This window comes from Melanotaenia boesemani, chromosome 12 (assembly GCF_017639745.1).
Source record: "Melanotaenia boesemani isolate fMelBoe1 chromosome 12, fMelBoe1.pri, whole genome shotgun sequence".
Lineage (NCBI taxonomy): Eukaryota > Metazoa > Chordata > Actinopteri > Atheriniformes > Melanotaeniidae > Melanotaenia > Melanotaenia boesemani.
Window position 1 is genome coordinate 30049508 of NC_055693.1, and position 65111 is coordinate 30114618.

General features: G+C 40.4%; 3 protein-coding genes across 3 annotated transcripts; 1 reads left to right on the forward strand and 2 right to left on the reverse strand.

Moving 5' to 3' along the window:
* Positions 1 to 647: 647 nt before the first annotated feature.
* On the forward strand, positions 648 to 8436 carry si:dkey-10c21.1. Its single transcript, XM_042002364.1, has 6 exons — positions 648 to 723; positions 2473 to 2743; positions 2833 to 2961; positions 3054 to 3185; positions 5674 to 5720; positions 8035 to 8436. The coding sequence occupies exons 2-6, from the start codon at positions 2476 to 2478 to the stop codon at positions 8317 to 8319; spliced, it is 861 nt and encodes a 286-aa protein (XP_041858298.1). The 5' UTR covers positions 648 to 723; positions 2473 to 2475; the 3' UTR covers positions 8320 to 8436.
* Positions 8437 to 24170: 15734 nt separating this feature from the next.
* Positions 24171 to 26237, reverse strand: LOC121649864. Its single transcript, XM_042000963.1, has 4 exons — positions 25922 to 26237; positions 25582 to 25725; positions 25123 to 25375; positions 24171 to 24838 (listed from the first exon to the last, which is right to left on the reverse strand). The coding sequence occupies exons 1-4, from the start codon at positions 26054 to 26056 to the stop codon at positions 24171 to 24173; spliced, it is 1200 nt and encodes a 399-aa protein (XP_041856897.1). The 5' UTR covers positions 26057 to 26237.
* Positions 26238 to 51673: 25436 nt separating this feature from the next.
* LOC121649865 lies at positions 51674 to 52707 on the reverse strand. Its single transcript, XM_042000964.1, has 2 exons — positions 52498 to 52707; positions 51674 to 52379 (listed from the first exon to the last, which is right to left on the reverse strand). The coding sequence occupies exons 1-2, from the start codon at positions 52705 to 52707 to the stop codon at positions 51678 to 51680; spliced, it is 912 nt and encodes a 303-aa protein (XP_041856898.1). The 3' UTR covers positions 51674 to 51677.
* Positions 52708 to 65111: the final 12404 nt, after the last annotated feature.

A 65111-nucleotide genomic window follows, 5' to 3' on the forward strand; every position in this document is an offset into this window, starting at 1 on the left:
TTTATTTTTGATTTTGACAGTTTCGGCATCATTAGTTGATAGTTGATAGTTAGTTGAGTTTAAGGTACTTTTCTTGGCCCCTGAAAGAAAATCATTGTTGTACAGTGTGCAATAATATCTATTACAAAGCCAATATGAAATATAAATAAACTCAACAGATAAACTCAAGAACACCAATGCTTCAAAGAAATGTTTTTAAAAAGATTCAATTATACTGATGAGTAAATTAAACAACAAGATGAAATTAATCTTTTTAAAATGATAAAACAATTAAACTACTGATTAATACATTAATTAATACATTAATACAAGACTATTCACATTTATTGCAAAATAATATATATGTAATAGTAATATGACAACGATAATAAAACATAATGTGCAATAACCTGCATTAAACCCGGAAAATATCAAAACAAAACTTCATCATTCCTTATCATCAACAGAAGCAGCATCATTAACACATTTGGTAGGCTATCATGTGACACAAAGGAATTTTCTGTTGCTGGGTTTAATGCGCAGTTTTATTGCCTAAAACTCTCAGAAGTAAAATCAAATTGCATGTTTGTATTAGCAGAGTGGTATCTCGCTACTCAAAAAACTGTCTGATATCGACGTATCGACTCTATAGTATCGATCCGCCCAGCCATATGCGCTATAGCTGCAGCGCAGAGGGTTGAGGAAGCATTCTGTCATCCAAAAAGCACTTCTGTCGCCTCTTCGGTAAGTCTTTATGTTTTCTCTTGATTATTTTGAGTTGCAATTATATTTAAGTTGTAAGCCAGATGTGCTGTTTAATGTGCTATAAAACCTCAGAAGTTGTTTAAATGACGTAATGGTTTGTTACAGTGTAGCGCCAAAAAACAAACAAACAAAAAAAAAAGAAAGTATTCCTACTGTAAATGTCTGAAGTTTATGCACAAACTACTTGACACTATCGGTGTTGTAGGTCTTCTAAACATAGACAACATGTCTACAGTTAAACAAGTTAGTTAAAAAAAAGTCAAAACGAGTAAGAACGTCTTTGCTGTAACTTGGTGTACAGAAGTGTATTAATTTGGGATTATATTACATTTTTCCATTTGGTTTTAATGTTTTTTTTTTGTTGTTTTTTTTTTAAACTATATAAAGAAATATATGTGTATACTCGCTCTAACAAAGCCACGCGTGGTTCCGCCACATTCAGTCCTGTAAAAACGAAAGTAAACGCATATTGAATTCTGAAGTTGTTAAAATTAAGACTAAATTAAAGATAATCGGATCCATGTCAGTTCTTAAAATGAAGCAAATACAGCTTTACATATCACACGGTGCCATTTATTGGCAAAACAAAGTCAAAATCCAGGAATAGTTCTGGAAGTACAGCCCCTGATTCTGTAGTTTGTTAAACCACCTTTACAGGAACAACGTGAAGTAATCCGTCTGTCACAACGTTTTGGAGGAGTTTTGCTTCATTTTATTATGGTTATGTTCATTTGTTGATACCCAGCTCTCATATTCCTTTATGGACAGAAGGTGTCATGTCTGCTTTCAAGCCTGGAACACACATCGCACTAAGACATTAACAATTATACTTTTCTAAATACAATAATAATAATGATTTTACAATAAACCCCAAAGTTCAAGCTCTGAAATTGCTGTCATCTTGTTCTCCAGTGGCTGAGAAATAGAAGATTTTAGTGAACAGTTAAACAGCTTTGAAGTTGATGGTTAACTCCCAAATCATCACCTCTCCACCAACATGCAGTTCTGTGGTTTGTTCTGATGAAACTTTACATAAAACTAAGCTGTGCTGCCACATTCGCTCATGTTGAGACCAAATAACTTAAAAAGACTCCACAGTACAAACAGAACATGGAGGTCAATCATTGTTGATGATGGGTGTAAACAGGGCTTGAGTGTTCAAGTGCAAGATGATGCAACAGACGTCATTGTCAAAGAGTCCAGGTCACATTTACCTGGTTTCATCCACCTTTAACTCTGTTACCGTGTTAATGAGAGGACAAAACTCAACAGAATCTTCGTGTTTTACTATGTCAGCATTGTGGCGTAAATGAGGTCATAGTGGTGCTCACGGTGACAAGCAATTCAGTTCAGTTTAATCTATTTTAAAAGGGACAGTGTATATAATGTAGATATGACATCAAATATGAAAATGCAAGACTATAGCAAAGCCAATTTCCATCTTTAGTCCCTTTGCAGACCAACACAATACAACAATAAACTAAGGATAATAACAGAGGGAGATTTATTGCACAAATAGATAATCAATGGACTGATCAGCAGCTTGTGGCTTCTACTTCACCGCTTAACTACTTAACACAGTAAGGGTGTATAAAGTTTTCCACACTATGCTTCAGCTTTAGGAATTTGGTTTGTTAAATTAACAGTGACAGAGTAACTTTTTATTTGTTGTTTTCTTTTTCTTTTTTTCTTTTCAGTTATTCTGAACGTCTTCTTTCCCATTTTCAGGCCATGGACAAGCTGAGGTCAGAGCAGGAGAAACTGAGTATGTGGCTTTCCAGTGACCCTGATTACATCCTCGAACAGTGTGGGGATATTTTATCTATAAACGAGTGGAAAGAGGTGCAAAAGCAAACAGCTGCTTTACAGAAGACAAATAAACTTTTGAACATAATCATTCACAAAGGAGGAGATACCTGCCAAAGCTTCCTCGAGATTCTGAGGGAGAATGAAGGACGCTACCAAGATCTGCATCAGTTTTTTCACCCCACCACTCAAGGTCTGTACATTCTCGTATCTGCCTCACTTCAACTAGAATGAAGCTTGCAGAGCAGCACAAGTTGTGACGATATTGTTTTGTATCTGCAGGCTCAACCCCTCCAACAGTGTTTGCTGATAACAGCAGTGCGGTGACGGCCAGAGAAATCAAAAACCTAACTGCAAAAGATCTTACCACGACGATTGAAATAGAAAGCAAACCAGGAGGAAATCCACCAAGTAGGCTTAAATATCTGAACGCTTTTCATTTATCATGAATACACACGCCTGTTGCTTTTACTGAGCCAACTTTTTTCCTTTTCTCCATGTAGGGAAGGCTGCTCTCCAAGTTACTTACACTGCAAACAATGGCAGTTTAATATGTGCTGATAGAATAACTGATGTCAGCATAGACGGGAGTGTAAACTATTCAGTCTCTATCAGACCACGCCAGCCAAATCCAGGTAACATTCTACGGCCAGAAGGTTAATATGCAGTTCTATGCATTTTCTTAAAGGCAATATAAACAAATTTAATTTGTTTTAAGAATTATTTATAACAAAAGAAATGATTTTCAGTGTCTTCAATGACCCATTTCATTATAAGCAATTTTAAAATGCCAGCAGTGAGTTCGATAAAGAATCATTCATCATTCAATCCTTCATCCTTCTTTTATTGTAGTTTTTCTGATTCTTTTTCCCCATAATGTCCCATACATTTTCAGTGAAAGACAGATGTGGACTGCAGACATTCAAATACACCCACTCTGTATCTATCATGCTGTTAGATGTTTTACAAAATGAGGCCTGGCTTGTCCTAGTGAAATAACCACAGGCTCAACTAACCGCATTTATTCTTAATCGCATTGTTTGCTTTGTTACCAACTTTATATGCTGACTTAAGATGGATTTAAACTTATGCGGCATCTGTGTGCAGTCGGTTACAATGTAGCTGACGCTGGTGAGTTTGCTCACACACTCGAGCGTAGAGGGTGCGCGTCATCGTGGCGTCGTGTTGCAGTGTCCCTTCCTAATCTGAAGGTGGCAGCAGGGGTGGTATCGGCTGGTAAACTCAACAGGACGGAGTTCTTTTGATGGTTCACTTCAGTTCTGATAAGTATTTCCTGTTTTAAAACAGCAATGGGTCAGTGTCTTTATGAGCTTGTGGAAGAAAATGAAGAAATAATTTGATCAGCTTATCAACTTGATCCAAAGGGTGTTGTTTCTAAAAATGGTGGTCAGAAATCTGGAAATAAATAATCTTAAACAGACCAATCACAAGGGAGTACTTTCACGTAACCGTCTGCATAGCAGGGGTGCACATCAGGTCCGAAAGAGGTGCACGTTGAGCCTCCGCCAACCTACAGCACCTACGGCGGTGACGCCGTAACCGACCTTACGCAAACACTCCCCAAATATAAATCCAGCTTTAGGGTGCAGGGTGTTCAATATTAATGTTTAGTTCATATGACTAGCATTATTTTTCAGAGTAAGAATACCTTTTTGGGCAGGTTTGAGCACAGTATTTCATACTAACCTTTGGTAAACTCCAGATGTCATCAACCTACTTCTCTGTGCCAAACATCCTGCTGCTCCGGGTTTTCTTTTGATAGTCTTCATGCATTTTGCGTGGAGAGGAGGAGCGGGCCAATCGGCTGTCGGTGTGTGTGCATGCATCAGTGATGTGTGGGTTGATCCACATTGATCCACAGCATCACGGAGGGGTGGGGTGAAATCTGTGGTGCTTGGAGGTCATTCCAAGCTGCGCCACACATTGGTCTATGTGTGGGAAACCCCACAAATGCAGCTGAGATGCAGACTCATCTGACCACATAACGTGTGTCTACTGTCTTTCTGTCCATCTGAGAGGTCTTGTGCATATAAAACAGCAGCTTTTCTGCAGTGAGTTGATATTTACTGCCATTGGGGGTAGATGCAGCTCAGGAGGAAGAGCAGTCGTCTACCAACCAGAAAGTAGATCAATTCCAAGCTTTTCCTGACTACATGTGTCCTTTCGCAAGACACTGAACCCCAAATTGCCTCCTGATGTGTCCATGGGAGTATGGACAACAGGAAGTCTAATAAGCACTGGTTCCAACCAAGGTCTGCAGAACAGCATCCCTGAACACACAACACGTCCAAACTTGAAGCAGATGGGCTACAGCAGCAGAAGACCACACCGGGTGCCTCCTGCCAGCTAAGAACAGGAAACTGAGGCTACAATTCACACACACTCACCAACACTGGACAATAGAAGATGGAGAAACGTTGCTGGTCTGATGAGTCTCCATTTCAGCTCCACATTCAGATAGTAGACTCAGAATTTGGTGGAAACATCATGAAAACATGGATCCATCCTGCTTTAGATCAGTGGTTCAGGCTGGTAATGGTGGTGTAATGGTTTGGGAGATTTTCTTGCCATACTTTGGGCTCCTTAGTACAAACTGAGCACGGTTTAAACACCACAGCTAACCTGAGTATTGTTGCTCACTCATTTTAAGCAGCTGTTTCCGTCCTTGGTCTTTACTCACTGACATTTCCTCAGATTACCTGAAACTTTAAGCAATATTCTGCCCTGCAGACATTAAAAGACCAAATGTTATTTTATTTTTTGCTATTTGCATGTTAAATATTTTTGAGAACTTTGAGATGAGGTACAACACATGCTTGCTTAAAGAGACATAGCCCTGACTCCCTCACCTCTCCCCAGTTAATTTTTATGTAAAATTTTCCAGAAGAGTGTTTCTTAATTGTGTCTGGCCCATGTTTATTTCTAAAAACAATTAAGTTGGTCAGTGAGGACACTGTTAATCATCACTGTTAATGCCTGTTAAACAAAAAATAACAGCTAACAACAGACAGTTTTAAGGTTTTATGGTTTTTATAAAATTTACTTAATTTTCTGTAAACTAGTTATATATATGTGTGAATTTCTGTCTGTTTCTCCTCTCAGTTACAGCAAGACATTCAGGACCTTCTCCTCAGATAAGTAACCACAAGGTACAGAGACAGAACAATCTGGGCTCTTGCATTTAACAGTTCAAATGACAGCAAGTAAAGCAGAACTTCTCAACATGTACAGCCATTTTTGTCGGTTCAAAACCCAAACAGTATTGTCTAAAAATGTTACACCACCCCTTTTGTTTTATTGCTAAGTACAATAAAGAACACAGGAAATATTCCGTTCCCTGTCCAGATGTTACCCCACTGCTTCAGTGATGTTGCAGTCTGGGATCTGAGGAGGATTCATCACCCCATCAGACCTGTTTCCACTGATTTCCAGTCCAGTTCTTGTGCCATTTGGCATTCCTCAGTCTATTCTCCCTGCTTCCCTTTCTTGTCTTGTCAGTGGCTTCTTGACAGACACCTATTCATAGATAACATTTCTGATGAAGCTTCAGCCAACAGTAGATGGGTTAACTGAAAGTCCACTTTTCTGCTTCTAGCTCTTTGGAAACTGGTGCGAAAATATTCACAGACTTTTATGTCTGTCAAACTGAGTTATCTTTGGCACATTTTGAAGGTGAAGCCAGAGAAATGGGAACATAGAAAAACGTATTCATGCCTCTAGATTGGACTGTAGTTCTTTATAATTTGGTCTTTATCATTCGTCTCTCCATCGCCTGAAGTTAGTCCAGAATGTAGCTGCACATCGGCCATTGCTCCGGTTTCAGTAGATTTACAGACTGCCTGTTCATTTTCACACTGATTTAAAAATGATTTTGCTTACTTTTAAAGTTTTAAATGGGATGGCACCCAGGTATATAACTAATCAGCTCCATTTTTATAACTCCAAAAGATCACTGAGATCAGCCATCCAGATGCTCTTAGTTTGACCAAAGTCTCTTTTAAAGCTCTACAGGTTATCGGGCTCTTCATGGTCAATACAGTCCCTGAAATCCCATCGAAAACTCACTTTTTTCACCTTGGCTTTTACTTGACATACAGTTTGAGTGTCATTATGTTTTTATGTATTTATGTTGTGGTCTGTCTTTGTTTTTACTAATTTTATTAACTATATTGTAATTGTTTGCTTTTATGTTTCATGTTATTGGGCCTTTATGTGCTATTGAAATGCATTTGACATTTTGCTTTTGAACAAATGATGCTTGTTTGTGACAGGCTGCTTGTAACAAAGCAGCTTTAGGTGCTATGTAAAACTTGTTCTTTACTAAGTTGTCGGCTGTGTGTCGACACAACAGTTTCATTCATTTAATTAGGAGCCTATCGCAATGATTCGTGGTTCAGTGTAATGGGTTCGACCCACAGGAGGCGACGTCGCTCTTTCTCCATTCATGTCCTATGGAACTTGCATGATGAGGTGAAAATCGCTGCTCTCCTCCAGCCAAGCAACAGGCGACATTCATGCATGTGAAATGTTGCACTCGTTCACGTAGACGTGCACACGGGAGCTTGCGACACGACACAAGAAAATAGAAAAACATTCAGTTTTTGTCGCTGTCGCATGGCACGACAACCAATCAGCTTTATTTACTGGCCAATGAGAGCAGGCTAGACAGCGCTGTCTGCAAACACTTTCAACATTGAAGAATAGATCATTTAGCTGTGCCTGACTCTTCCATACTTTATGATTCTTCACACAAAGATTATAGAGATGTAAATAAAAAAGCAGCCACGTGGCGCCAGAGTGAATTTGTCTGAATGTAGGTTCTGGATTTATCTGGATCAGCCTTGAGGTCTGCCATCAAATGATGAAATTCACAATGCTGTTACCTATTTTGTAACCTTGGATGAACCCTGGGTTTTCTTTCTTTGTTGTACAGTAAAGTCAACAGCAAGATGTCGAGATTTCTGTCAATTCGAGCTAAATCTTCAGACTCTTCATCGGTCACACTTTCTCACGGACTGGTTTGAAAATGTCAGAATTCCCTCTAACATCATAACCAATCAAATTTCTTGGAGAAAAACAATTTCAGAGCGATGCACGGCACTGCCGCTGTTTGCCGCGTCCTGTGTGTGTCCTTGGTCGCCTCCCGTGTGTCCTGCTCATAAGAATTGGCCAGGTTCAAGGACATGCACTGTAAATGTGTGGAAAAGCAGCCGATGTCCAAAGATGCGAATGAGTAGCTGGACCGATCTGAGCGTGAACAGTTTTAATTTATTCCAGCGAGTAGACAGGAGAAAAGCACATGAATGCAGCAAGATGATGACATACAGTATGAACCAAAACTTACCCTCTTGGTTAATAATTTATACAATAAATTAAAACTAAAAAGAAAGAAGAAAGACAATAAAATTTTGCGTATGTTGCACAAAAAAGTGCAGCAAATAATACATGTATTGTTTTTTCCAGGACCCTGCAGTAAAATGGATAACTGATCACAAGGTTAAGCTGATCTCCTGCCTGAAGGCCGATCTCTTCATTCTGCAGTATGTGCATGAAAAGGAAATCGTCACTGACAGCCAATATGACAATCTGAAGCATTCCTCTCCACCAGAAACAACTGTAATCAACCTTATTGATCAGGTGATTATAAAAGGTCAAGAAACCTGTGAGAAGTTTCTTGTGGTTCTCAAAGAACCTGACGTTCTGAATACGTATCCACAGCTGAAAAATATTCTGAACCTTGATGCTTAGCAGTTGTAGAGATCATGCTTAAGCTTTTATGTGTGGTGTACTTACATTATGACTAGAAGAACTGAGACTTGTATACATTTTGTATAAAAATGTTTTTATGATAAAAATAAAACTTGAATCAAATATTTAGTCAAATGTTTTTATTTCTGTAAATATATATAAAGAGCTTCTCACTGACATTTCACAGTCAACAAAATTACAGCTTAGACTATTGTATTTCCCACCATGGGGCATCAACTCTGATGTCATTTTCCTGAATCTGAGGACTTTGGAACATCTGGAGGTTCAAAGCAGCCTGTAGTGCTTCATGTAGCTCAGGTGAAAAACAGTCATCAGTGGATTGATTCCTGGCTTTCCCAGAACTTTTAAAAAGTATCCTTGGATGAGACACTCAACCCCACATTGTGCCCCAATGTGCCATCAGCCTATGAATGAGTGCGATAGATGAGTATATACAGTAGAATGTAATCAAATTTTATTTATAAAGCACTTTTCATGCACAAAGCAACACAAAGTCCTTTACTAAAAACAAATTATGCATATTAAAAACAAATTTTAAAAAGCCTTCACTCACCAGAGTAAATGACAGCAATTAAAACACTCCTCAGTATAGTCTCTTTCACACACTCGCACAAACACAGCACACGGATACTCCCCCCACCCGTACCCCATTATGCACAAACATGAACTTTCATCCCTAGTTTCTGACTCTTACCTGAATGTAGGTATAAAAATATCACTAGAATGAAAACATCTGGCTTGATGCAGCTGTGAGGAAACAATATCTTTGGGATCCAGTCACACTGGAAGCCAGTGCACCCATGACCACAGAGGGCGCCACCACTGGAACCACCCAGATCAGGGCAGGCAGGGGTTCACACCACAGCCACAAGGCCACAACTCCCAGTCACCCAGACATATGCAGTCACCATGGCAACAACACTGCAAACTGGTGTTGAGGATCCCCAGCAGGAAAACACTGGAGTTATTTTTTTTTATATACAGTATATAAGCAGGAGACTCCTGAATAGTTCTGTCAGGGGATTATGGCCAGGGGGTTGCTCTGTGCTGTACTGTGTTGGGGAGGGAGCATCACTGTTGACAAAAACAGGGTGAACACACTGGTGAAAAAGGCTGGCTTAGTGGTTGGACTGAGTCTGGAAGCAGTGGACATTATCATGAAGAAACGGATGATGAGTAAACTTAAAGCTGTTCTGTCTCTTTTAGTATGCCATAGAAACTCTTTTATTCCTGCTGCTGTTTGCTTTTTCAATGAGCACTTTGTATGAATTTGGTGTTGAAAATTATTTGTGTATTTATGGTAACTTAAAGTTGAATCAGAGTCCAGCTTGAGTGATTTTGTTATTTGTTTCTATTTGTATTGTATGTGAATGTCCAGGGCAACCCAATTTCCTATTTTGGGATTAATAAAGCTAAAACCTAAATGTGATTTGAGTGGTCAAAATATGACTCAAGAAATAAAAGTCTAATTACCATGTACAACAAATAATGAGCAACCACTGGAGGTCGCAATTGCACAAGGTTCATTTCTGAATCTTTTGCCCGACAGTGCACATGGGCTGTCGTTTTATGCACTTGACACATTTAAAACCATCTTTCTTTAAATTGGGCTGTGTTCCAGGTCTGTAGATTTTTTCTTTTATATAATAATCATCCTCTGACCCTCATTATGTAAATATTACCACTATTCTGGTTGGTGGCAGCTCCTCCCTGAGCCGCCACCTTATCGTGGTGGAGGAGTTTGTGCGTCCTGAAGGTCCTAGCGGCTATGTTGTCGGGGGCTTCATGGGGGGGCCAGGCCTGGAGGTGGGGCACGGAGGCGAGTGCTTGGTGGCCGGGCTTTTGCCCATGGGGCCCGTTCGGGCTCAGCCCGAAAAGGTGACATGGGCCTCCCCTACCGCTGGCTCACCACCTGCAGGAGGAGCCATAGGGGTCGGGTGCAGTGTGAGCTGGGCGGCTGCCAGAGCCTGGCGGTCTGATCCAAGGTTATTATAGTTAACGAAATCTTGCCAAAAAACTAAAACTAAAATTAAAAAAACATTCTTGTTAACTGAAATAAAAATAAAAACGAGAGTTTTTAAAAAAACGAAAGCTAACTGAAACTGTATTGTGTGTTTACAAAACAAATTAAAATGAACTAAAATGAAAGCAAAAGTGTCATTCATTTTTGTTTTCTGTAAATTTATTTCATACATAAGGCCTCCTGGTTGATATGAAATCTATTTACTTCGCTCTGCCGGATTTACGCCAGGTGTCTACGTCGTACGGCACCTGAAGGTCCATGACGTCATGTGTCAACAGCATGTCCGCCCGCGCCGACTAGCGTGATGCTACAGAGAAAGTTAGGAGAAAGAGAGGAGAGTCCTATTTGGGATTTCCTTCGTTAATATAAAGTGTCTTGTAAAAGAAGCAGGTAGTACAATATATGGAAGGAAAAAACACAAATCTGAGAGTCCATTTGAAAAGCTGCACGAGAAGGCTAACCAGGAGCACCTGGACCAGGTAGCCTCTCTGCCCCTCTCCACGGAAAGATAAGCTTCAGCCAGGCCGAGCAGCATGGGGAGGGGAGGGAGTCACAGACACACTCTCAGTTAAACACACACACACACACATACACACGCACACACACACACACACGCATGCACACACACACGCAAACAGACCTACACACACAGTCACACACAAAATCTTGAAAAGCTGAATTTGAGAGGCATAAATTCATTTTTGTTTACAATGTTGGACAGCAGGTTATGAATGTTTAGTATAGAAGGCAGTTTATTTGTACAGCACATTTCTTGTACAGGACAATTCAAAGTACTTTACATAAAACAAAACCATTAAAGATATTAAGAAATATTAAAAGGCAGCAACACATAGCAAGAATCACAATAAAATCATAAATTACATTAAAATGATTAAAAGCAAGATAAGTTAAAAAGTTAACATGCAGATTTCATGCATAGGCCAATGAGAAAAGAAATGTTTTTAACCTGGATTTAAAAATGTCTACATTTGGTGAAACTTTAATCTCCACTGGCAGTTTGTTCCACTTGTTTGTAGCATAACAGCTAAATGCTGCTTCTCCATGTTTAGTCTGGACTCTGGTCTGGACTCTGGTTTAGACTAGTTGACCAGAGTCTTTGGATCTAAGAGCTCTGCTAGGTTTATATTCTCTGATCACAGATGTATTCTGGGCCTAAACCATTCTGGGATTTGTAAACAATCAGAAGGGTTTTAAAGTCTATTCTGTGACTGACTGGAAGCCAGTTTAAAGATTTCAAACTGGTGTGATGTGTTCAGATCTCTTAGTCCTGGTTAAAACTCTAGCAGCAGCGTTTTGGATGAGCTGCAGATGTTTAATGCTCTTTTTAGAAAGTCCTATTAAAGACTAGTACAGTAATCCAGTCTACTGGAGATGGATTCATGGATGATTTTCTCCTGGTCTTTCTGGGAGACTAAATTTTTAATTCTGAAAAGAAAAGAAAAGCAGATCAGTATCTAGTTGAGATAGATCAGTATCTTAACCAGCTGCTGGCTCTGTGGTCTGTCAGACACGTGCACTTTCAGTGTCTAAAATACCCACAGCTTTATCATGTCCAGTATAACATGTGAGGTTCTGTACTGTTAATCAGCTGCAGTGATTAACTGCTGCATCTCTAGTTCAGTTCTTTATGTAGTTAATAATGAATTTTTTCATCTGAATGAATTAAACATCTGGTCTAGAGTTTGTTGGGTTGTTGAGGTTGTTCATGATTAGTTAGACTGAGCTCCTTTAGATTCCTGGCTGCCAAGGACTGTGAATTGTCTCTTGAATGGATTCATGTTATGTTGATGTGTGTCTTTAGTATGTTGGTTTTGTTGATTTTTACCTAGCACACTATCTCAGAAGCAGCATTGCACACATTTTTTTTTTTTTACTAAAGGCTGCTATCTTATGGGTTGTTGTATTTGATTTGTTGATGGCTGTTCATGTTTCGTCCTGATAAAGTTTTTAAAAATTGTATCTTAAGTTTTTATTATACAGTGCTTATTCTGATTATTTTGAATTTTTAAAAAACAAAAACTAATAAAAAGTAGATATTTTGCTCTAAAAACTAATTAAAACTAACTGAATTTGAAAATAAAAAGTCAAAACGTAATAAAAACTAAAACTGATAAAAGAATCCAAAACTATTACAACCTTGGTCTGATCCTCGGCTGCAGAAGCTAGCTCTAGGGACATGGAATGTCACCTCTCTGGTGGGGAAGGAGCCTGACCTGGTGCACGAGGTTGAGCGGTTCCGGCTAGATATAGTTGGACTCACCTCGACGCACAGCTTGGGCTCTGGAACCACTGTCTTTGAGAGGGGCTAGACCCTCTTCTACTCTGGAGTTGCTCCTGGTGAGAGGCGCCGAGCAGGTGTGGGCATGCTCATTGTCCCGACTTGGCACCTGTACGTTGGGGTTTACCCCGGTGGACGAAAGGGTAGCCTCTTTCCACCTTCAGGTAGGGGGACGGGTCCTGACTGTTGTTTGTGCTTATGCACCAAACAGCTGTTCAGAGTACCCACCCTTTTTGGAGTCCTTGGAGGGGGTGTTGGAGAGCATTCCTTCCGGGGACTCCCTCGTTCTGCTGGGGGATGTGTGATTGGGAGGAACGGCCCCCCTGATCTGAATCAGAGTGATGTTTTGTTGCTGGACTTCTGTGCTCGTCATGGACTGTCCATAACGAACACCTTGTGCACACATGTGCACTTGGCACTAGGACACCCTAGGCCGCAGTTCGATGATTAACTTTGTAGTCGTATCGTCGGACTTGCGGCTGCATGTTCTGGACACTCGGGTGAAGAGAGGGGCGGAGTTGTCAACTGATCACCACCTGGCGGTGAGTTAGCTCAGATGGTGGGGGAGAATGCCGGTCAGGCCTGGCAGACCCAAGCGTGTTGTGAGGGTCTGCTGGGAACGTCTGGCAGAGTCCCCTGTCAGAAAGAGTTTCAACTCCCATCTCCGGCAGAGCTTCAACCATGTCCTGGGTGAGCCAGGGGACATTGAGTCCAAGTGGGCTGTGTTCCGTGCCTCTATTGTTGAGGCGGCCAGCCGCAGCTGTGGCCGCAAGTTCGTCGGTGCCTGTTGTGGCAGTAACCCCCGAACTCGTTGGTGGACTCTGGCAGTAAGGAATGCCTTCAAGCTGAAGAAGGAGTCCTATCAGGCCTTTTTGGCCTGTGGGACTCCAGAGGCAGCTGATGGGTATTGGCGGACTAAGCGAAGCACAGCTTCGGTGGTTGCTAAAGCAAAAGCTCGGGCATGGGAAGAGTTTGGAGAGGCAATGGAGAATGACTTCCGGACGGCTTCGAGGAGATTCTGATCCACCTCCGGCGGCTCAGGAGGGGCAAGCAGTGCTCCATCAACACTGTATACAGTGGGGATGGGGGGCTGCTGACCTCGACTCGGGACGTTGTGAGGCGGTGGTAGGAATACTTCGAAGACCTTCTCAATCCCACCAACACGTCTTCCGATGAGAAAGCAGAGCTTGGGGTGGCTAGTACTGGGTCTCCCATCTCTGGGGCTGAGGTGGTTAAAAAGCTCCTCGGTGGCAAGGCCCCAGGGGTGGATGAGGTCTGCCCAGAGTTCCTTAGGGCTCTAGATGCTGTAGGGCTGTCTTGGCTGACACACCTCTGCAGCGTCGCATGGACATCGAGGACAGTTCCCCTGGACTGGCAGACTGGGGTGGTGGTCCCCCTCTTCAAAAAGGCAGACCGGAGGGTGTGCTTCAACTACAGGGGGATCACACTCCTCAGCCTCACCGGTAAGGTCTAGGCAGTAAATCAGAATCGTTTCCAGTGAGGGTTGGACTCCGCCAAGGCTGCCCTTTGTCACAGATTCTGTTCAGAACTTTTATGGACAGAATTTATAGGCGCAGCCGAGGTGTTGAGGGGATCTGGTTCCGTGGTCTCAGGATTGGGTCTCTGCTCTTTGCGGATGATGTGGTTCTGTTGGCTTCATCAGACCGTGACCTTTAGCTCTCACTGGAGCAATTCGCAGCCGAGTGTGAAGCGGCTGGGATGAGAATCAGCACCTCCAAGTCCGAGACCATGGTCCTCTGCCGGAAAAGGGTGGAGTGCTCTCTCCGGATCTGCAATAGGGTCCTGCCCCAAGTGGAAAAGTTCACGTATCTCGGGGTCTTGTAGTAGCTGAGCCAAAAGGCAAAGCTCTCGATTTACTGGTCGATCTACGTTCCCACCCTCACCTATGGTCATGAGCTGTGGTTAGTGACCGAAAGGACAAGATTATGAATACAAGTGGCCGAAATGAGTTTTCTCTGCAGGGTGGCCGGGCTCTCCCTTAGAGATAGGGTAAGAAGTTTGGTGATCTGGGAGGGGCTCAGAGTAGAGTCGCTGCTCCTCCACATCGAGAGGAGCCAGATGAGGTGGCTCAGGCATCTGGTTAGGATGCCTCCTGGATGCCTCCCTGGTGAACTGTTCTGGGCGCGTCCCACCAGAAAGAGGCCCCGGGGGAGGCCCAGGACACGCTTGATGGCCTGGGAATGCCTTGGGATCCCTCCCGATGAGCTGGTGAATGTGGCCGGTGAGAGGGCAGTCTGGGTTTCCCTGCTTAGGCAGCTGCCCCCGCAACCCGACTGAATAAGCGGAAGAAAATGGATGAATGGATGATTGGTGGCAGAAGGAGACAGAATATGTCAGAAGTGACCGTGAATTTCTATGAAAATACAATTTTTTAAATGCACACTGAACATACATCAGTTACCCAACTGAAATTAAAATGCTAGCTTACACATTTATTATACGCACACTGCAACACCTTGCAGCATATATATATATATATATATATATATGTGTGTATATATATACTTACAACCCCATGTGGTTCTGCTACATACAGTCCTGTGAAAATAAAAGTACAAAATTAAAATCATCTCATCCTTGTCAGGTCTTACAACGAAGCAAATAAAACTTTGTATATGACACAGTATAATTTATTAGCAAAACAAAGAAACTTGTGAACATAATCATTCACAGAGGAGATCTTTCAAAGCTTAATTGAGATTCTGAACCATGTAGGGAGTGCTGTTGTTCCCCAAGCTAATTACATTGGCAGTGTAATAGTGGCTTATAAACTGATGCCACCAGAGATGGTGAAATCTGTCAGTGTCTTTAAAACCATCACAGCCAAATCCAGGTAAAATTCCAGGCAACATTCTACTGTAAACCACCATTCTATACATTTCCTTAAATGCAATAAAAAGACTGTTAATTTGTTGTAAGATTTATTTATAACTGTGTCTTCACTGACCCACTTCTTTATAAGTAATTTTAATATCTGATGACGGTAACATAATCTAGATGAAGGAATATATCAGTCGTTCCTTCACCCTTCCATTTTTGTACACTTTTTTAAGTTAACTGGGGAACTGAAGAAAACCCATTTCAATTTTTTTTTTTTTTTTTTTTTTGACAAGCATACCAGTTCGGCCACTTTCAGGCCCAGGACAGGAACTTGTCCTACTTCTCCTTTTGATAACACTTTATGCAGAGTCATACACAGTCAACACAATTCACATGAAAGGTCAAGACCCAAGCAAGACATTGAGTTGTTACACAATATACTGGACAGGGAACTTGTGGTTGGAGTGAATTGTACACCTTTAATTCTTCTTTTACTTTTACACAATCAAGGTTACAAGTTGAACTTGCAAATGCAGAAGTGAGAGACAGATGTAAGTACATTCTTATGACCAATGTCTGAAATGAAATAACAATAGATACACAGATGTTGGAGAACCTGTTATTTCCTTTACAATAATATACTTTGAATCAGATTTCTTTTTCCAATTTAGAATTTTAATCCACTCAAAATTATATGACATTGTTAGAAACATTTATCATAAACACAAAAAATAAATAAATAAATAAAAGACTTGTTTTCCAGGGACCCATGTGGGTCACTTTTATGTCCATCAATGTCTAAATCAAACCTACAGCCTTGATTAGAGGGTAGAGACGCCCTCTCTGCCTCCTTTTGAGAATATCTGCAACACATGTGCCAGGTTTCTGTTCATGGTCATTTTGCCTGTTTGTAGATTTAAATCCTTGTACACACACAGGTATTTTAATAAACATAGATTCTCCAGTGTTTGTGCATTTTGTCCATATACAAACACAGTTGTTGGGCATTGAAAATAAACATTTGGTTTTATTTTCACAAATATGAGCTCCCCTTTGCTTACAGACCTGCCTAATAAGGCACTAATGCTAACCTTGCTAACAGAACATTTTAAAAAGTCTGGACACAAATGTACAATTATAAGCTAACTAACATGAAGAAAAATCAATCCAAGAGTTTTAAAGAAAACTCTTTAACGTAAAAAAAAACAACCCTCCAACAACACTGAACCAACCAAAGCTGCTGGCTTTAAATCCAGTTGGACTTTAAGTTGGTGGGATAACTTTGAAAATGAGACAGGTTGTCACTGAAGAATTGCAAGATAATTTATGCATGTCCAGCAGCAGTCAACTGAGCTGTTTTGGTCTGTCACTGAAGGGAGAAATCTTATGAAATTACCTCCCAGACCTGTCAAGAAAATGAAAAAAAACAAAAAAACAAAAAAACAAACAAGCAAACAAACAAACAAACAAACAAAAAAAACAACTGTAAGCACACTGTTTGAGTATTTTGATATGGATGTTTTTGAAGTCATGTGAAGATTTTTTTTACGTTTTTTTATTTTTTTATTTCCTTCTGGCAAACAGTGACGTGTGGATGTGACATTTTTGGGAACAGAAAAATCACATTTAAAAGCACCAGCCTTTAAATGCATTCACCTTACAAAATGGACCTGCCACACAAACGACTTCAAACTCTAGTTATACCTTTTTTTCTCAGTTGCTATAGGTTTGTAGCCCTCACTTGCCTCTGTCACTCTTAGAAAGTGATAATTATCGATTAGAGCAAGGGGGTGACTGCTAATCTAGGTTCAATGAGGAGATTGGCTGCTGTTTACCTGTCTCAACTGTTAAAGTAAACCTGTGATAACCACCCCAAATAATACAAGAACCACCAATTACGGGTAAAAATAAGGAGAATGTATTACAAACAAACAAAATGTCAGTGACAATGGCCACAAAATAATATATATATATATATGGCCCAGGTCTGCCCCTGGGCTTGCTTACCAATTTTCACCACTTACAACCTTAAACATGACAAAATCAACCCTCTGAGATCTCAGGGAAATATAGGAAGTATAAATAAAAGGAAACAACAAGGGAAAAAATGTGTTCAAAGTTCAACAAAAAGGAAAAAGGAAATTAATTAATGAAACTAAACTGAGTGCACTCAGACTGTCCTACCACCCTCTCTCACAAAGAATGTCCAGGGACGCTGTTGCAGCACAGATGGATGGTGGTGATGTGGATGGGTCCTTTGATGAAGGGGAGTAAGTTGACCAGACAAGGGAAGGATGTAGATGACCAGAGTAGAAGATGATGAATGGACCAGAGTAGAAGACCAGCTGAAGACTCCACAAAAAAACCAGCCTGCACAAATGCGCAGAAAATTTACTTTTCCCGAAGTCCATAATAAATGTCACTTCAAACCACAACTACTGCAGTCATTACCAACATGAACTTATGTAACCATTTTATTATTAACCATGTTCTCTCTCTTAACCCACAATTGAAATGAAATAAAATCAATGTTATACTCCAGCAGCGTGATATAACTACAAAGATATATATTTACTTACACCAGGCTTAACAGTGGAAACAAAATGCATGCTAACTGAGCACGTGCGTGGCGTTTAGCAGGCCAGCACAAGTGCTATAGGACATGTCACATACAGTAAATCGCACAATACATTATAAACAGACTACTGATAAACACTGTATGGTCATCGTGTTTAAGCTTGCTCACATCTTATCCTGACTGGTTTTGATTAAAGTGCAAGGTACTGCTACAAATGATTTTTCCTCGTTCAACATTCTGCTAATGTTTCCTTATATGCTAACGTTTTTAGCATGCCAATGCACAGCAGCATTGCTGCAGTAACTCACCAGGATATGTTTTCCAAAATTCAGTTGTTCATGTAGTTCTATTTTGAGTCACAGCTCTAAGTTGTCATTTATCCAACCATTTATATTTCCCGGGTAGACTTTCTTGTCTTGTATCTTAGACTCTTTTCCAAAACCAGCTTGATCGTCCTCTCTCAAATCACTCACGCTGCAGCAGGCAGGGCACGTAGCAGGGAGTAGGACAAAGAGCGTTTTATAGGTGAGATTACCACTCCCATCTCATTTTCTCATGCTAAAACATAACATAACTAATTGCCCACCTTATTTAAAGGAACAGGTTCTTAGTGGAGAATTTAAGGTGAACTTTTTTATATAGGGAGTGATACCTCTCTATGACACCTTGTGGTCAGATTAAGAAATTACTTTAACCTGATTACAACAGATAAAACTTTTAATTTAGCTTGACCTAATGTGATAAAAAAAATAACCCAGGAGGGGGATTTGGACTACCTGGGTTACATCCTCCCCCTCTTAACTGCATGAGTCTCTGCATGCAAACTAAACCCTGTAACGACTAGCAGAAGGTGAGTAAATAATGTCGTATAGGCTCTCAACAAATGAGTTAAGTGCAACGATTAATGGTTTCCCCAGCTCATCATAGGTGAACTTGTGTGGGGGATGTCTTTCCCTTTGAGAGCGCCTGAGCTCAGTTAGAATGCCTTCCGAAGCACAAGTAATACTCTCCCTAGGTTGTTGGTGCTGATCAGACAGGGAGATCCTGTCTCCTTCAACATTTTGTGACACGCTCACTACCTCTGCAGGTGTCAGATCATACTCTGGGATGTCCACAATGACATGCCCTGCTCGTTGAGCAGAAGACTGCCTCAGACCAACTGTCTCAGTCACCAACTCAAGAGGTTCTGTTAATTGAGTAGGAGCAACCTGATTAGATTTGTGAGTGGGTGTCGAAGACAGGTGCATGGGGATTTAGTGGGGTTTGGGGTTGTCTCAATGGTACCCTTTCTATTTGTTGCACATAGGGGCCCCATGTGGTAAACTGTGGGGTTCTTTCCAGGTAATACTCCTCTTCTTCATCCCCATAATCAGCCTCAGAGTCATCACTTTCCATCTGCTGGTTCCCAGAGTTCCTGCTTCTCAGATTCACTCTCTTTGATTTGTGTGGCTGTGATTCCTGTTCCGGAGATTGCTCAAGGGGCAGAAAACCACAGGGTAATAGAAGGTCTCTGTGAAGAGTGCGGTGTGGGCCACTTCCAGCCTCTGGCCTGACAACATACACTGGGCCACCATTAATCTGCCTCACAACAAGGTATATTGGCTTCTCCCATTTGTCCGCCAACTTATGTTTCCCTCGTACACCCATGTTTCTTACCAGCACTCTGTCTCCCTCGAATAATTCAGCAGTTCTGACTTTTGCATCATACCGTGCTTTATTTCTCTCTCCAATCTTTTTAGAACTTTCCGCAGCAAGCGTGAAACTCTCCTGGAGACGCTGACGTAGCTTCTCAACATAATCTGAATGTGTCTTATGAGTCTCAGTTTGAGGGTTAATGCCCAAGATAAGATCAACTGGGAGAGTTGGCTGCCTGCCAAACATGAGCTCATATGGTGAATACCCAGTTGTATCGTTTCTTGTACAATTGTACGCGTGGACCACAGGTTTGACAAAGTCTCTCCAGTGTTGTTTGTCTTTTTCCTCCAGGGTTCCTAGCATGCTCAACAATGTCCTATTGAAACGCTCCACAGGATTTCCCTGGGGGTGATAGGGTGTGGTCCGCACCTTTTTTGCACCAATCAGTGAACAAAGCCCCTTGATAATGTGGGATTCAAAGTCTCTTCCTTGATCACTATGTAGTCGACTGGGGAAGCCATAATGGACGAGGAAGTTCTCCCAGAGAGCTTTGGCAACTGTCTTGGCTTTTTGGTCCTTTGTTGGCACAGCTACTGCGAACTTTGTGAAATGATCAGTAATGACCAAAATGTTCCTGGTATCATGGCTGTCAGGTTCAAGGGACAAGTAATCAATGCAGACCAATTCCAGTGGATAAGTTGTTTTGATGGTGACCATGGGTGCTGCTTTCTGGGGCTGAGCTTTTCACCTGAAACACCTTTCACAGGTCTGGCATTTCTTCCTAATGGACTCTTCCATTTTTGGCCAGTAGAACCTGGTACGGGCGAGGCTCAGCACACGCTCAGGCCCAAGATGGCCGACGTCATCATGCAAGCCTTGTAGGGCTAGGTCCCTATACTGTACAGGCAACACCAGCTGATAGATCATGTCTCCTCTATCAAAGGACCTTCTGTAAAGGATTCCTTCTTGGAGCTCGAGCTTGTTCCATTCTCTGACAAGCGACTTGACTTTGGGGTGTTCAGAACTTACTGTTTTTAAGTTGGGCTTTTGTGCACTTTCCACCATAGTAATGACCTTCCCGATTGATGGGTCTGCTCTTTGCGCTCTGCGCCAACTGTCTTTTGTCATTCCGGGTAAGGTGGTTTGGCCTTGGTCAGCAAACAACTCAGGTACTGAGGAAGCATCCACAGCAAGAGATTCTACAAGGACAGGGAGGTTTGGTGGGTTTGCGGAGTGATGCTGACACACTGCAGAGATAACGTCAGTTGAAAGTTCTTGGTTCTCCCCCTCTAAGATGTGTTTCACCATGTCATTAATCCTCTCTTTCTCCTGTAAGAATTGTTCATCCTCCTGGGGTGCTGCATGTGGCCGTCTAGACAGACCATCTGCATCCCTGTTAGAGTGTCCTGCTCGATACTTGATGGAGAATCTGAAGGTTGACAGGGCAGCCAACCAGCGGTGTCCTGCGGCATCAAGCTTGGCTGAGGTAAGGACATAGGTCAGCGGGTTGTTGTCTGTCAAGACAGTGAAATCTGTGCCATATAGGTAATCTTTGAATTTTTCACAAATGGCCCATTTCAATGCTAAATATTCTAGCTTGTGAGTTGGATAGTTTCTCTCACTTTTTGACAAGCCTCTACTTGCATAGGCTATCACTCTGAACTTTCCTTCCTGCTCTTGATAAAGCGCAGCTCCCAAGCCCCCAGAGCAAGCGTCTGTGTGTAGCACATATGGAAGCTTAGGGTCTGCGAAAGCAAGAACAGGAGCGGATGTTAGCTTGTCAATCAGCATCCTGAAAGCAGACTCACACTCAGGTGTCCATTCTGCATCAAAGGGGACACAAGGACCTACACAGTTCTTGAGTCTCTCTCTTTTGTAAACTTTACCTCTCTTTTTGGTGGGATTGTATCCAGCAGTGAGAGAGTTGAGTGGCCTGGCAATCTTGGAATAGCCCTCCACAAAACGTCTATAATATCCTGCGAAGCCCAAGAACCGTTTAAGCTCTTCTCTATTCGCAGGACAGGGCCAATCTTTGAGGGCGGAGATCTTCTCTGGGTCAGTGTGAACCCCTTGGGCATCCACTATGTGGCCAAGGTACTTTACAGATGATCTAAAGAACTGGCACTTTTCTGGTGACAACTTAAGACCATAATCTCTGAGCCGATGTAAGACCTTCATTAGTCTGAGTTCATGTTCCTCAAGGGTGTCAGAAAACACAATGATGTCATCTAAAAATACAAGCACTTCGCTCAGATGGAGGTCTCCAACACATTTCTCCATCAAGCGCTGAAAAGTACTAGGAGCGTTGGTCACACCTTGTGGCATACGATTGAACTCAAAGAAGCCCAAGGGACAGGTGAATGCTGTCTTGGGTTTATCTCCCTCTTCCATCTCCACCTGATAATACCCAGACTTGAGGTCCATTACTGAGAACCACTTTGCTCCACTCAGAGCTGAGAATGTTTCCTCAATGTTAGGAAGGGCATATGCATCTTTAATAGTGCGGGCATTTAGCTTTCTATAATCAATGTACAGCCTGATCTTTCCATTTTTCTTCCTAACTAGCACCACTGGGGATGCAAAGGGGCTCTCAGACTCTCTTATTATTCCAGCATCTAAGAGTTCCCTAAGGTGCTGTTTCACTGCTTCCCTGTCACAGGGGTGTATAGGCCGTGACCGTTCTTTGAAAGGTGTCTGGTCTTGCAACCGAATGTGGTGTCTCACAGCGGTTGTATGGCCAAAAGAGAGCTCATCCACAGCAAAAACCTCAGAGATGGAGTTTAGCTTCTCTGCTATATGTTGTTTCCATCCCTCAGGCATAGGGGAGTCATCAAGATTAAATGCTAGCTTCTTACCAACTGTCTGAGTATCAGCAGACACAACTGGAGTAGAGTTTAGGGGCAGTACACTCTGAACTGCGGATATTTGACCAATGACACACTTAGGAGGCAGGGTGACATTGTGGGCTGTTGTGTTTCTGAGAATGACAGGGATCTTACTTGAAGCCTTGCAGCTTATGTTCATAACTGCACACTCAAGGAGAAGCCCGCCTGGAAGGGAAGCAGACTCAGGGGGCTCAAGAACAAAGGAGGTATGTGGATTTGCTTTCCCTACCCTGACCTCGCCAAAGACACACATCTTGTGCCCCACTGGAAGGGTGATGGGGTTCCTGCCATGCAATTTTACAGGGCAGGGCTTGGTTTCCAATTTGCGTGCTCGAGCTACATGTTGGAGGAGCAAAGCAAAGTTGTCTGACCTCCTTAAGAATGTTGGCTTGTCATAATTCATCCCACATTGGTAGAGCTGCAGCAAAACATTTGTGCCTACCAACAATGGAGTCCTGCTATGGAATTGGCACTCCGGGACGACAAGGGCAAGAGCAAGCAACTGTTCCTCTGTACCTGTTACACTTTCTGGGAAGGTTAGGGGAAGCTCAACATAGCCCAGATACGGCACAGACTGACCCCCAGCCCCTTCGACTTCAAGCAGATGAGATATGGGCTGAATCGGGAAGGATGCCAAATGCCTGGAATGAAAAGTCTCTGAGATAGTTGTGACCTGTGATCCAGTATCAAGGATAGACTCACATTTTGTGTCCCCTATGGAGACTGTGGAAATGCAGCGCGGACCGACAAGTCCATGTGGTAGGGTGCTACTGGATCCATCACTGCCTTTGAGGGCTTTAGCATTTGTCCCCTCTGTTGCATCATGAGTCATCGCTATGGGACTAATCTGACTGACTTCTTCAGCTCCTGGTCGTCCCGCTGCAGGAGCTTCTAGAAGTTTAAAGATGCTTTGCGGGCTCCTTGTTGGGCCCAGAATCTGTCCCGTTTGTCTCGGAGCTCCGCATTCTTCTTCCGGACCAGGTCAGCATTTGGTTCATTAGGACAGTTTGCTGCAATTTGGCCATCTTCACCACACTTAAAGCAGAACCATGGTCTAGGTGGAACTGGGGTTTGGTATGTTGAATCCAGGGTTCTTGCACCATTTTGAAAATAAAATTTAAGGCTTTTTAATACCTCACCAAATAAAATTTTATCCCTCAAAATTTTATAACGACTTATCCGGAATATTCAATTTATTGGCTCCTACAATGGAAATAAAGACACTAAATTTCCCGTTTATTATCAATTCTGTGCCATACGCAAAACTATCCCAAAGGGCTATTCACGAGAGGCTTTTTTGTAAAAAGAAATTGACAGTTTGATAGCCAACCCTTTCAACATGGTTTGGTCCATGTAGATTTAAAACACAAAGCTCACAGTTGTCATTTTCATTTATTTTCCTTTGTGATGCAGGAAAGCTGAAACAAAACATAAATTGGATTAGATTAAGCAAAAATGAAGCGGACTGCATTATGGCTCAGTAGGTACATTTGCAAAACGTCTTAAACAACATCACATGACTTAAGGAACCTGTGAATAGAGGTCCATTGATTTGTGACATCCTTCTCCTCAAGACAGGTGGCGTAGCTCTGCCACTCTCTTCTCAATTTCACAGTCTAGCTCCACTAACTCCCCTCTCTTTTCCTTGCATCTTCTTCTCATGGTATTGGATTTAGTTATAAGTTCCGCCATCTTGGTTCCTGCTGCATTCTCAGCCTTCTCTGCAAAGCTATCTGCATCGTTGTGTAGAGTTTCACACACGGTTGAGATTGTTCTTCTTTTCTTGCGTAGCTCTTCAAGCTCACCTTCAATCTCTTTTCTCTTGTTGGTCTGTTTTGTCTTTTCCCTTTTCTTCCTCTCATCATCCAAGAACATCCTGTATCGGTTGCGGGCGGATGAACACTCATTCAACAGTTCTTTAATTAACGGCACTTTGACCACTCCACCACACGTTCTCACATAGTCGCAGATAAGTCTCTGTGAGACTACAGTGTCTTCATTCATATTGTACATCTCCACCTGCTTGTTTATGGAGAACCCACGCTCCACAGTAGCTTGCCCATGGGACAAGAGCAGCAGCTTTTCCACAAAGCTCCAAAGTTCTGCATATCCGTTCATGGCCTTATGCAGGAAGCTGTCAACTCGGGATTTTCCATCCAATGCACTGAAAGCCATGAACTCCTCTCCTCTGGCCTCACTGAGGAGAAACTTCTGAAATTGTTCGGCAATCTTATCACCTGAATTTAGATAAAGACAAGTATATTTCCTGGTTAAAATAACACTTTATGAAAATCAGAAGAGATTTATTTTTCCTACACTGGAAAATCATGACATATTTCTAACTATTTAGTGAGAACATATATTAGGCCAACAGACATAACCTTTACTAGGCTACATTTCTAACAATACAACTAAAAAGATTTACTGCAAAAAGGCTAGTATGACTTGAAATCTAAAATAGACTCCTTTTGATAAACAGTAGGCTAATTGGTATAATTTCTGATATGTCTGCAGATGTTACCCGCTGTCACTCCTCCAGACAACTTCTTATCCTGCACGAACTTGATGATAAGGGCCTTCATTTTTTGCAGGCACATGTCTGGTTCAGTGTACATTTTCTGGGGGTCCAGGCAAATCATATTTCGGACAGTGGGGTACTTCAGAGGGCACTTCAGTAGAAGGTTCTGACAAAGTTTGGACAGAGCAGTCTGGCTGTCTCGCATGAACAGTAGAACATCTCGCTCACTTCCACCACTCTGACTGCCTGACATTCCCTGACAAAAGTTGAACACACTTGAAATATCAAATAAACTCCCTATGACTTACTCTACACGACACTTGACATATCCATTTAATGTCAGCTGCTTGATGTCTAATCAATTAATCTGAACTCTTAACTTCTCCACCATAAATAATTCAAGATTCAAGTGATTTAAAGCTGACAAGCACATTGTGAAAAGTAATCTAAGATAAGCATTACCTTAAGGGCAGCTGTGGCTCCCAAGCCAATGTCCAGTTGCTTTGGACTGACCCAAAGTTTTTGGTCTGTCACATCAAGCTTGACCAGTTTTACTGGAGAAAGATCAACATGGACATCTCGCTTTATGAAACGTCTGAGAAGGCTCTGAAAATTGAACACAAGCACAATAATTATGATTGTAACTAAAACTGGAGAACTTATTACAGTATTCAGTTCACAATATTTCATACAAACGTAATTATGCCAACAACTTATGTTACTTTTGCTTTTTACTCCTCTTAAAATGACCGTGCTTTAATAATTGAACTATTAATATACTTTTAGTAGTCATTAAACCTACCCTGATTAGATCCTCCAAATCTCTGCCAAGAAATGGAATCATTGGGGCATCTGTCTGGTAATTGGTGAGAAATGGCTGAAAACTTCTTGAGACACTCATGAAGAAGTGCAACTTTGCTAGGATCAAGGGATCCATCCGGGCTTCTGCGATAGTGTCATATGACGATGACCTTGGATTGGGGAGTTTCTTGGCTTTGACCTGATCCACATAGGTGATGATATATTGCCAAATTTCAATGGCTCTCTCCACTGCCGGCAGGTTTTCCAGCCATCGATGTCCACAAAATGGCAGAGGAAATGTATTGCACTTGGTGACTAATACAAAGTCTTCTCTCCTTTCAGGTGCACAATGAAACAGGTAGTGCAGGGCTTTTAAGACTTTCTCAACTTGCCACACCGCAAAGCCATTCTTGAACGAGTTGTGCATAGTATGAAGGCCACAACTCCCAGTCATTTGTAGCTGGGCTCCACCACACTGCTCTCGGTGTTCCTCTTGTAAGAGTTCAACAAATTTCCAATTAACAGAAGGCCCATCCATTGACAGTGAGACCATGTTGTTCAGATCCAACTCCTTTGTACCTTCCTGGACATTTGTAAATACAAATAAATTAAAAAAGTTATTTATTCAATATGCCAAGACCACCTAAGTTTAAGTTGGGTTGTTCCATTTGTGTGATTTTATTTATATATTAAACATATATAACTTACCTTGAAATGAGCCATGATGTCCTCGGCCCTGGAGTGACCCATGAACTCCGACCCATAGAAGCGGGAGATGACATGGTGTGTGCCAGTCTCATCATCAGTAGTCCAGAACCGTTAATGAAGGTCCATTTGTTTGCTCTTTGTCGTTTTATTCATGCTTTCGTCAAACATGACAACATATGGCTTCTCAGAAACGCTTCGTGATAGCTCCTTCTTGATGAATGAAGCGATGCCATATTTGGCGACATATGCCGTTTTATTTTCACCACACGTGAATGATTTTGCAAGCTGGGAATCAGGGAACATAGCAGCAAAGACGTCACGTATGTCCTCATTGGATTTAAATGAATTGTGCCTCGTCACAGTGTGGAGAACCCACAGTACCTCTGCCTTTTGTGTGTCTGGCGGTGACATGAATTTTACCATATCTGACTGAGAGGTGCCGTCTGAAATTGGAGAGTCTTTAGATGGTGCTGCCAGCAATGCGGGGATTAGCCTGTTCCCGCTATGACTAGCTGCTGCTTCGTACCGCTGGTGTTTCCCTCCTTTCATGTGCGACTCAACAGCTTTGAGCCCCATGTTCCCCAACGAAAAAGTCTTTCTGCAAAATTTGCACTTTGCTTCATGGTCGTTTTCGGTCGGTATCAACCACCTTCGAAAGGCCTCCTCGTCCATCCACTTCACGTTAAACTTGCACTTCCCCATCTTTGAACGTACCGTACGTGTCGCGCCGACATTCTTTTATACGCATCCCCGCGTGACATCAGAGTGTGTAGCCGACGTACCGTAAAGCCGTATTTATATCATGAAATCTCATTGACACAACACTAAATAATGTTTCATGGTTTGGCACTTTGCTTTGCCGTCAGTCTTAAGCGCACCAGCTTATAATTTAATACCTACAACAAAATTTATGCAAATTTAAGACATTTTAAGACCTTGATTTTCCAGATTTAAATTTAAGGCTTTTTAATACTTTTTAAGGACCCGCGGGAACCCTGGAATCAGGGTTTTTGACACGTGCTGCCAAACTATCACTGTGCAGGGATGATTCCCGTGTGGTAGTCCTGGTTGGAGTTTCTTCCAGCTTCAGATCTCTCCTTTCTTTGTGTAGCAGCTGGGCAACTTGTTTTCGGAGATCAGCAACCTCTTTCTCAAGTTTGGAGCTTGATTCATGCTTTTTAGACATTGTCGCAGCAGGTTCCTCATCGAACGACGGCATGTTCAAGACTGAGTGAACATGTGTTGCAGCCTTTGTGTTTCCTAGATGTTTTTTCATTCGGTCAATTTTTGCTGTCCGCCGGTCCTCTTCTGTTCTCAAAAGCAACAGTAATTCTGGGAAAGATGGGGGGTTGCTTTTCCTATGCTCAAGTTGGAGGCCTATTAGTAAACTTTGGTCCCAGCACCCACGGCAGAACTGTCGGAGCAAGTATTTGTCAGACTCTGCAGGCGACACTCCCCCTCTAGAAACTGCTCTGGTGAGAAGGGTTTGGAGTCGGTTCAAATAAGCAGAAGGTTTCTCACCAGAATTTTGATTAGAGCCCAAAAACGTAGCAAATAGCTCCTCACCATCCTCCACTACTCCAAATGCAGAATCCAGCTGAGTTAGATAAGCCCTTGGAGTTGCATTTGTTCCTAGTGGCTTAACAATATCAGCAGCTGGGCTAAGCAGGCTCTCTAAAATCCTTCGCACTTTCTGAGAGTCAGTCATTGAGGCATCAGTCAAAAGAAGATCTACTTGTGTGCGCCAGGCATCATAATCAACCTCACCATTTGGCTTTGGCAATCGCCCAGAGAAGGTCCTAACCTTGCTTTGGCTGTAGCTTGATGGTGTTGTTTCATTGCGTATGAAATGCTCTACAATGACTTTTTGGACCTGAGGCGGGTTCATTGTATCTTCATTAAGAACATGGGCGCTTGATGGGGTAGTAACAGGAAGAGTGCCAGGAGCTGGATCTGGCCTTCTTTGTGCTGGAGTATCAGGCTGACCTTCATCAGGGGCACTGTTGTCTTTGCTGGATGGAGACATGTTCTCATCTGGGGGCTGAAGATGGGTATCAGGACTTTGTGGGGGGAAGAAATCAGAGTTAGCATGTTGCATTTCTTGTTGAAGTGCATCCCAAAAGCCAGCTTTACTGTTTCCAGCAAGAGTGCTCAGTTCAGCCAACACCTTCAGCACTAACTCTCTGCCTAACTCCTCTTGGCACATACCACGAATAGTTCCGACATGCCAAGTAACAGTGGGGTCACCAGGGCTTGGAAGATTGCCAAGGTTTGCAGGATCCAGTCTCCATATTGTTCGATCTGATGAGTACTGTATGAGGACTCGCCCCTTTGGCTGATCAGGATCATCAGGGACCCTCACTATCTTTACAATATCTCCATTTACTTTGAAAAAATTGGTTATACTTTCATCAGTGTATGTCTCATCTATACCCGTTACATAAAGGCAACTCGGCCCATGTAAATCAAATTGATTACAAAGATCCATTTTACACTCAATGTGCGTTTATAAATACATATAAATCACTTCACTTAAATATTTGGGGTGGGATCTAAATGAATTTGCCAACCTCCTGGCTGGCTCGCCACATTGTAGCCCTCCCTTGCCTCTGTCACTCTTAGAAAGTGATAATTATCGATTAGAGCAAGGGGGTGACTGCTAATCTAGGTTCAATGAGGAGATTGGCTGCTGTTTACCTGTCTCAACTGTTAAAGTAAACCTGTGATAACCACCCCAAATAATACAAGAACCACCAATTACGGGTAAAAATAAGGAGAATGTATTACAAACAAACAAAATGTCAGTGACAATGGCCACAAAATAATATATATATATATATGGCCCAGGTCTGCCCCTGGGCTTGCTTACCAATTTTCACCACTTACAACCTTAAACATGACAAAATCAACCCTCTGAGATCTCAGGGAAATATAGGAAGTATAAATAAAAGGAAACAACAAGGGAAAAAATGTGTTCAAAGTTCAACAAAAAGGAAAAAGGAAATTAATTAATGAAACTAAACTGAGTGCACTCAGACTGTCCTACCACCCTCTCTCACAAAGAATGTCCAGGGACGCTGTTGCAGCACAGATGGATGGTGGTGATGTGGATGGGTCCTTTGATGAAGGGGAGTAAGTTGACCAGACAAGGTAAGGATGTAGATGACCAGAGTAGAAGATGATGAATGGACCAGAGTAGAAGACCAGCTGAAGACTCCACAAAAAAACCAGCCTGCACAAATGCGCAGAAAATTTACTTTTCCCGAAGTCCATAATAAATGTCACTTCAAACCACAACTACTGCAGTCATTACCAACATGAACTTATGTAACCATTTTATTATTAACCATGTTCTCTCTCTTAACCCACAATTGAAATGAAATAAAATCAATGTTATACTCCAGCAGCGTGATATAACTACAAAGATATATATTTACTTACACCAGGCTTAACAGTGGAAACAAAATGCATGCTAACTGAGCACGTGCGTGGCGTTTAGCAGGCCAGCACAAGTGCTATAGGACATGTCACATACAGTAAATCGCACAATACATTATAAACAGACTACTGATAAACACTGTATGGTCATCGTGTTTAAGCTTGCTCACATCTTATCCTGACTGGTTTTGATTAAAGTGCAAGGTACTGCTACAAATGATTTTTCCTCGTTCAACATTCTGCTAATGTTTCCTTATATGCTAACGTTTTTAGCATGCCAATGCACAGCAGCATTGCTGCAGTAACTCACCAGGATATGTTTTCCAAAATTCAGTTGTTCATGTAGTTCTATTTTGAGTCACAGCTCTAAGTTGTCATTTATCCAACCATTTATATTTCCCGGGTAGACTTTCTTGTCTTGTATCTTAGACTCTTTTCCAAAACCAGCTTGATCGTCCTCTCTCAAATCACTCACGCTGCAGCAGGCAGGGCACGTAGCAGGGAGTAGGACAAAGAGCGTTTTATAGGTGAGATTACCACTCCCATCTCATTTTCTCATGCTAAAACATAACATAACTAATTGCCCACCTTATTTAAAGGAACAGGTTCTTAGTGGAGAATTTAAGGTGAACTTTTTTATATAGGGAGTGATACCTCTCTATGACACCTTGTGGTCAGATTAAGAAATTACTTTAACCTGATTACAACAGATAAAACTTTTAATTTAGCTTGACCTAATGTGATAAAAAAAAAAATAACCCAGGAGGGGGATTTGGACTACCTGGGTTACATGTTCTTGTTGCTTCCAAGACAAAAGCAAGTGGAGATGATAATTAACCACAAGCCTAGAAAATATCAGGTCAAAGTGAAAATGACAAAAGACAAAGAGAAAACCATTTTAAGGTTTAAAAACTTTGCAAATACAGAAGGAACTAAGATAAATTAATTACAATGACCTGCTCAAGTTCCCTCAGAGAAAACAGGAACAGGACTTTGTACAAATCCCATCAGTTAATAGGTATAATTGCATCACAAAGCTTTTTACAAGATTACAACAAAACACAGATCCACATATGTTCTCAAACCTTCATGGATTGCTTTTATAAAAAAAAAAGAAAGAAAGAAAGAAAAAAAAAAGATGAAGATTATAATTTTCACTCATAGGATGGAAGATAAGAAGTCTTTTTTTATCCTGTTAAAAGAGTAAAATGAAGCCGGAGGCAGTTGGCTGTCTAAGTCTACGTGCCACTGCGATTTCATCAGTAGTGTTCTTTCAATTATCAGCAGATTTTAAATTTTGTTGTGAAGTTTTGTTTTCTGGTATTTTTTTCTAACTCATTTGTTTGGATGTTATTTAATCTTGAAATTCGGCATAATTAGGGGCGTGTCCTTTTGATTGACATGTATCCACTATATGGCAAGAAGGGAGCGTGTAGCACAAGCGAGGTTTTAGCTGGCTAACTGTGCGCCTTAGCTTTAGCTCGCCTACCTTCATTAGCCAGGTAGCTTACGTTAGATCGGTTGGCTCAGTTAGCTCTTAGCTACAAACAGCTCAGAGTCTGATGGACGTCAACCATCCACCCCCACGCTTACAGCCCCCCTCTCAGCTCTGCCATTTTGCCCATTTTTGTATTTTCCGGGAGCAACGGCAGGCGTGACGCTGCCAAGATGGCGATGGTAGGAACCACCCAACGAGCTTCACTTCTGCTCTTCAGAAACCTATGGGTGTGGAAGTCTATGGTCACATCCAGGAACATGTAAATTTAAAAAAAAGTGTTTCCATTAAACTTTTGCAACATTTCTTTATATCGACACATCTGAAAAACCACCTCATGAGAACGTAAAAACCATTTAGCAATATTTGAGAGGTTTTTCTAAATGTAGGTGTTTCCATTACCGTTTCTTTTTATTGTGATATTTAGGTTTAGCACAATTCTTGGGGTAATGGAAACGCACCCAATATGACAATCTGAAGCATTCTTTACTGCAACCAACCTGATTGATCAGGTGACTAGAAAAGGTCAAAAGACCTGTAATAAATTTCTTCAGGTTCTTAAAGAAGATGTATCTACAGCTGAAAAATATTCTGAACTTTAATGCTTAGCAGTTGTAGAGATCATGTTTAATTAGGATTTTAAGTCTAGTGTTTTTAAAATGTCATAAGAACTCAAATTTCTTGATAATATTGTGTGTGTACTATGTTTAAAACAGTTTCTTTTTATGATTAAAATTAAACTTAAATCAAATATTTTATGTATTTGAATATACAGTAGAAGTACGAGAGCTCATATAGGCACATTTTATTATCACCATTGAGCATCATCCTTGATGTTACGTTCCTGAGTGCAAGTACTTTTTACTTTCAGAACTTCAAAGCAGTCTCTTGTGCTTCATGCATCACAAATTAAAAGCAACCACTGGAGGTCACAATTGTGTAGGGTTTGTTTTGGACTTTTTCGAGTCTACAGTATCTTACCAAACCCCTAATTACAAACACAAGTATGATTAAACCCACACAACCTTTAACTTTCACAACATTTCCATAGAAATAGTTTTAAATTTTATTTAGGCCATAAATATGGGGATAAAAGAGATACTTCTTCTTTTAAATAGATATGATACATCTGTCCTGCATGCATCGAAGATTTTTCACTGTTGCTTATAAATGTGGTAGTTCTCATGGATAAAATATTGAATATTTGGGGGAAAGACATGCATATGAGATATGATTGGGAAATAAGTTCCTTTTAATTGTTTCCAGATTAGGGTGTGTGAGTTTCGCCCAATCAGAGCGTCCAGACCTCACACATTCATTTCCATTCACAGTAAATGAACATAGACAGGATCACATCCAACGGCCTCTCCTCATTTCCAGTAAATACTGGCAGGTGAATATGCACATGTTGACTTGCACACAGTAACACACCTGCCTCTCCACCCTGGAAAGAGGTTTCGGGTGCTTGGCTGTGGACCAAAGAGCAGAAACCCAGTGGCTGGAGGATGCGTTTGGAATGGAAACAGTCTGACGCACTTGTAGAGTCATAAAACGGCAGCAGGATTATCACTGGCCCGTGGGGAACGGTGATTGGCACTCTTACACCTTGTGTGGACTGTCTGCTTGCCTCACTACAATATATTTTTCTGGCATTTTTACAGCCCTCTGTGGGGATAAAAATCACCCAACAGAGCATGATTTTGTTGTCTCACATTTTCCTGTCTGCTGATGTGTTGCAACGAACCACATTGCCAGTGCATTGTGTAATGATACTTGACTAATTTATGTGAATTGTCCAATGATTTGATGCACTGTAGGGACACAAATATGCAAATATCTTCCAATCCACATTGATTTTAAACATTTCAGTGATTTTTTTTTGTCAAACTAGAGATGTTCAGCTCCTCTCAGCCTCATTGCTTTATGGATTCTACATTTGTACCAAATCATGTTTACAGTCACCTGATCAACTTTTTAAAAATGTCTTTGCTAACCTTAAACTGTTTCATCCCAATTTTTCTTAAAAAGCGTTAAAAGTCAAAACAAAACAGGAAATTATTTATATATGTTTTGCATTTCCCATATTTTTTACAAACTTCATCCCTTAAAAATTCTTTTTATTTATTGGCTTGTTTGTTTTTACTCTTTATTTTTTATAACATACACTACCATTCAAAAGTTTGGGGTCACTTCCCTATTGAATCCCATGGCAAAGTATCATTATTAATTTTTCTGTCTTTCTTTCTTTTTTTTTCTTTCTTTCTTTACTTTTTCTGTCTGTTTCACTGTTGCTTATAACAGGCCTAGATAGTGTGCGTGAAAGCTCACTAAAAAAAAAAGTATTAGTAATGAGTTGTCTCTTTTCTTATGTTTGTTTGTTTAATCCCAACCTGAGGCCTGTACGAAGCAGGATTTTTTCTTATTACCATAACTTTAGGGTTAAACCTGGGGTTCCGTCCTATGACCCTGGTTTACGTCTCGCCGGTGTAAATCACCATGGTAACTTAAGCTGAACGGCTAACCCTCTTTAGAGCAGTTTATGCTCTGGATAAGACATCACCGAGTATAAAAGCACCACCTCCTGACCAATCAGTTCTCTTGGAAAATGGCGGCTCATTTTTAGAAAATCCTAAAGGAAAGCCTTGTCACTGAGAGCTTTGAACTATAGTATGTTTATGTACTTGTTCTTGACTTGTTCCCAAGTCCATTTATCTCCACTAGGGTTGCATCTGACATAATGAGGTAAATGTGGTTGCATACGGCAGAACTGCAGAAACATGAATTTATGGAATGCACAACTATTCATGCTGTCATGGTGTCATGGCTGTCACTAATAAAGATGGGAAACCCTGGGTTGGATTACCAACTTGGTAACCAGCTTCCTCTTACTGCCTGTCAGGACTGTGAATGTCTTGGTAAGTCATCCCAGGCAACAAAGAGATATCCTGGGTCTGTTAATCCTGCTTTGTAGTATAGGCCTCAGGTAATTTAGATTTTTACTACTAAACTTGATATTATTGCTGAAATGTTACCAGTAAGTAAGACGTCTTTTTGTGTTGACTTGTCACGAAGCGTATTTTCATATTATAAAAATAGTGTTGTTTTTTTTTTCTTTTTAGCCCTAAACATTTCTAATCCTAACCAACTGGTGTTATTACGTAGGGCCAAACAGATGTTTACCCCAATGTGAAAAATGTTTTAAGTCGCATTTCCTTCCTGCTGGTTTATAACGAAGTGTGAAACTGTCACCCAAATAATAAATAAAACTGGGTCCTTATCACATTATAATAGGATAAGTTTATTGTAAAAACATGAAACGTATCACGTTATAAAGTGATAGTTTTGTGGTGAAAACGTGGACTATAAACCATATTTGTCGTTGTATGAAGAAACTGTGCATGCTACGTCCAGAGAAATGCTTAATTTACCAAATGGGATTAAGTTGTACTTCACTTTTGGAGGACTCTGTGATATTGCTGACATTGCATCCTCAAAGCAGACAGGACTACGTCTTTGTGTCAGCAACTTATTTCTCCCAGTCCCAGTGGTGCATATAGCCTTTATAATTTTAATATTTATTTTCAGAAGACAGCCATAGGCATAATCTCTGGTTCATGTTATTTACTAAAAGCAGTGCACACAGCAACTCAGATGCACGCACACACCGTCTCACTGCGTGAAGGCAGGTGACATACCGTGTTGCTCATAACTGTCCCACATTTCTGTACGTACAACAATAAACCAGAGTAGAACAGCTAACCATGGACAAAAAGAACTGAAATGTTTCTGCTTGATAAGAATATATTCCATAAGATGTATTTTGCTCCAAAATAGGTTGCAACAACATCTGCATACAGTACAGGCTACTTTGATTCATGTTCTTACAATAAAGTTATCACGTTATAACATGATAAGTTTCACGTTTTTACAATAAAACTATCACATTATGACGTGATAAGGTCCCAGTTTTTTTGTTTTTATTTGGGTGACAGCTCCACGCTTCTGTAGGTTTAAGACATCATAATGGGTTGTATTTAAGGTTATAAAGAAATTACTCATTTCATCATTTTGAAGAGAGGACTTGACCATGTATTATACTTTTACTTGAGCCTCAAGCAAAACTCAGGAGACACCAAATAAGGACTTGAAAGCTCTCTTCTCTCCAATATGTCACCTGCAGACTGATTTCATCGTCAACCTTACAGCCCTGAGTCACGATCCATGCTGACCTTTGTGATGTCTCAAAGAAACTTTCCGCTAGAGCCTTAAATATACGTAGTAGTGTGCCTTATGGTATATAAACTCATCTAATTAAAATTATTATATTTCTTAGCACAATGACACACAAACAAGTGAAGTTTGCAGTTTTACATTTCACTCCCTGGCTGTGCACATGAGCTGCCTTTTTGCACCTGAAATATTATAAAACTTTTTTCATTCTTAAAATTTGGTTATAAGTCTGCAGATCTTCTTACATAATGAGTCTTTTTTTAACCCACCTCTGTTCTCCACACTGTAAATATTACCACCAGCTTTTGTTATACTGTCAATCAGCTGGTACGTAACGTTACCTTCTGCACATAATTTTCCTTGACCAGAAAACGTTGTCACATAACATCCTTTGACAGACACGTCTCCGTTTTCCACCTTACTTCCTCCTGATAAACCTTGAGATACTTGCTGTTGATGAGAGCTGGCGTTCACAGAATAAGTACAAAGAACCAAAGATGTTATTAAGCCCTGTTGTTCTGTTCCTCTCCTGCTGACCTGACATGGGACATTTTTCACATGCTGCTGCACTGCCAAGCTTTCGAAACGAAACGTGAACCCCCCGCAAGGCCAGACAGCGAACGCAAGCCAGTGGTGGAAAAGAGGTATCTGTTACACAGGCAAGAGTCCAGCTCAACAGTATTTGTTTTAACAGCAGGCTATCAGCAGACATGCATGCCTTTTGTATTTATAAAGGTTTCTAGTCATACCAGACATTCTTCTCTTTAAGACATAATAGAGCTTTAATTTTCACTTGACTCTCACTGTTTTGCATCAAGACTGACGCTGAATGCAGGTCTTTCATGGTGCATCCAGGGCCACTATTGTTACGCACTTTACAGTAAATGCACACTTGTTATGTGGTTTTCTACTATATGTATAATTTATTATATGAAAGCTTTATCACTGAACCTCTAGAAATATATTATTAGAACTGCAAAGCCGACAGCACCAATTCGTACTGGTATACTTCAAGAAGTTGAACATGTTCAATGAAGAATCAACAGTCTCACTGAAAAACAGAAGGAGGTCATTCAGTCTGTTGTATTTAAGATATGATCTCACATTTTTAAGTGAGTGCAAATGAAACATTAGCCTTGTGTCTTTGTGAGGGAGCAAAACATGAAAAAGGTATACTCAAACACCAACATGTGAGATGGTGTCACCACAGAAACTAAACCTGGCTGTTTAGGTCAGTGGTCTTCTTTGTTTACAGCTCTGATATTCACTAACCAGCCACTTTATCAGGTCTATCTTGCTAGTACCTGGACTGGATCCCCTTTTTTCTTTTAACTGCCTTGGCACAGATCCAACGAGGTGTTGGAAACATTCCTCCATTTTAACATGACATCACAAAGGTGATCTGTTGGAGATCAGTTGATTGTGGAGTAGGGCTGCATGATATCAGGAAAACATGTGATATACAATAAAGTTAACATAAATAAAATAAATAAAGCTGTTGGTTTAAAGTTTTCTCATACAAAGCTCCACTGGCAAAATTTTCTCCTTGCTGAACTTTACAGGTTGTGCTATAAAAACACTGCTAGCATGTTTTTAGCTAACGCTAGATTTTAGTGACTCTTTTTCTTAATAAAAATCATTATGTCAAGTCATTTAAGATGGTAAAGAAATGCTAATTAAAATTTAAAATAATGTAAAATATTGAAAGGTCTGGAAATTTGAAAAGGTTTTTCCATCCTGTGTAATAGGTTATATTGTTATATTTGAATTGGTTTTAGTTTAAAATGTGAGTTTTAAACTGTTGTATTCTTACTTCATGTTCTCCTTTAGTGAAGGCAACGTGATTATTAGAGACAACAGAAACAATAAACTGAGACTTACTGAAGGTTTGTTTATCACCATTGTTGTCACACATTCATGCGCTCTCCTAGAGGGAATTTAGAGACAACAATTAAGATAGCAAACATGTTTATGGACTGTGGAAGGAAGCACACAGTATCCAGAAAGCACTTACGCATCCACAGGAAGAGCATTCAAACTCCAGACAATAAGACCCAGTCAAGGTTCAAACCCTCTTGCTGTGGGACGACAGTGCCAACCACCACACCACTATGGACTCCAAGACAGAAACTACCTGAAGTACATTCAGAGCAAGAGGTGAAACACTACGGCCTAACTGAGTAAGTTCAGTTAAATCTCTCTTTTCTTTGCATTACTTTGAGACTTTATTCCATGCTTTTATCACGACTCACCTAGACTATTGTAACGTATTTTATGTTGGACCCAGGCTGACGTCAGTTGTTTAACTCCAGCTAGTTTTGAACGCTGCTGCATGGTGTTTAGCTGGTACCAAGGAATGACAGCACATTGCCCCAATTTTAGCTTCACTTCAGTGGTTCTGGTCAATTTTAGGATTTATTTTAAAATCCTTTTATATGTTTTTAAATGTCTTCATGGCCTCGCCCCACAGTATCTGTCCCATCTGCTCCAGCCATACGCCCCCTCCTGTTCTCTCAGGTCAGCAGATCTATTATAGTTGGTTATCCCTAATACCAAGAGGAAACTCAAAGGGGTCTGTGAGTTTTCAGTCGCCATCCCAGAATTAGCAATTTCCATACATGCTTTAATTGCATATTTGACGGGGCGACATGAGCACATAACTCCTGATCTGGACTCTTTGCACTGGCTCCCAGTTAGCTACAGGGTACATTTCAAGGTCCCTTTGATAGTTTTTAAACGTTTCAATGGGTTAGCTCCCGTTTACCGTTTAGAGCTTCTATCTGTTAATGTCCCAAGTAGGCCAATGAGGCTGGCAAATAAATGATTTTAAATGAAAACTAGAGGCACTGTGTATTGCCTACATACAGCACTTACAGCAGCGGTGGCTGTTTTAAATGTGCTTTATAAATAAACTTGACACTGACTTCCTGTTTTTAAGTCTTTTCCTAAAACACACGATTTCTCATTGGCTTTTAACTCAGCCATAGATGCTGACTTTTATTATTAGCTCTTAATCAAGTTTCAAGTTATTTATTTGTCACGTTCAAGATAACAGTGAAATGCAGTCGTACATGCATCCAAGGCTGTACACACCTATTGACCACTAAATCAGTAAAAAATCAAAAACAACAACACGGTAATAAACTAAAAAGACAATAAATATAATTATAATAAGCTACAGTGCAATGATTGTGCAGTGATGTGCATGCTATACAGACCGACAATATGTATACGCCTGACTGTATATACAACATTTACAATGCAAAATATAAACCTTGTTAAAGTGACATGAGTAAATGATAGTGTTTTTAAGCAGGAGGTGGGACACTGGTCAGTGTCACTAGAGGGTAGAGTTCACAATTCTGACAGCCTGAGGGAAGAAGCTGTTCATCTTAATGAGCCTCAGGCGCTGGCCAGAGTGCAGCCACTCGAACAGACCATTGTTAGGATGATAAGGGTCTCATGATCCTGTTCACTCTGGTTCTTGGTCTCCTCATGAAGATGTTCTGAACGGTGGGGAGTGTTGTACCTATGGTACCCTCTCCTGACCTCAGCACCCTCTGCACCTCGACCACTGGGTGATGTTACCAGTCAGAACACTCTCCACCACTCCTGTGTAGAACATCCTCATGATTTTCAGAGAGACTCTGAACTGAAAAAGTTGTGCTGCTTCACCTTCTTCACCTTCAGGATAATGATGTGCACACCCAGGTACTTGAAACTGCACACCCTCTCCCATTAATCCTCAGAGGCGTGTAGTTCCTCTGATGTCTCTCATAGTCAGTAATCATCTCCTTAGTTTTATCTACATTTAGCAGGAGGTTGTTAGCATGGCATCACTCTGCCAGTTTCTCCACCTCCCCTATAAACGCCCACTCATCATTGTTGTTGATGCAACCAACCACCCAAACTTCACTATGGTCTTTGAGCAGTCCATGGCTACACAGTCATGAGTGTACAGGGAGAAGAGCAGAGGGCTGAGGACACAGCCCTGTGGAGATCCGATGCTGACGGTTCAGGGGCTAGAGGTATGCTTGCCCACCTGCACCACCTAATTTCTGCTTGACTGGAAGTCCAGGATCCAGGCTCACAGGGTGGAGGTCAGCCCCAGGCTGAGCAGCTTGAAGTGGAGCGTGGTGGGGACTATAGTGTGGAAAGCTGAACTGGGTAAAAGTGATGTGCAGTATTTGGTAGATGTGTCGCCCATGGATCTGTTTAGCTGGTAAGCAAACTGAAGTGGGGGGGGGGGGGGGTCTCATTTGGCGAGAAGAGGCAAAAACTGTTTTTTAGCCCTCTTTGAATTGTGTGTGACTGTGGTCCAAGATGTTATTGCCTCTGGAGGCAAACAGGATATGTTGATGAAAAGTCGACATAACTTTTTTAAGGTTACCCTTGTTAAAATCCCCCGCCATGATGAGGGCATTGTCAAAGTATGCTTGGTCTATTTGGTCTGTTGCAGTTCTTCGAATCTCGTTGGTATCTCAAGCAACCCCTGAGTTAATCCAACTTGTTTTCCAGGGACTGGACGTTGGCAAGTAGGGCAGAGGTGGGTGATGGGCCTGGGATCTCACCTTGTTCCGAACACCGCCTCGATGACCTCGGTGCTTTTTTTTTTCTGTTTTCTCTGATTGTTGTTATCACGCAATCTCTGCCAGCCACTCCTGGTCCCCGTTAATAAGTCTGAAACGTGTTTGTAACAAGTTTTCCAATGTCCAAAAGTATGCTGCAGTAATAAGTTATCCTGCACAAGATAACTGGGATAACAAAAGTTAGGGTTAGTCTAAGCGGAGCAGTCCGGACAGCGACTGGATATAGCTGTGTCAACTTGAATCCTGAATTGCTTTTTTTTTGTTGTTGTTGTTTTTAGTTTTTTTTAATGGTGTTATTACGAGTTATATGTTTTAGCTTTGCTGTGTGCAGCACTTTGTTCAACAGTAGTGTTTTTAAATTGCTCTACAAATTAAATTGGATTGGAGAATGAGTTACCTCCACAGTCACCAGATCTCTATTCAACAGAGCAGCTTTGGGATGTGGTGGAACGGGAGATTCTCATCATGGATGCAGCCGACAAACCTGCAGCAACTGTGTCATGCTGTCATATCAATATGGAGCAAAACCTCTGAGGAATGTTTCCAACACTTGGTTGAATCTACGACACCAAGGATTGAGGCAGTTCTGAAGGAAAAGGGAGGTTCAACCTGTTACTAGCAAGGTGGACCTAGTAAAGGAGCCAGTGAGAGTAGTTTTAAAGTGATTGTAAATGGTAACCCATTTCTAGAGGTGTACCTAATAAAGTAACCCCAGAGGTTAATGAAGCCATGAGGTGTGTTTAGAAACAATAAGCTGAGCTGGCAGGTGTCACTGCCAGGTTTACAACATGTCAGTTTGTGGGATTAGAATGATGTGTCTCACAGTTTTTGTGACAGCCTTCTTCCACTGCATGCACACAGGTGCGAAAAACACCACCTCTTGGTGTAAATATGTTCAGAAATAGCCCCAAGTTGAAAAGCCATTGACATGAATACTCTGAGTCATTGCAGGGTTTCAAATTGAAATCAATTTAAAACTTAAAACGCACACACACACACACACACACACACACACACACACACACACACACACACACGTAAGTCAGCTATATTTTCTTATACTGTCAGTTTATGCACATTTAAGTTCAAGTAGGATAGTAAGTCAATACCCAAATAAAATTTTTTTCAGTAATCATGCCTTCGTTCATTTCCCATGTTTTTTTTTTGTTTTTTTTATCCTTCCACATATTTTTACCTGTTTATTTTTTTTTTCTTTTTTCTGTTTTAAATGTACAAAACATTCACAAGTTCTAGTTAACATAAAACCAGTTGATGGAAGGGTATCCTGATAGGATTTATTGATATATTTTGCAGAATTTCAACATCACATGACATTTGAAAGAGAACTGTTCAGGCTGAGAGGCCCTTATAAAATTAGGTAAATTATAAGTTTTAATTGGACCTTGCAAATTCACCCAGTGTGTAAGAAAATGAAACTTTCTGTTGAGCCCTAGCTGTGAAACCACAAAATCAAAACTACATGCCCTCATTAGTGTGAAGGGTGGAACATGCATCAAACAGGAGGTTGACCATGAAAATTATGTGATGAGGAAACTGAGTTTTTAGCTGCATTTCATCATAAGGTCATAGAATTTCATAGTTAATTTACAACTCAAACATTTCATCGAAACATGTGAAACTAAATCATGTGGCGAATAAGACAGCAAGACTTTGAAATTCAAAACATTGTGTGGACGGTATAGTTTAGATATGTGTGCAGACCAGTTATTAGAATAAAAAAAAATGTTAACAGACTGTCTAAATGATGTTGAATTTTTTTTCTTTTTTCTTTTTTCTTTGATCTGTTGGGATCAAAGAGGTGCTTGATGGACCAGCTGACATTACCACCCAGGACCCGACAGGCAGCGTGGCTAAAAACTTGTATAACATGACAGCACATTCATAATATTTATGTAATTATGCAGTCCTGACTTCCATTAGTCTTGATTCCAACATCTTAATTTTCTAAAAACAAAGGAATTCTGATTGTCTGTGAGCAGTCGAATGCAGGACATGTGCTTCACAGACAGGGAGGATCAAAGATGGCTGTTAAAAGCTTTAAAACCTCAAAAAAAAGGGCAAATTGATTTATGATGGTGGACTTTCTTGTTCAGCCTTCCACAGCTGACTGAATTACATACAAACATTCGTTCCTGAGTGGACAGCTCGCCTGTGTTGCTTAGAGGGTTTAGCTGGAACGTCTTTCAGGATTTATTTGGCTTGGGGTGCAAATGCAAAACAGCTGTTCCTCATGCTGCTCTCGGTCTACATGCATGTCCCAAGAACTGCTCATGGAAGATGCAGGCTTCAGCTTTGCCTGTGCTCTACTGTAGTTAAAGGCTTCAGAGGTTTTCTCTTAAAGGCGATTTGCTTTGATGATGAGGACGTCTCTCAGTTTGGACATGTTTCTCATGTTATGCCTTATTTCAGTCTTATAGTTGACAGATGGCTGCTGATTACATGTCTGTGTGCATTGTTTGCACTGAGCAGTCTTTGAAAGGAAAATGAGATTCTATCCACTCTATTGTGTTTTTTTTAAAGATAAATTAGGTAAAGACTGAATAAGAATTTATTTTAGTACATACAGGCTTCTGCTGCTGTATTTGGCATAGTTTTTCATATTTCATATTTTTTCATATTTCAAAACCAACTTTTGTCCAAACTTTAGCTGTGAGACAGACGGCCTCATATTTGATTCTATAGATTCTTGAGTCTCCGGCAGGACCAAACAAATTATAAAAATTAAAAGAAGCTACAATATTCTGTGACGATGATGACCTCCTTGCCTGACCTGCTGCAGGTGAGAGAGTGGAGGGAGGGGCAGCAGATCTAAATGAAGAATGAAAGCACAGTGCAGAAATGTCATGAAGATGACTGAATACAGTCGTCCTGTCTGTGTCTCTGAGTGGTGGTCTGGTAGCTGGAAGGACATGAGGGAAATATCTTAATAACCAAAAAACTTTGTGCTACAACTTACATATGAAACATGCTTCAAAAACTAAAGGTCATTGCTTGACTGATTTTTTGTTTTACACAGTGACATTATTTCATTTTGTATATCATAATTGTTGCAGTTTTATTTGCAGTTGTGCAATTTCTTGCCCTGAACTTTTGTACTAAATGTTATTTATTTTTAACTAAATGTTATTTATTTTTAACTAAATGTTATTTATTTTGTGCTATTTATCGTTTTTGTAGCGGTTTGTACGGTGGCCGACAGGTGCAAACGCGCTGCAAATACAGAAACCCGCAGGGAGGGAAACTACATCAAGGTACGTATTTTTAATTTGTTTATTTATTACATTTGGCCTCAATCTTGTACAATATTAGAAAAAGTTTAGCTGTTTTAAGTTATTGACGTAAGCATAGTAAAAACTCTCTCCCTGTGCTCTTTCTGTATTTGCAGCACGTTTTGCACCAGTCGGCCACCGTAGGTTTGTTTAGTTTAGAGTGTTTCAGTGTGACTTTGTTTTGTTTGTTAATAAAGAGACAATAATTTGTACATTAGTTACAAATTGTGTGTGACTGAGTTATGTAGCTTTTGGTAAGCATTTTGCCATGTGGGGTGGGGTGCAAAACTCCTGTGTTGCCTAGGGCACCTGCCGGCCTAGAGCCGGCCCTGATCTTTGGCATACAGAGTATCAACCATCCATAGCCATGTTGGGCAGTTAGCATGAAGTGTTTGTGGTAATTTGCTATATTTGTTTTTCATCAAAAATGATCAAACATCTCCAGTTTGGTTTTGTCTGTCCGCTGGACATTTTTCCTGAAGTTTTTTTGTTTTGTTTTATTTTGTTTTAAGAGACCCGGCTCATAAGTCATGACAAAAATGGAAATGAGGCAGGGATTAACCAAAAAGTATATAAAAAAAATTTCAATCTTAGGAGATGCATAACTAAGAAGTGATGGAAAGTCTAAAATTCAAACTAATACTGTCAACCAAACAAAACATGGTCTCTGTGGATCAGGGAAAAGCACACTACACCAGCTAGCTTTTAAAAGCTCTTAGGAGACCTGCATAGGTACTCCTGATCATATTGAACAGCTCTGCCCTCAAATCCCTGCAAGACAAAGCAAAACACCATTAAAAAAGAAAGACAAACAATCAACAAAACAAAACAAAACAAAAAGAATCGAGGTCTACCAATATAGGAGGGCCCTCTACATGAATGCTTACAGATACTCACACTTGCTAATGATAAATTATTCATATTTATTTGATTAGCAACACCTGAAGAATAATTCAAAACTGAAACAAAGAAGTATAATCCATGTTTTAGCATTTCTGTGAAGGAGGAAATCAGTTTTGTCTCAATTTCACAGTCGAAAGGGCAGTGGTAGACTAGTGGTTACGGAGGTGGACTTGGATCTGCAGAACCAAGGTTCAAGTCCCCGAGCTAGCAACTAAGGTAAACCACTGTAGGCCCCTGAGCCAGGCCTTCAACCCCTAAGTGCTGGAATCTGGCAGCCCCTGCTCCTAACAACTAGGATGGGTTAAATGCAGAGAAAGAATTTCCCAGCTTGGGATTTAAAAAAAAACAAAACAATATTGTTAGCAACCTGATCAGTATGCTGTCGTTCCCCGGTTTGCTTTTATGGTCAAAGTATTCACTGATGCTAGAATGTGCATTTTATTCACGCTGATCATTTTAAAAGTTTTTGCACAGCAATGAACAACTCCTGAGTGTTGCACCATGGGACTGTGTGGCTGTTTAACATGTACTGTGAGGAATGGATGGAATGAGAAGCTAGTATAACTCAAAGGCAGATGACAAGCAGGTAACAAGAGCAGGCACTGGCAGTTGGCTTGGGTTCCGCTGTGTGGGCGCTAACTTTCATCTACCTGGACAAGGGCAAGCGAGCAACAGGTGACAGCAACATGGTAATGTCCATGTAGATTGCTGCTGTTCCCCAGGAGCTAGCTGTTAGCTGCCATTCACCTGGTGGGTAGAGTGAGCAACAGACAACAAGTGTGAGATACCCTAAACGCCACCACCTTCCCACTGTACTCACCTCTCACTTCCTGCTGAGTGAAGATTTGGGCAATGTGAAGGCAACTGGGCAAGCTAGTACTCGGTCTTGATACTGTTGTTCTTTGGACAACCAAGGTTATCCTTGTTGGTTATCCACTCAGAAAAATGCGTTACTCAGAAAAAATACCATAGTTTTTATTTCACACATTGTGTTCAAACAGCAGCCATTTACAAAATTAGCCTTAGGTAACAATGTAGGAGTGTGAAAGCATCATGAAATTTCTAGATCTTGAAAGCTGTGCTACCTGCCCTCTTTACTTTCAGTAGAAGCAACAAGAGCGTATTTAGTTTTTCAAGAAGCTGTGTTGTTTTTGTTAAATAATTGCTGGCACTGTGTTAAACCTAATTTATGCTCTGTTTGCACACGTAAATAGGTACGTCCATGTGAATGTTGGCAAATGTCACTGGCCACATAATCCCCACGCATGCCTAATGTTGGCATGGTTGTTAAGCAATACATCCACTAGAGGGCAGTACATAGTTCAGAGTTTTGATTGCAGTTTCAGACATTAGCAAACTTGTTCATGGTGGAGATTATCATAATATCAGAAAGAGACATTAAGAGAAGCAGCGCAGTAGATACACCACTGCTTCTTCTTCTTTGATCATCTCATTGGTCATATGTAAGCTTTACTGTGCAACACTGCTCTTAAAGTGGTAGAGGTGGTGCTGCTCTGCTTTGGGTGTGCATCCACTAGTTCACTAAAAAAGGACTGTAATACAACAAAAAGGACACAGAAAACAGACAAAAGGCTCCATGCGAGTGCATTCGTATGCTAATGCATATCCAACATAGAGCATGTATAAGGTTTTATTTGTCATTCATTATCTTCTGCTTGGTCCATTATGGGTCGTGTGTAAGCTGGAGCTTATCCCACATTTTTAACAGGTGAGAGGCAGGGTACACCCTGGACAGGTCACCAGTTCATCGCAGGGCCAACGCAAGTAGGCAGACAACCATTCACGAACACATTCACTCCTAGGGAGAATTTAGAGTCACCAGTTAACCTAACATGCATGTCTTTGGACAGTGGGAGGAAGCCAGAGTACCTGGAGAGAACTCGCGTACACAGGAAGACTGTGCAAACTCCACATAGAAAGGCCCCCAGGTTCAAACCTTTCCCCCAGCCGAGACTCCAACCACAGACCTTCTTGTTGTGAGGCTGCGGTGCTAACCACCACACCACCGTGCAGCTGGCTTTATAGGTCCTTTGATTTTATTCACATAAGGTGGTTCTAAAAGTTAAGCAAAAGCAGACAGCTGGAGTACGAATGTAGGAAAATGTGTTGCTTAAACAATGTATGTGCTAAATGACTAATTAAAGCAGCTCCCTGTGCACATTCTGCTTAAGTGAGTAACTGCACAGGCATCATGAGCCATATCTGAACAGCCTGAAGCGTATCATAAAAAAAATAAATAAAAGGACAACATTAAATGAGTGAAAGCACCATCAGTCACACCAAGGACATGCATATTTATTCTACCCGACTTTCTCATGGTCGTGTGGTTGCAAAGGTCCAGAATCTGTTTGGTAATGCAACCTCATCATTAATGCCTTTCAACTGAGGTGACAGGGGGCTTCAGCTGTCCAAATAGAAGGAAGCAGGCTCAAGCTGGGATAATGTGTTTGTGTTGCCACGTTTGTGGTCTCACACCTGCATGGAGTCAGATAAGGGTCAGAACTCAGGTTTTGATTATTCTGTATCAATCATTGTTCCTGCATTCAACCTCTCCATACATCTAATTAACAACTAACTTCAGCAATAGAGGAAAATGATGTAACACCAATGATGAAAGCACAAACAATTTTGCTTGAACATTAAACGGTCTTTTAAAGACAAGCCAGCTCTGGTTTATCTGCACAACAAAAAGCAGACAGATTGCGTTTGGCTTTGCTAATAATAGAAATAAATCATTCCTCCAAGCTACAGAGATGGGGCTAAACTGCAAATTGGTAGCTGCACAGAGATGATTGCAGGTGCGTGCAGCGGTGCTCAAAATGAGATAATACAAGACTGGGGCAAGGTTTCAAATGTCAGTTTAATTGAGCCAAATTATATTGTTAGGGGTTCCACATGGAGGTTCAGGAGATAAGGATATCTACAGCAGTCTGGCCATGTGGTGGATGTGATAAGAATAAATCCTTAGATAACCTTGTGTTAACCTTTATATTAGTAAATCAATTAGTTTTATTTTCATGTAGCATAATTTAATGAACTAAACCTGTAATTTCAATTCACAGAAAAGGTGCATGACCTTCAGAGAGAGGCTTCATCTGTTTCTCCTTTTACAGACTTTCATTTAGTATGTAGGTTCATTCATGTACTTTTAAGCACATGTTCACTGTGACATATTTTACACCTGCATTTTAATTTCACATAGGGATGTTATTTTAACTGGTGGCATCATATGAGGTTGCATGGAGAGAAGAGAGAGTCTTTTTAAAAGTCCAAGTTTGTGACAGGATGATTGATTACGAGGAGTATGCATTTCAACCTTCAAATAGACATTTGTAGCTTAATATTTGGTAAAAAAAATTTTAATCTTACTTTTTAAAACAGGAAAAATGTATTTGAGAGGTATTTTCTGATTTCTATGTTATTACTAATACTACTAACTTTATCCCAGGCTTATTAAGGTATCGTGCTTGCTGACCCCTCTTTTCCCAAACCCCAACCAGTCGAGGCAGATGACCACTCTTCAGATTTCTCCTTCTTTTCAAAAGGGAGTGTTTTCCTCTCCACGGTCACCTGCCACCCCAACAAGCTCAGGATGAGGGTTTGATTTGGAAAAGATTTGATGCATCTGATGATCTGTTGGTTTCCTTCAGTAAATATTATAAATTGGTTTATATAAAGACTGTTATGTTGAGTTCACATTAAGAGAAAGACAAGAGAAAAATGTTTCTTTGAATTTTTTTCTATTCCTTTGGAAATTTATATGTTTTTTTTGTTTTGTTTGTGTTTTTTTTTTTTACCCTTTAGGGTCCTGCTCTGCCATTTAGTAGGGCAAAGATTACAGTGACGGTGATTAATTTTATTAAAATATTGTCATGGTTTCTGGGTTTTGATATGTGTTTGATCGTGGTTTAGGATTTTGGTTTTTGTCATGTTTAGTTCAGTCTTGCTCTTGGTTTTCAGTTCTTGGGTTTTATCATATTCAGTTTTTGTTATGTTCATGTTTTAGGTTTTTAGTTTTGTCATGTTTGGTTTTCCCTTTTGTGTTCCTGTGGTTTCTGTTCTGCCTCATTAGAACACCTGGCCTGATTGCTCATCCACTTTACCTGTTCCCCATTACTCCTTCCGTGTATATATATCCCTGGTTTTCAGTCACTCCTTGTCAGATCCTCTTATTTGGTCATGTGTAGTTTTGTTCACTGGATTTATCCCTGTCGTGTGTGGTTCCCTGTCTTGAGTTTTGGGAAATAAACCTTGTCACCTGCACCAATTCTGCCTCCTGCCTGACTGCGTGCAATTGGGTCCTCACCTCCTCCTACGCCCGCCATTCATGACAAATATTGTGGAAATAAACCTGCTCTGTTTATTGGTTTGGGTATGTAATAGACAGAGCAAGAGATGAGACAAGAGTTACTGTCTGGAAAGCGCTCACAGTATTGGTAGGATGCAAGATGGATGCCGAATTAGCCGTTGATAGGGGGTGTGTCACTGAGAAAATAGCAAAACTTAAGTAGTGTAATTGTAATACTATGAACCCTGACAACATTCTCAACTTCATTGGATCTTTTGCACTTTTTTTTTTTTTTTGTATAGCATGCTTGCAAACATAACTGACAGGGAAATTGTTATGATTCAGCCAACTGGACCCACAGAAAAATCAGACACCTTTAAACTGGTTAATGTAATGTTATATAAAGAAAATTCAAAGCAGGTACTGAGGACAGTGAAAGTGGGCTTTGACATCATTTGTCTCTGGGATAGCATTAGCTCTTCTGTGGAGATGAAAAGGACAGGGGAGTACCTTTAGCTTGTTTGTAGCAGAGTGAAGTACCAATGATTAGGATTTCCAGGATAATTTACAAGAGAAATCAAAAAAGAGCCACAAAACTAAAGGGGAACAAGTGGTGACTGAATGGGAGAGAAGCTGGGGTTTGAGAAAGAACCTAATCCTTATACTTTATTCTGGAGGGTAATCTTCAAAAAGGTCCAACATCTGTTCCATCCATTACCAAATAATTCATCCAAAGAAGTTAACAAGTTTGGTCCAAAATCCAGATGCAGTTCAAATGCAGTTTTTTTTTTTTCAAAAACCCAGAAACTACCCAGAGTAAAGAGAAGCTTACTCACACTTATTTTACTCAAATAAAAAGGATCCAACAGCTTATGTATGGAAGCGATTCTGTACCTTATTTCAATTTAAAATGGATTAACAGAAATGCTTTTTCATTTTCAGAATATAGCTGCATTTTTTACTTATGAATAAAATTAATAATAAATAATACAAACTGCATTTTCATTTTCTTCTCCAAGACTGCTCATTTTGTAACTTAATTAAAATGAAAAAGAAAAGGACATTTAAGATTTAATTTTCCAAACATGCCCCAGCAAATAGGTACCAAAATTCAATTTGAAATGTCAAATTTGAAAAATAAAATGCATTAGTAGAAAGGCTTTTTCATTTCAAGGTCATAGGTGCATTATTTGACTCATAAATAAATTTAATAATCGATCATCCAAACTGCGTTTTATTTTCAACTTCAAAACTGCTCATTTTATGACACAACTAAAAAGAAAACGTTAAGGACATTGCTTTTTCATTTTTATGTCTGCCCCACAAAACATGTTGCAAAATTCAATTTGAATTCGCAATCCCAGGCGGCGCAGGACAATGATTTCTGTTAATCCATTTTAAATTAAAAATAAGGTAGAGTATCGCTTCCATACTTATGAAGTTCTACACAATGACTGATTTGTTTGAGCCAGGTGTGTTGGAGCAGGGACACAATGAAAACATGCAGGACTGCAGCCCTTTTGGAACCGTACTGAGTAGCCCTTGTATAAGATGGATGAACACTCCAGAATGTTGATTAGCCAGAGAGTCATCACCGGTGGGGTTGGACATCTCTACAGCTGCACAGATCAACCTGCTCCCTTCTTCCTTGAAGGTCCATAAATTATGTGCAGACTCAAAAACAAAATTGTGTGGTAAACTGCTGGCATTGCAACTCATTCAATTGTTTTTTAATTGTAGAAAAATATGGCTTTGACCAGTTTAAGGCTCATTTTTAGATGGAAATACAGCCTTTGATGGTGCTGTTGGCAAGATGTTCAGGATTAGTCTCAGAACCTAACCCTAAACCACAGAGAAGACCCTTATAATGATTGCACCCTTCATTTTATCAGAAGATCCCCAATGGACAAGCCTAAAACTGGCATTTAAGAAATTTTTGCTAAGTCTTACATCAGTACAAACTAAACTTCATAAAGGAAAAGGACTACTCAGATCTGAAGTGGTTTATTGAATTTATGGCCTGACACTGTTTTATTTTGATGGATCTGTTGGACCAGTTATGAACAGTTTTGTTTAATGTGCATAATTAACACATTAAGTTAGTTTACAGTTTTTCTCTATTGCTTAAACACATTTCACGATACTGCCCTCACTTTTCACAAAACTCTAAACACAAAACACTTTTCTAAAGCTACGTACACTAAACCTCACAGTTTCTTTTCAAAACCAACCCATCACACCAAAACAGTTGCTCATATGCTCAAAAGCAAACCCATCACACCAAAACAGTTGCTCATATGCTCAAAACCAACCCATCACACCAAAACAGTTGCTCATATGCTCAAAAGCAAACCCATCACACCAAAACAGTTGCTCATATGCTCAAAAGCAAACTCTGACACCAAAATACCACTCAAGGCCTGCAAAAATGTAAACACTACTGAGCATCATTAACCACATTACCAAAAAAATTGAAAGCACAATTTTCACAGTGTGAGACTGTTCTTTTTACAGTTTCACAACTGCCAGGATGCATTTGAGCAACCCTTATTTATTCTCAAATATGTTTTGGGCATTTTCTATAGATTTGTGCATTTCATGGGAATAGTTACATAATGCAGAAAATGCAGTAATATCACAACTCAATGCAAAAATGAGTACTAAACTCCATGGAGGATCCATTACACACAATAGATACTGTACAGTAACAATTGAGAACACAATGTTCAGGGTGCGATTTCTTTTATTACAGTACGTTGAAAATTGACACAGTATGTTGTATGCTGACACCGAAATCATGGAGAGGCATCACGTCGTCGGGCTGGGTCGGGCCACAGGACCTCATCAACGTCACAGGCAATATTGTCCATAGCCAAACAACGTGGGAAGAATGCCCTGGCATGCCGCACCCAGCCTTGGAACGCCTCCACAGCCACATCATCACAGGCCAGGTCCATAGCCCTGAGAAGGTTCTCTCTAGTGTAAGGTTGGCGGTCATAGACCTTCCACCGCCATGCTGAGAAGAACTCCTCTATTGGGTTTAGGAACGGAGAGTAGGGTGGCAGACACACATTAATGAATTGCTGATTGATGTTAAACCACTCTCTGACCTGGATGCTGCGATGGAAGCTAACATTGTCCCAGAGGATGACGTATATGGGAAGATCAGCTGGCCCAGGAATCTGCTGGTCGTGGTGATCTGCTGGCCGAGCATTCAGGTGGTCATTGTCATGCAAAACATCTCTGAGCTCTCCTAGGAAGGTGAGGAGACGCTCAGTGTTGTAGGCACCAAGTTCAGCATGCCGGTGGAGAAGCCCTCTAGAACTCATGGCAGCGCAGAGAGTGATGTTTCCTCCACGTTGGCCGGGCACATCAACGATAGCTCTCTGTCCTATGATGTTACGGCCTCTCCTCCTCCTTTTTGTGAGGTTGAAGCCAGCCTCATCCACAAATATAAATTCATGGGGTCTGGCCATGGACTCCAACTGGAACATCCTCTGTGGAAACAAATAGCGTTTTCAGGTGTTCAGAAAGACAGTCAATAGAGCACATTACAGTACGACAGTATAGTATTGTATGTAAAGTACTGTAGGCCATGGATTGTACTGTACTTACTTGCACATACTGGTGACGGAGGTGTTTTATTCTTCCAGAGTTGCGCTCAAAGGGTACCCTATAGGCCTGCTTCATTCTTACTCTCTGGCGCTTGAGGACTCTGTCTATGGTTGTCAGGCTGACATTGTCAATGGTCGGAAAGTTCAAATTGTCACCAATGATCCTCTCCCGTATCTCCCGTAGTCTGATCACATTGTTCTTCCGAACCATATCCACAATGAGGACCTCTTGGGCTGGTGTGCATCTGGAAGCCCTCCCACCTGCAAATGGCAATCTTTCAACTCTAGAGAAACAAACAGTCATTTGGTCAGAAATGGTCCTTGCAGTACACACTTTTACTGTAACCATGATTGCACTTGTCTGTATGTAGGTGCACTCCACTATACTACAGTATACTGTGAATATCTAGTGTAGTGACTAAAAAACTACTACATACAGTACCTGTTGTGTTCTCTGAAGGCCCGAATAATGGTGCCCACTGAGAATCTGCTGAGGTTTGGTTGGACTCGTTGTCCCGCTTCGGTCATTGTCATGCCGTGGACAATGACGTGGTCAATGACTGTTGCTCTCATTTCATCTGTAATGAAAATGCGTTGTCTTGCTTCCCCTCCTTCTCCTCTCGCTCCTCGGCCTGCTCCTCTCCCTCCTCGGCCCGCTCCTCTGCCTCCTCTGACACAAACTCCTCTTCTTCTGTCTTCATCATCCATTTTTGTTTTTGAACTTTCAGCAAACTGCACTGACTTATATAGGTGTGGTCACATCATTTGCAATAGGTGTTTTCAATTATGAGTCGTTGTGTTTACTGATTGGCACCAGGTATGTTCATTGTGTTCAAGTTTTGCTGATTGTGGGTAGCATTTTGCATCACATGAGCTTCACAATGCATATTGGAGCAGAGTTATATGCAAAATGTGTTTTAGCACGGCAATTTTTGTTTTGAGTTTTGAGAAAAAGGGGATGGGTTTTGTGAACAGTGTCTACAGGTGAATTGTGTTTGTGGTTGTGGCAAAAGGGGGGGAGTTTTACTAAATGTGTTTAGGCAACTGGTCATTTGGTTTAGAGTACTGGGTTTTGTGTTTTGGCAATAGAGAAAAACTGTAAGTAAAATCTCGTCAAATTGATTTAATGTGTATTTGATGGTTAGACCAGGAAGTGGATCCTCAAGTGAACCTCTGATCGAATACTTATGTTCACTCAGTTACCTTCATTGTTTGGGATGTGAGAAGAGGCCATGACTCTGTTTCACTCAACCATCCACCCTTACACAGGGGAACCATCTTAAATGTCTTCTGTTTCCATAAAATGTGTCATTCTTGGGGTCTGTTCTTTACTCACCATTACAGTACAGATACTCAGACATTATTGGGATATTCAACACAAAGATGACACAAAGGTCTTGTTTTTTAATCAAACAAAAGAGCATAAGAAATTTGTTCACTCCGTCTTGGTAGCAAGGGTCAAAATGTTAATTCTACTAGATATGATCCCTTATTACTTTTTTCATTAAACCAAAAGAGGGGGTAATCTTGTCCTGCAAAGACAACAGTGTGCATGCAAAGCATCATCTATGTAGCACTTCTTACAACAGAGCAGTGTGGGAAAATGGGGACCGGCAGATAAATGTAAATAAACTACAAACTGTAAGACAGGGTTGTTGTTTATAAAGGTGGTTTTTGTAGCAGTCCACAGATTCAGCACATCAGAGGTGATTTGCATGTTTGGCCTTGCTTGACTTCATTACACAATCACAATCCCCTCTCCTGTCTGGTATCATCACTGAAACACTTTGTGTAGAAATGGTAATTGTTATGTAACTCTGTTAGCCAATGATCCATGGTCATAAAGTATGTCAGTCTCACAATGATCTGATTCAGCCACTTCTGTTTAACAAACAGTCATAAACATGCACAACACAGCAATTCATGCTATTTTAAGATGGACATTTTGTAACCCTAAATCATGGTCAGCATTCAGGTCAGTAACCCCCTGAAATCCTCTTACCCTAGACAAATACATGCACAAAATAGACACCAATGTGCTGAGCAAACAAAAGGAAATTTTGCAACCTCCTTCTCCTAAAATCCTCCCACCCCCTCCCCACCCCCAGCCCTGAACTGTTCCCGTTATCTTTAGACAGCGGGGGGTGGGGGGGTCCTTTAGCGGCTTCTGTCTTCCTGCCAAAGCTGATTTTGTTTCAGAAGAGCTGCAAATGTCTTCCGGCGGCCCTGTGGATTTAGGACATAATAAAGCAAACAGTGAGGTGAATAGAGACATTTAGCTTTGTCACAAAGACGCCAGAATACAAAAGGTGAATCCTTGAACTTTCCTTAGAGTAATTTTTTTTTAAATGCAGTTCACTGCACTATATTGGGTTGAAATCTCTTTTTCTTTCAGAGCTGCCTTAATTCTTGATGACATAGGCCCCTTTTTCCACTAAAGACAAACCGGTTCAGTGTTGGTGCTAGAGCCGGTGCTGGTGCTTCCAGCGAACCAGGAGGAAGCTTTTTAACGGGGAGTTAACTGTACCCTGCTCTTGTTTTTCCAAACTGGTCTAGACTCCCCCAGATGGACAAGTCATCTGTTCATGGCTGTCCATGAACGTTTAATTATCAAGCGCAGAGAACGGCAACTACATTTACGGAAAGAGGTAATTTTTCAAAATTATGTTACAATGTTTTTAGCCTTAAGCTACAACACGTAGCCCAACTGACTATACTTACATCGATTAGATGGTACCATGACATTTATGTCAGTTTTCCAATTTCCCTTTTGGACTAATAATGTATTTTTTAATTATCAGATGGTGTTAGGGTGGATTCTGATGTGGAGGCTGACTGTTGTCTGGACAAATCCATTGTCAAGACTCTGGTGGGATTGCATTGTTCCGAATTTTATCACAAAGTAGTTTGTGCAAAATTCTGTGTGTCCCCAGAGTCCTCCCTGTGCATCTGTGATCGGACCACAGCCATCCGTTCTTATCGGGATCAGCTGTGTAAATTGAAGTGAACAGGATGTGGCTTTGATATCTGAGTAGCTCTAATGTATGTTTGCTTGTGCCTCAACATGAGGCTATTATGTTTATTGATCTCATTCTGCCTGATTGTGCTGCTGCATATTATGAGGTTGGTTGTTATTTGATGCTGCAATAATTTCAAGATGTTAATGTCATATATATATATATATATATATATATATATAATTTCTCAGAGTAAAGAACATTTACCTTATTTTTCTTGTTCAAAGGAAGCAAGATCAAAAGAAAATATCAAAGGTCCTACATGCGAGATGTTTATCATTTTTCACACATCAGAATCAGAATCAGAAATACTTTATTAATCCCTTTGGAATTCCTCAGGGAAATTTGTGTTTCCAGTACAACCCATCCAAGACAGGATCAGGCATACTGAGGCAGCAGCCGTTTCTACAGCGCTCCTTTAACATCACATGATTTATACATGCTCATGCTTCTGCTCATGTCAAGAACTTTTTTCTGCAATGTTTTTCAAATCTTTTCACCCCATATCTTATTCTTAATAAAACATAAACAACATATTAGATATTGAAACTGAGGCATTTTATCATTTCTTGGAAAATACTAGTTCACTGTGAATCTGATGACAGCAACACGTATGTAAAAAGTAGTTCCAGGAGGATGTTTAGCATCATGTAGCATCTCCTCTTTTATAACAACTGTCTGGAATTGTCTGGGAAGTGAGGAGACCAGGTGCTGGAGTTTTAGGAGAGGAATGTTGTCCCATTCTGGTCTGATGCAGGATTCTAGCTGCTCTACAGTCCTGGACCTTGGTTGCTGGATTTCTGCTTCCATGATGCTCCAGATGTTGTGTATTGGTGAAAGGTTTGGACTGCAGGCAGGCCAGCTCAGCAGCCGGACTCTTCTCCTGTGAAGCCATGCTGTTGTGATGGATGCAGGATGTGGTTCAGCATTGTCTTGCTGAAATCTGCAAGGTCTTCCATGAAAGAGACGTTTTAGTTAAAGAACATTTTTCTGAAAATGTTTCACAATTTTTTTTCACACCTGAGAGTCTTTTATACCCAGAGTCTCTGGGTATAAAAGTTATTTTTATACCCAGCCATGTTACTGACCTGTTACTAAATAACCTGATTTGTTGTCAAATGTTCCTCCAGTTGTTTTTGATTTGTACCAGTTATTTTTCCAGCCTTTTGTTTCCCCTGCTTAAGCTTTTTGTGTTGCTACCATCAAATTCATAATGAGCTCATATTTCCAATAAAATTGTGAAATCTTTCACTTTTGATATCTGATATGTTCTTTATGTTCTACTGGGAATAGTATATGGGTTTATGAGAGTTTCAAATCATTGCATTTTGTTTTTAATTACATTGTAAATCCCAACCTTTTTGCAATTGGGTTGTACTTAACCTTTAACAATAACACAGCCTTAGAATCACATTCCATTAACTTGCACATATTTATTATGTTTGTGACATATCTTTCAGTCCTTTAATATTCAAACTTTTGTATTAATGAGCCAACCTTATTCAGTTTAATCTGGAAAGCCTAAACATTTACAGGCAAATAAGATACTAATCTTCAGACTAACAATATTGTCACTCATCAATCAAATCTGAATCTTTATGTGCTACATTCTTTATTCTTGACACTAAGTAGACCACTGATGCTGCAGTTGGTCCTTTCCTCTGCAACCAAAAAGTCTCAAAGGAAGAGCTTGATAAAGGTTCAGCTAACACATGCAAGAAGGTCATCCGTTGTCTTGGTAACTTGTGAACTGAAACAGAGCCTACATGCTTACGGCTGTCAAGGTTTTAGGTGTTGACATTTTATTTAATTTACTTTCCATTTTTAGAAGCTGGTTAACAAAAAGTTCATGTCAAAAATCTGACAGGCTCATCATTTCAAATTCTAAATGCAATGATTTATGCCATCTGATTTATTACACTTAGCATATGATGAAATGGTATTCCCCATAACATTAATGTTCTTTCTTTGTGATGCACGCACATGCATATTTTCCTGCTTTCTGTTAAGTTTTCAGTGCAACATCTGGATTTGATTTCACGGAGCTCCGTTTGGAAAACTGAACCTGCTGCCCCTTCCTAAAGAGATGGAGATGGAAGAGTAAATTCTCTGAAGAAAAATCAAATCCTTAGAAAGTGAAAACAATTTTTCTCTTACTGTGGAGGTTTGTTATGAAGCTGTGTATATAAACATATAGACACACCGATACACAGACACACACACACACACACACACACACACACACACACACATATATATATATATATAGATAGATAGATAAAAAGATAGATAGATAGATATCTATATATATACATATAGATATCTATCTATCTATCTATATGTATATAATATATATATATAATGTGTGTGTATGTGTGTGTGTTCTGCGTTCTTTGAAGAGAGCCAGATGACTGTAAAGAATATGAAACTAGTTGAAGGAAATCTTGAATTTCCTCTCTTTGACCTCATGCCATTTCCTCATCAATTAAAAACCTTTTGGAAAGAGAACACAAGTTTTAGTCCATTAGACTCTAAACATTTTCAAATGCCTGGTTTTCTTTTTCCCAGCCTGTCTGACAGAGTGGATCTTTCATTGCCAACCACTCAGCAAACCGCTGGCACCATTAAGACTTCCTTCCTCCATCGACACCTTCCCTTTCTTCAGTCCCTTGACATATTGTCTGCCTGCTTTAACAATGCTATTATGTTTTGCTATCTTCAAAGTTAAAACATGTTGTAGCAGAGTCTGGTGAACTGACACTCTTGCTTGCATTCCCACAAAAAAGCTGTAACCATTTCCTTCTCTTTCTCTTCAGTTTCCTGCATTCTCCAGAGAGTGAGTCTTCAGCCTCCCACCAGACCCTTTTCCTACTTTACAAAGCCGACACACCCAGAGGCTCTCCCTCACACTCTCTCAATCGAAGAATGGAGAAAAGAAAACAGGAACTTCAGCTTAGACACTTTCTTCTTCTATTGTTCTGCCTTGTTTTCCACTGTGGTCAGTTTGGGACAAGCATAGTTATTTATTATTCAAATGTCACCCCGAGGACTCACAGTCTCAAAGGCTGTCTGGGAGGGAGTGGAAATGGCACAGTGGCCAAATTTAAACTTGGGCTAGTAAAGAATTGATGTTGTAAATACCTGGGGGAATTGCAAAAGAGTTATAGCAGTATTTTTAGAGTAAGGTGGATGAACGGTCCCCTTAAATGTCTAGGTGAGTTCAAATCAACGAAATCTATCCTCTTGAGTCCTTGTGATTCATTTTTTGGCCTTTGGGGAGACATGAGTCTGAGACCTCCAAGTCAAGCACCATTTATGCAATTTGTTTAAGTCCTGCATAGCAAAAGAACATTTTAGGCTCTCTGGTTATATTATCGTTTTTTCAGTCCAGGATATGGATCACCCGTATTAACTTTAAAAAAGGGTTTTCTTCCACAGTATTTTCACCCCTTTGGAAACAATTTTCATTCAATTTCCTTTGAAGAGGAGAGCAGGACTTCCTACTTCCTGTTTTTAACCAGTTCCCATAATTCAGGAAGGGGATGGCTGATTAAGGCAGAAAGGATTTTACTCAGTATACAGGGGAATTTGACACATGGAGCTCTCATAGGAAGAGGTGGAGAAGGACCTGATGGTAGAGCTGGGAGGTAAAAGTTAAGAGAAACCTAAGCAAGAACAAAGTGATACCATGTGTGAGGTTTGGCTGGGACGTTTGGCCTGGTGCTTAAGTTCATTTTGAACACCTGTAAAGTGACACATAGCTGTGCAAAACTGTTTCCATTCTGGTCTGAAGTTTTATTTTAGGACCTCCGCTTTCTGTTCCAAAATATTCCCAAGTGACAAGTGCGTTTTTAGAGTGAGTGGATGCAGCTGTTCATGTTCAGATGGTATCTATGGAAACTACTATAACAGATATCAGTGACGGAGCATGCGTCTATGATATGAAAGATAGAGGCTTCCTGTGAGATATTTCCTAAAACTGTGAAACTCTCATCTGAAAGACAACTAAACAACACAAAACAAGAACAGAACAATCAGATTAGAGCAACACAACACCAAGATCAGGACTCAGACCAGATTTACTCAATTCGGTCGGACTGCAGCTCTGCAGGTTTTCAGTGTATCCCTGCTCCAACACACCTGACTTAAATTAAATGTATCCAACAGTCTATGAAATTCTGCACAATCACTAATTCATTTGAGTCAGGTGTGTTGGAGCAGGGACACATTGAAAACCTGCTAAACTGCTAAACTGTGGGACTGAACTGAGTAACTCTGCTTTAGACCCACACATACACGTTTCAAAACTTGTTTGGCACAGATACATACTAAAAAAAAAAAAAAAAAAAAAGCATTTAAGATGGGATTTATAGAAGTTAAACTTCCCCTCATTAGTAAATCTGTAATTTTCAAATGTGAGTGAGCTAAAACAGGTTGCCAGGTTTTTTTGTTTTATCTTTTTTTTTTTCAAATTTTTATTGTCTCCCTTCAGTTTATTTTTTTTTCCATTTTTATGACCTTGTATAGATCTTTACCGCTGTGTTACTGTTACTTTTGCAGGTTTATATACCTGCAAATCTTAATAAAGTGAAGCAACATCACAAAGAGGAAGACAAAAGTCCCAAACAATGATTTGAGAGACATGCAGAAACAATCATGTTAAGTTTGATCTACAAGCTCAAATCATACTCTGCTTTTCATCCATTGCTTCTGCATTTTGAATTAGGTAAAAAGTAAAAAAAAAACTGAATAATATAGACACTAAAGTAAAGCATCTTTCAGGTCAGGGTCTGGGTTGCTCCACGTTGAATTCAAGACCAAAATATTATAAGATGTTCTCTCTATGGCAACTGTCTCATGACCTAAATTAATTGGTTTGGTGAACCCTGTTTCAATGGGGTGTAGACAACTAAAATGCTCAAAAGATTCCAATCAGAGGAACACCTTAAAAACATCTTGTATAGTTTTGTCACTACTTTGTCACCACTACATAACACACACTGAAAGAACAAACATGTTACCAAAACAGCTGTAGATCAAATACATAAGCCAGCATGCAATTTATTTTAGTCTGTGTCTCTAAGTTTGTCTTAGCTCCACCTTATCCTTCCTGCCTATCCAACCACATCTCTTGGGAATACAGAATGTTCTCATCTTCACTCGCCACACCTACAAGTCATAGCCAGAGTATAAGCATCTTTTAGGAACCTCCATTTCGCACTTTCCAGGCTCACTCCGGACACAAAGACACAAATTTTAATATTCTGAGATTTTCTCTGTTGTTGATCTAAAAACCTTAGGAGGCAACAAACAAAATGCAAAATGTATAAAATACATGAGACAATTCAGATACCGTTCGCAACTTGTCATGTGAAATTGTTACAACATCTGAAAATCCCAGATGTAGGAAATAGGTTGTTACAAACAAAATGAAGCCTACTCTAAATGTTATTGTGGCAATTGTGCCAGAAAAATGCATGAACAGGCTTATAATGATTAATATGAAGAAATGCTCTCACCTCTGCTGCCAACAATGCAGCTGATCTAATCATAAATGGATGATTGGAATTAAACCTTGTGTCAGAGTCCTTTAAAAAAGTCTCATTTTCTGATCAGTATTTTAGGATTAATATTTGAACATTAGTGAAATAAGTTGCCACCATGTTTTAGACCAAAATACTAAGTTTATATAGAAGTGAGAATATCTGCAGAGGAACATGATCACATATTTCCATCAGCGACTATTATTCACTTCTCAAGAACTGATTTTTGTTGTGGGTTTTAACTCCTGCAGGAGAAAAATCTGCATTCCCTACAATAACACTTCTATGAAAAAAAGTCAAATTGTTAAAAAACAAAACCACATTCAAATTTTCTACCTGCTTTGTTCTTTCAGGGTCAGGGAAGGGGCACTGATGTGGGCTATGTGGTGGTTAGCATTGACTCTCACTGCCCACAGTTTCCTGGCTTGAATCTCTGCATGTATGAAGTTTGCATTCCCTCCTTATGTATGCATGGCTTGTCTCCAGGTATCAGATTAAAGAAGAAAAAAAAGCAAATGAGTGGGATGTGAGTTGTTTCCTCCTTTAAACAGTCCCTCTAGAAATCACTGCAAATTTTGCACATTGTTGTAATTTTGTTCAATTTCTGCGACTGTAATGCAACTTTGACTAATCTCAGTGCTTCTCTGCATCACCTGATATATGTGTGTCATTTACTTTACGTCCATGTTTCTGATAATTACTGTGCAAACGTGTGAGAAAACTGGAGAAGTACTGTGCATGGCCATCCTGTTCTTTTAGGAGATGTGTAACTCAAGTGGCTGAACAGCTGTCTCACATGTAGATGCTACAGTGCCCCAAAGCAACAAACTCAGGTAGAAATCCTGGACTGGGGTATGTCGCTGCATGTCCCTCTCCTCTCCCTCTGACCCACTTTCCTGTCATACAACAGTCTAATAAAGACCCCAAAGCCTCAAATTGTTTCTCAGTATGAAAGTGGAGGTAAGCTGTTTTAATAATAAATAATAATAAATTAGATTTACATAGAGTTTTTCAAGGCACTGAAAGTGCTGTACATTCCATTCATTATTCATTTTTTCCTTATTCATACTTGGTGATGGTAAGTTAAATGTGTAGTCACAGCACCACAAAGCAGGATGGGAAATATGCAAACAGCCCACCACCAGAGGGCCAACCACAACTATACCTGCTATAATGCCAAACAAACAAACGGAACGGGAACAAATAATTTTGGATCTGAATATATTTAAAATGATCAGCTTTATCTTAGTAGGTTTTTGACAACATTACTTAAATTAAAGAATAAGAATTAAGTCTGTCTAGCATTTTGGAATATTTGAACAGAAGTTAAGATGGATTTAAGTGAGAGCTCTGATCAGAACTATAATCTTCAGAGACCAGTCTGAATCTGTGCCACTCTGGATATTCTCAGTTCTTTCAGCATGATTTTCATATTTGTGCAAGAACTCTGGCTTCATGTGCACAAACTATCTGGATACCAGATTTCACCTTCCTCCTCTGTCATCATTACTATTCTTCCACTCCTCCTTTCTGTTCCTGTAACCAGCCTTGTTATTTACATGTCCAGCCAGCTTCTAAACATCACTTACTTTGTATAAATTTCACTCTTTATTCAGCTGCACTTTGTTCAGGCAGTAGCTTGTAACTGATCCCATGCAGAGCACACAGAAAACAGCCAGCCAGCGGATGTATAATGGCTCATGGAGTAGTGCTAATGAGAAATGTAGATAAAGTGCTACAAGAACAAACAATCAAAATGTTTTTTCCTCATTCATCAGCTGCCAAACTGGCCAGCAAGTTTTTGTTTATACACTGTAATAACTTTTACGTGTCTTTAACCCATCAAAATTCCTTTTAATCTGCATTTGGTGGGTTGGCGGGTTTTAATGTACAGCCCTGTTAGTGAATCATAGTGCTTTGACTGAACTATGGCTAGCAAAGACACCACATATATCCATTAATCCATACCTACTTACTGGAGCCTGTCTCTCCTTCCAGTAAATTGTAGCCAACATGACATCATTAAAAACTAATTTCTTATAAAACACTACTTTAAGTGTTAGTAAAATATGCAAATGAAAAATGAGTTATACCAACTACATTCAACATATTTCCTTGTCCAGTGAGCAGCAACAGGCTTCTCTCTAAGCAGCTCTAAAAACACCTTTCATATACATAGTGCAGGCCGATATGTTTAAGCTCATTCATGAAAAAAATCAGTTTTGCTCTTTTATTCTATTTGTTTTATAATAATAATAATAATAATAATATGCTCACCCCATGAGTATCATGTAGGCTGTTCGAGCCCACCATTATCGGCCACGAGGAGAGGGCCACTACCCCACCCCAACACGCCTACCCTGTTCTGATATTTTGATTTTGTTTTCCCTTTTTCCTCTTTGGAAAAATCAGGCCTCAGTTAGTATGTAGGTCGAGTATCATATAGTTGGTGCAATATGACCAAGGCTGTAAATGTAAACAGGCGCATTGACATTGCCTTTGCAATAGAAGAAAAACAATATGCATTTTTCTCCTCTGATTTTGAAAAGGTCATCCTAGACAGACATACCATGTGCAACGGTGAATGTGTGAGCTGCATTTGTTGTGAAGCGTGATGCAGAATCCAGTTTGCATACAGTTAAGGTCTGTACCAAGAGTCCCTGGGGCTAAGTGGTGCAGAGCAGCAGCTCTATTCTCTGGTGCCTTCGGCCTCACTTGTGTAAAAACTCTTTTAAAGTTCAGCAACAGCGTAATCTGATCAGGCAGCTGGTTAAACTCCAGATGAGCCTCAGGCCTTCCAGCAGTTTTATAAGGGGTTCTCTGGCGGGAGAATAAAGACGAATTATCCAGCCTTTGACATTAGACCTTGTAAGCTTTCAAAATCATCTGTTATCTTTTAAATTCAATTTCTTATGGGTTGTATTTTTTTCCAGTTTCATAATTTCTATTCCTTTGTACTTTGCTTTTCCTTCCTTACAAATTTAAATGTTCTTTTGTGATGTGCATTGTAAGCACTAACAAGAATGATGATGAGGAAAAGATTATAAAATGAAGATTTTGGTGCTTGTGACCAGCTGTGTTACCTGAACTGGTGATAATCTGACGTCACAAATTAAGCTGTGACAGCAGGAAGGGGTCATGGAGAGTATCATCACTTGGAAGGACTCCAGTTCTTGCAACACAGGTCAAGGAAACGTCTGTGTCTCTGATGTTGCCTAGCAACATGGGATGACTTAGGCTATGATTTATTGGTAACTCTAAGACACAGGACAGAAAATCTTTAAAACTAAACTATTTGTCACAGAAAAATCCTTGCATTTAACCCTTCACATCCACTGAGTTTAAAGTGGATCAGACTGGTGTTTGTTATGGGTGAAACAAGCTCCTTTCACAAGGCTTTTCAAGCTGGAACTGGACAGAGAGAATGAGGGGTTCAAAGTGAACCCATCTTTGAGCCTTTAAGATTAGGTTTAATTCTTTCTATCTGATAAAGCTCAAAGCTGGAGTGACCCTTAGCTATCCTTTAGTTATGCTACTAAAGACTGCTGGGGACATCCCATGACGCATTAAGCATTTCCCTCCATTTTTCTTTCTTTACCCTTTGTTCTCCATGTATGACTATGACAGTATTATTATCATTAATTTGTATTTCTCTTTTCCTGTCTCAGAATGTTTCCTTGACCCAGAGTTATGTCACTTTTCTCTCCACCTCCAACCGGTCGAGGTAGATGGTGATCCTTTTGGTTGTGGAGCTTCTTCTGTCTTGATAAAAGGGAGATATTATTCTCCAGTGTTGTCCCTTGCATGCTCAGGATGGGAGAACAAAAAATAAATTTGTATTCATTGGTTTATTTCTAGGTCTATTTCATTTGGTTAGACAAACTGGACTGATGTGGACCATAAAATGAATTTGTTTGTGAATCACTTCTATACAAATAAGGCTGAAAGCTGCAGTTTTTATACAGGAGAGTTTAGGGAAGTAGTAACATACTTACTACCTTGGGAACAGGAATGGTCCCACTTGTGTGTGCTTTCATGGGCCAAGCCACCATTGT

Coding starts and splice junctions, on each gene's coding strand:
- LOC121649865 (XM_042000964.1), bottom strand. CDS start 52,707: ATGGTTCGGAAGAACAATGTGATCAGACTACGGGAGATACGGGAGAGG. Junction 52,380..52,497: donor TCCGTCACCAGTATGTGCAA/GTAAGTACAGTA, acceptor TTGTTTCCACAG/AGGATGTTCCAGTTGGAGTC.
- si:dkey-10c21.1 (XM_042002364.1), top strand. CDS start 2,476: ATGGACAAGCTGAGGTCAGAGCAGGAGAAACTGAGTATGTGGCTTTCC. Junction 3,186..5,673: donor ACCACGCCAGCCAAATCCAG/GTAACATTCTAC, acceptor TTCTCCTCTCAG/TTACAGCAAGACATTCAGGA. Junction 5,721..8,034: donor CTCAGATAAGTAACCACAAG/GTACAGAGACAG, acceptor TGTTTTTTCCAG/GACCCTGCAGTAAAATGGAT.
- LOC121649864 (XM_042000963.1), bottom strand. CDS start 26,056: ATGGATCCCTTGATCCTAGCAAAGTTGCACTTCTTCATGAGTGTCTCA. Junction 25,726..25,921: donor ATTTGGAGGATCTAATCAGG/GTAGGTTTAATG, acceptor TTCAATTTTCAG/AGCCTTCTCAGACGTTTCAT. Junction 25,376..25,581: donor GAGCCACAGCTGCCCTTAAG/GTAATGCTTATC, acceptor AACTTTTGTCAG/GGAATGTCAGGCAGTCAGAG.